The 72,089-nt window shown below is 36.3% G+C and overlaps 1 protein-coding gene and 1 non-coding gene across 2 annotated transcripts; both read left to right on the top strand.

Annotated features, from left to right (window-relative positions):
- Positions 1 to 20,554: 20,554 nt before the first annotated feature.
- On the top strand, positions 20,555 to 22,427 carry LOC127083094 (F-box/kelch-repeat protein At1g67480). Its single transcript, XM_051023329.1, has 2 exons — positions 20,555 to 21,403; positions 21,503 to 22,427. The coding sequence occupies exons 1-2, from the start codon at positions 20,868 to 20,870 to the stop codon at positions 22,128 to 22,130; spliced, it is 1,164 nt and encodes a 387-aa protein (XP_050879286.1). The 5' UTR covers positions 20,555 to 20,867; the 3' UTR covers positions 22,131 to 22,427.
- An 18,739-nt stretch (positions 22,428 to 41,166) lies between these two features.
- TRNAT-UGU (transfer RNA threonine (anticodon UGU)) lies at positions 41,167 to 41,238 on the top strand. The gene has a single exon. It is a non-coding gene; the product is annotated as a tRNA-Thr (tRNA).
- The last annotated feature ends 30,851 nt before the right edge of the window (positions 41,239 to 72,089 follow it).

Below are 72,089 nucleotides of genomic sequence, written 5' to 3'. Positions count from 1 at the left end.
AAGTTCAAAGCAAGATACAGTTGTTGATTCTACAATCGAGGCCGAGTATATTGCTGCCTCAAGTGCAGCAAAGGAAGTTGTTTGGATCAAAAAGTTCATTAGTGAAATTGGCATAGTTCCTAGCATTGTGGATCCCATTGGTCTCTATTGTGATAACAATGGTGCTATCGCACGAGCTAAGGAACCTAGATCTCACCAACGATCCAAACACGTACTTAGGCGTTATCACCTCATTCGAGAGATAATAGATAGAGGAGATGTGAAAATATGCAGAGTACCTACACTTGACAATATTGCTGACCCACTGACAAAGCCTCTTGCGCAGCAGAAGCATGATGGCCATACTAGATCTATGGGCATTAGGGGTATGCCTGATTGGCTCTAGTGCTATTGGGAAATTGTTGGTGTAAACCCTATAGGCCAATACTTTTGGTACTTGTATCGAATTATTTATTAATAATAAAAGGCTTTTTCTTTGTTATGTTTGTCTAATAAAGTCCCTAGAATAGATAGTCCATTTAATGTATCAAGTATGACTTAATCATGAGATCACATTAAACATAAGGACAGTATTCTTAAAGTATCCATAGTCGAGCTTTATTGTGAAGTGGGATAACATTAAAGCATTAAGACTATTATGTATATAGACTGATGATCACATCTCATGGATCATGGATAATGAGTTATCAAGTCTTAAACATATGTATGAATATTAAGAGTAATATTTATACTGGATTGACCCGCTATGAGAATACTATATAGAATGTTATGCAAAGTGTCATAAGTTATTCTCATGGTGATAATGGTGTATACCACCCTTCGACCTGAAACCACTATGGACCCTAGATGTAGAGTCGAGTGCCTTATTGCTGATCAAACATTGTCCGTAACTAGATGACCATAAAGATAGTTGATGGGTACTCCACGAAGCATGCTAAGGGACATGAGTGACCTAGATGGAATTTGCCCATCCTACGTAATTGGATAAATGTCTATGGGCCCAATATTGAACTGGACAAGGATGACACAGTCTATGCCTTGTGCTCAATATAGACATAAGGGCAAAAGGGTAATTGTACACATAAGTATTATCACAAAGGATTTGTCAGATCACGTGACATTTTCGTGTCTTGGGTAGCAGTGATGTGTTGCTAGATACCGCTCACTATTTATTATGTTAAATACGTGATTTAATATAATTGTCAATGTCACGAAAACCTACAAGGTCACACACAAAAGGATGGATTGATGAGAGATAGAGTAACTAAGGAATACCGTAATGTACGGTGCACTTAAGTGAATTGTAGAACATCGTAAGGTAAGGTGTACTTAAGTAGAATACGAAATATGGTAAGGTACCACGCACTTAAGTGATTTTGGCATATTATAAGATATGGACCACATACACTTGAGTGGGTTTCTTTTTAGCTTGCAGCCCACACAAGTGGTTCTATAAATAGAACCCTTGTGTAGAAGCATTTGTGCAGTTGCAATTTCATTTCTCTCTCTCTCTCTCTCACTCAAAGCCTTCATTCATAGCAGCTAGCACTGAGATTGAAGGAATCCGTTCGTGTGGACTGAGTAGAGGCGTTGTCATCGTTCAACATTCCTGATTGCTCCGTAGATCTGCATCAAAGGTTACAATCGCCATAAGAGGTAACGATTTTATCACTAATCATGCCCATTCGTAAGGATCACTAAAGGATAAATTTTAAATTCCGCTGCGTTTTGGATCGCTATTCTCCTACACTTACCGCCCCTAGAGGCGATACATTATGATGGACTTCTCTAAAAATTTCCTTACCACCCCTCAAGGAGATATATTGTGTTGGACTTCTCAACGAAGGTCCTCTTCGCCCCTCGAGGCGATATATTATGTTGGATTTCTCAATAAAAATCATTTTCGCCCTCGAGTCGATATATTGTATTGGACTTCTCGACAAAGGTAATTTCCACCCTCTAGGCGATATATTATGTTGGACTTCTTGACAAAGGCCCTTGCCACCTCTAGAGGCGATACATTGTGTTAGAATTCTCAACAAAGGTCTTTGCTGCCCCTCGAGGCGGTACATTGTGCTAGATTTCTCAACGAAGGTCCTTACCACCCCCTAGGCGATACATTGTGTTAGACTTCTCGACGAAAATATTTTCCGCTTCTCAAGATAATACAGATATAAGTGTTGTACTTCCACAAGAAGGTCCTTGCCTCCATTTAAGGCAATATAAACAAGCTAACTAAACACCTCGCCTGAGGGACTTAGTGTTTCATCAACCGAGTTATACAGTATTATGCCTATAGAAATTAGGCTAACTAAACTTCTTCCTGAGAGACTTAGTGTCTCCTCATAAGGGATCATATCTAATCAATTACGTCTAAAAAACGCGACCCATACCCCACCCCGGAGACATATCACTAGTCTTGCTTGAGATCTCGATAGAAGTCCCTCATGAGAAGAAAAAAAACCTTGCTTGAGGGACTTAGTGTCTCATCAGCCGAGTTATATATTATTACGCCTAAAGAAGTTAGGCTAACTAAAATTCCTCTTAAGGACTTAATGTCTCCTCGAGTGGGATCATAATCATGCCTAAGAGGCGCAACCCATATCCCGCCTCAGAGATAGGATCGTCAATCTTGCTTAAGGGCTCGGTAGAAGTCCCGCTTGAGAAGCTAAAGCACCTTGCCTGAGGGACTTGGTGTCTCATCAATTGAGTTATACATTATTACACCTTGAGAACTCAGGATGACAAAAACTCCTCCTGAGGGACTTAGTGTCACCTCGGGTGAGATCGTATTCAATAAATCATGCATAAGAGTCGCGAGCCATATCTCACCCCGGAGACATGATCACCAGTCTTTCTTGAGGGCTCGGTAGAAGCCTCGAATGAGAAGTAGAATGCCTCGACTGAGGGACTTGGTGTCCCATCATCCAAACCATTCATCACAACGCTTAAAGTACATGCGACCCCAAAAGTCCCAAGCTCCTGTTCGAGGAAACCATGATGAATTATGTTGCACTGTGACTAGAGATTCAGGTTTCCCAAAGAGGGCCAAAAACTCAAATAAAAACATAGGTTCTCAAGATACTCCCACGAGTTGTGATCTAAAACACTTCATATTCTACCAAAGGCCCCATGCTTGAGGGATTATATAGTGTTATAATGACACAGGGCCTCCCCAAGGGCGATACCTCTACATAAACCAATGACATGCGACAAGTGAGTGTCACCCAAAGGGAGGTATCAACTCGCCCCTTAGAGTTTCCTATCGCTCATTATGGGAAACGTGGGATAAGGTGTTTCTTAGATACATTGAAAGTCAAGGTCATTACTGACCCACGTCTCCCTTGGAAATAGGCGTTCAACGGGCCACCATTGATTGGGCGGACAACAACCCTTTCCTAGAAAACCCTAGGCACATAGTGCCTCTATAAATGTATATCCCCTCAAAAAAGGGGACAAACTCTAAGTCATACACACTCTACACAACTCAAAGAGCATCATGCTCGTTAGCGTCTTAACATACACAACTAATCTAACTGCCAACCTGCAATCAATTAGTGTCGGCCACCAACAGGGCCTCTCACCTCATGAAGTTGGTCCCTTAAATAGCTTTAATCACCACCATACAGGGCTTCTCTCCGTTGTGAGTAAGTCCTCACCACCGAAACGTGTTATAAACCTACTAAGGCCTTTGAGTTTACCTGCCCTTGAAGGGGGAACACACACACCTGTACTTTTTAACTAGTGCAAGCCTGAATATAATCTTTAGCACGCTCCCTCCCAAAGCTAGCATCATGCATTTCTGAACTCAACAAAGCAGGATAAGTCAAAGTTCTTGCAACATGAGAAGAATGGGGCATGGAAGCAACCACATGATGAAACCTCGACTTTATCTTCAGAGAAAAACACGTAAAAAAAGAATCCTTATATGAAGTTACCTCATCTTGGAAGCCCACGAAGAACCTTTCTGAATCAGAACCGTCGGGTATAGATATGACCTCATGACCCATGCGATCATAGACAAAGGGTATCTGGTAAAGTAGAAGATGACGAGAAAGCTAAGTGTAATAGGGAAAAATGGAAGCTTTGAGCAACGAATTTCAACTACCCTAGTAAATACTCTCTGGAAGGAATAGATGAAGGCACAACCACAAATAGTAATTGACTCTTAAGGATCGTGAAAAGTTTCTTCAACATTTAACAACATATATATATATATATATATATATATATATATATATATATATATATATATATATATATATATATATATATATATATATATATATATATATATATATATATATATATATGCATATGCGAAGGTAAGCAACATACCAGATCAACAAAAATGAGAGGATACAAAATCTACAGCTGAATTCTCCCACGAAAACGTAAACAAACTCAAGTATGCTAAAGTACACTATAAGCAGCGTCATGCCCTAACTAGTCACCTCAAATCACATGTAAGAGAATAACAACATAACATTTTAATGACGAGAAAACATTTAATGTGCATGTCCCCCACTACTTTTGCAATTGACACAAGGCGTTTCCACTTTTAACCTAAAGTGAATGACATCCTCAGTAGCTGACCATGATGTTTAAGACTTCCCCGACTAATAACTTCCCACTAAGCCTTAGGGGAAAGTGTTTTAGGCCGACCAAAGACCCAAAAATCCAAAGCCCAAACCAATGTTAATCCACTACGAATGACCCAAAGTGTAAAAGCTATCATATGAGGTATTCAAGGCACCTTTTTTTATCTCTATTTTTTACCACACTCATCTTAAATTCTGAAATGATTTGGACATTGGAGTATTAAGCTTGCTAGTTCACCCCTCAATTCAAGATTCCTTACTATCAACATGCACCTAATTATGGTTCCAGAACGAAACACGTTTCAAATATTTCAAATAGTCATGTACGTACTAAAATATCAAAGCATTGACCATATCACTAATATTCCAAATTATCAAAATTAACTAATAAAATACCAACAAATATAAATAGGATGAGTTCGAGGACGGGTACAAGTAGAGACGTTTAAGTTTTTAGAGGCCCAATGTAGGTTTACTATGGTTTAACTATGAAAAAAATTAGGGCCCTATTTTGTCATGGTTTAACCATGTGAAATATTTTATAAGGCCCTTTTTAGTCACAATTTAACCGTGACAAATTTTGGGTCTTGTGCGGTAGACCGTCATAAAAAATGACCATAGTATGTGATGGATACTAGTGTCCCCTTTACTAGATTTCCCCCATATTTTATAGTGATTAAGAAAAATCCAAACCTGGACCAAAACCTAGTCAACTCGAATTTTCCTCATTAAACTCAGGATGAGTTCGGGTAGATTTCTACGAAAACGAATTTTGTTGTCATGCTAGCTAATGTGGAACGAGGAATTACTTCTAATTTTAGATTGAACTAATTTTTAGAACATAGAATCACCCGGTCGATGAAAAAATAGAGTGATTGAGTGTGGAGAGGGAAAGAGTGAGAGAGAGAATTAGAGAGTATAGTTGAGGGTGATACGTGATTTTCATTAACATTGATGAATATACCCTTTGACAGTTATACACATTACAGTTGGATTGGGATACAAGTAACATAAGGTAAAAATATAATTTAACTACCTATAACCGATTACACAAAACCTGTAATCGGTTACAGCTACTACAAAATCTAAAAACACTACAGTGGTAATCAGTTATTGCGAATGTGTAATTGATTACACCGTCGAGTAAATCACTTAATTTCAGATTATTTGACTTTTAACACAACCGTAAACGGTTATAGCCTTGTGGTTATCGGTTACAATACTTGAATTATTATTTTTCACTTAACAATAATTATATTTATGTTTGAAAGAAAAGAAAAACACATCTAATAATTTTAGAAAATTATATTTAAAAACATTTTTTAATGAAAGCTTACAATTAAAAATGAGGAGTAATTAATACTACTCGAGTTTTAAATATAAATAAAAATATCAATACAAATTTATATTAGTTCAAATTTTGAATACTAACATTTTTTTCTAAACTTTTATTTACATTTCAACTAAAAAAAAAGTATATTATCATATACGGGAGAACTAGGGTTTTGTACCTTCCTTTAATTTTCTCTCAATCTCATTTATAATTTTTTTTCCACATCTTTTCCCTCCAAATAAATATTATTTTTTCTTTCGTCTTATTCCAATTTTTGTATAATGTCATTCTACCTTTTCTTCTCAAAAGATAGAGGATCCTTATCCGAGAACTAGAGGCTAAAATGGGAATGAAAAAAAAGGCAAAAGAAGATCGAAGATAGTGTCTGCTCACCACACAGCTACCTACTACCCTTTAAATTTAACTCCTTCCAACCAGTTTGAAAATGAAAAAAGCATTATTACAAGCAAAAAAGCTTTTTATTATAATCAGCTAATCAATAATTGATATAATACGACAGACGTGATATTTTTGTTAGGAGATACGTTACCATTAGGGACGGTCACATCTTATATTCTTTAATAGTAATAAAATATTCTATTTTTAAATATAATTTCTTTATTTTGCAAATTTTGAACATGCATCATAAAGAGGCGAGTTAACAATACTTTTTTTTAAAAAAATAAATTGAAATAGCAGATTTTATTCAACTTTTATAATATGTTTTTGCCTAAATCCGAATCAAAATAAATTGATATAAAAACATGTTGTTTAATTTAATCCGATTGTCATTTTTTAAAATATAATCTAAAAATAAGATTTTATAGAATATTTATACCACATAAATTACAATAAAAGGTATATGATCGATAAAAAATAAATCAGCACATAATAATTTAATGGGGTATAAGATTGACAATGATCGTGACTTCATAATATTCCACTTGCAATTTGCCAATGACATTTTGATTCTATGTGAAAAGAGATGGAAAAATATTAGATCTCTAAAGAAAATTTTGATTCTCTTTAAAATGATCTCGAATTTAAGGGTAACTTTCCACAAGAGTATATTGGTCGATGTTAATAATGCAAATTTATGGCCGACTGAGGCTTCAGTGGTGCTAAATTGTAAGATTGGTCAGATTCTATTTCTTTATCTCGCTCTCCCTATCGGGAAAATCCTTGGGTGCACCCGTTCTAGAATCCTATATTAGAAGAGAATAAAAAAAAGAGGTTATCAAAATGGAAAAACAAAAACATATCCATGGGTGGTCGTCTTGGACTAATCAAATTTGTCTTAACATCTTTGTTGGTATATTTCCCCTTTTTTTTGTGTGACTCATATATGTAATATTTCTTTTATTGAACCCTTATTTAAGTCTTTCTTAGGGGAAAAGTGATGATGTTAGTAAGATACATTGAATTAAGTGGGATAAAGTGTGCTCAGATAGGGAAGAATGTGGATTGGGAGTTCGGAGGATGAAAGAATTCAATTTAGCATTGATAGGAAAATAATAGTGGATAACGCACGTTGATCAAAATGGTTTGTGACACATGGTTCTAACAGTAAAATGTAGAGTAGTTATTTGTCGTATAAAAAATAGAGGTGATATAACGTTAATATGGTGGAGAGATTTATCTAGAGTTAGAGAGAGTGTGGGTGACTAGAGACCAATGGTTAGATGCCTATTTAGGTCAATCGGTGGATAATCAGGAAGAAATATCCTTTTGGAATTATCTTTAGCTGGAGGGCACAAATTTATGTTCAAGGTTCCGTTGACTTTATGAGTTGTCGACGAACGATAATATTTAAGTTCCAGCGATGCAAATATTAGGATGAGAGTCTTAAGATATATGGTGGAGTTGGCGAATAAGACTTTTCTCCATAAAGGAAGAGTTGGTGGCGGAGTACTTCTCTTTGTTATGTATCATTTTTCTTTGTACGATAATGTTATTAATTGTTGGGCATGAACTCCTAATCTATGAACGAATGATATCATATTCTAGTTCATGAAAACCATCAATCCATGAGATCATATGAAACAAAGTTATGCCACTGAAAATGTCTTGGTTTGCACGAAAGCTGATAAACATGAATATCTTACTAAAAACAACATTGAGAGACGATAAATATTGCCGCCTGGATCAACTAAGTGTGCATGTGGATGCATAAAAGAGGAGAATAAACAACATTTTTCTAGTTTGTTACTTATTATTATTTTTTGCAAATTTAAAGTAGTGTCTTACAATGGTTGAGAATTCTCTATGTTCTTCCGAATGAGATTTGTCCACATGTTATCCAATTTTAATGAGCTCAGTCTCATAAAGGAAGTTCGCCAGTGTTTCAAATCATCTAGTTGATGAATATATGTGTTATCTAACTTTTTATAGTTTTTTTTATAACAACAAAAATGATATTATATTTAAGTTAAAGTTTGTTTTGTTAGACTAATCATTCCGTTTACATTGAATATTTCAGCTGCAATAATAAGTAATAAGAATAGAAGACCATTTGTTCTTATATTTGTATATGTTTTTTTTAAGATTGAGGAGGGCTGGAGCCATGGACCCCATAAGAAAGATCAAACAATTACACTTCTCATGTATGAGGTATCAATTAAATCAGCTACATAAAACTCATAAACATCATTAAGAAAATCATTGAAAAAAATTAATATACTATGTGATATTCACTTCCATTCTAACAAGACCATTTGCACATTTGTTGACTTCTCAAAAGATATGTATCACTGATTCTCTAACTCGTTAGATTGTATTTTTGAACTCAATGTATCTCTATTTTATTTCTCTCTCTCTTTATCTCTCTCTCTCTCTCTCTCTCTCTCTCTCTCTCTCTCACACACACACACACACACGCACACGCACACACACAGACTATCCTCTAAGGCAAAGAGAGTATATAGAAAAAGAGGGGGGACATAGACCAAAACCCTCTAAGGCAAACAATAACGAAGATATGGAAGACCTAGTCTATTACGAACCAAATCGATAAAAAGATACACGGAAGCTTCATTCCATCGAACAAAACCTTGAATGGAAAGACCTAATGAATCTAGTTTATCTGCATAATGGTTACCTTCCCTATAAATATGAGAGAGGATAAAATACATATTAATAGTTCTATGAATACAGTTCAGTCACCGATTTTTTAATGGCCAAAAAACTAAATCAGGGTTGGTGATAACTCTGAAACAATTAAGGAGTCAGTTTCAATTCAAAGATGAAATTAGTTCTTCTCAAAAGCCAGCTCCAAAGCTCTCATCACTCCAATGAATTATGCAAATATGGCATAGTTCTCACCAAGATTTTATGCATAACATCCGATCAAGTTTGCAGCATGATCTCTAAATATTCCCCCACATGCAGCCTGGTCAGGAACCTCAATGGAAGTGTCGTCAGTGTTACACTTTATTCAATAGTGAATGAGAGGTTTCTAAATTACCTCAATAGTTCTAGAGGCTTTAGGAGGGGGCACTGTGGCTTTGAAAGCCTTCAGAATTCTAAAGTCACTCATATTGCAAGAGGATTTGGCTTTAAATAGGATCCCAGACAGGTTTACATTGGTGATAATAATGTTCAAGGCACTATTCCAAATCATGGTTTTATTATGGAATTTCCTCTGGTTCCTACAATACCAAATGGTATTAAATGTGTTTATGAAAGAAGACAATATAACCACCTTACAGTGCATCGACCAAGACTGATTACAGACTTCCAGAATCTCAAAAAAATTGAAATGAAAAAAAAGTTGAATGATATTGGAGAGTCAATTCCAAATGGATTGAGCATAGTTGTAGTGAAAAAAAAATGCTCAGAGGTTTCTAGACGAGTTCCATACAGTTCACATTTATAAGGAAGCATAAGCCAACCTCTCCTAGCCAAGATCTCATAAGTAGGGATTTTCGAGAGAAACATCTTCCACACAAACAAGGATTTAGTATGAGGGATGCAAGCATTCCAAATCAGCTTAGCCCATCCAACATTAGACACAAGAGGTGATTGGAATAAATATATGCAACTTTTAGACTTAAAGGATCAGCCTTAGAATGGATCCAACTAAGCCCATCAAAGGTAGGAGATATGGGAATATGTACCTAATTGATGATATTGAGCATGTTAGGAAACAAGATAGTCAGATCTGGAGGAACCTTCCACTAAAAATTGAGCAAGAAATCGACAAATTTTGAATGGATGTTGACTTGAGCATTTGAAGGGATATGAATTTGCTCAATCAAAGGGGAACCACACCAAGTATCAATCCAAAAACTGATCTTATGGCCATCTCCAAGATTCCAACTAGTGTTATCCATTAAAGTTTGATAACAATCTTTGATACTTGTCCAAATATATGAGGAAATATGATAGCTAATGTGCTTGTTCTTCCTCAAAACTCTGTGTCTAAGAAGCTAAGCCCATTGATTAGGAGATTGAACAGCTCCAAGTAGAGCTTCAAGTCTGCAGCCTTGTTAACTTTTGTCAAAGACCTAATGCACGGACCACCTTCAGCAATAGGTTTACAGACTTTATGCCATGCCACTGTAATTAATTTCTTCTTGCTTATATCACCACTCCACATAAAATTCCTCATACAAGTCTCAAGGTCTTTGATGAGGCCAACAAGCCAAGAGTAAATAAGCAGACTATAGGTAAGCATGTTATGGATACTAATTTTAATAACCTGCACTCTACCAACCATACTAAGGATAGAGGATTTCCACTTAGAGAACTTAGTTTTGACTTTGTCTATAATAGACTGAAAGTGCACAGCCTTAGGTCTGAAGGAGAAGAGCGATCCAAAACACAGCGGAATTAAAAATTTCTCCTTTAGTGATCCTTACGAATGAGCATGATCAGTGATAGAATCGTTACCTCTTATGGCGATTGTAATCTTTAATACAGATTTACAGAGCGATCACGAACGTTGAACGATGACAACGCCTCTACTCAGTCCACACGAACTGATTCCTTCAATCTCAGTGCTAGCTGCTATGAATGAAGGCTTTAGATGAGAGAGAGAGAGAGAGAGAGAGAGAGAGAGAGAGAAACAAAATTGCAACTGCACAAATTCTTCTACATAAGGGTTCTATTTATAGAACCACTTGTGTGGGCTGCAAGCTAAAAAGCCCACTCAAGTGTATGTGGCCCATATCTTATAATATGTCAAAATCACTTAAGCGCGTGGTACCTTACCATATTTCGTATTCTACTTAAGTACACCGTACCTTACGATGTTCTACAATTTACTTAAGTGCATCGTACATTACGGTATTCCTTAGTTACTTTATCTCTCATCAATCCGTCCTTTTGTGTGTGACCCTGTAGGTTTTCGCGACATTGGCAATTATATTAAATCACGTGTTTAACATAATAAACAGTGAGTGGTATCTAGCAACACATCACTGCTACCCAAGACACGAAAATGTCATGTGATCTGACAAATCCTTTTGTGATAATACGTATGTGTACAATTACCCTTTTTCCCTTATGTCTATATTGAACACAAGGCATAGACCGTGTCATCCTTGTCCAATTCAATATTAGGCCCATAGACATTTATCCTGTTACGCAGGATGGGCAAATTCCATCTAGGTCCCTCATGTCCCTTAGCATGCTTCGTGGAGTACTGTCGCACCTCAAAAAATGAGAACACGACTTAGCAAAGTGCAATCACACGCTCGCATGATAGACTGAACAGAGTCGCCATCGAACTTTATTTATTCCTAAAAAGGAAAAGGGAAATATTGATAAAACCCAAGAAAGAACGACAATGATTATGGTCGTCGCAACCAAATCAGGGTTCGGGAGTCGATTACACAAGGGGAAGGTATTAGCACCCCTCATGTTCGTTGTACTCAACGGGAACCATTAGGTTAATTATGCGCGTTAGTGTTAGCTTAGAAATGTTAGGCTTCTCGAGTTATTAGGTAGGAAAGAAAGAATAGAAGGGAGAAGAATGTTTTTGGATTTTGCAACGAAGGGGACTAAACCTAAGTTTTTTATTAATGGGCCTGACAAGATTTCGCAATCCTGCTCCTACGTATCTCAATAAAGAACTCAAGGCTTACGTAGTTCTAGGTAGAAAATGTTTGTTTGTTGGTCGATTTTAGCGAAAGCTATATTGTATTAATCGATGAAAAACATTATTTTACCCAAAACAAATGAGGAACGTACGAATACCACACATCGAAGGGATTTACAAATCAACATTCGGAAATACGTCATTTATCTCAACTCAATAATTGTGGACGAAACATTGCTTTACATCATCTTAAGACAAGGTGTCTTTTGTTTATTAATAGGTTTTTAAAGATCAATCGCACGACGACGAAAAAAGAGTTTGATTGGTTGAAAGTATTTTTAGGTTCGAAAGACGAGTATCTATGACTTGCAAGCTCTTACAACTTGGGTCTAATACTCGGGACTACGACTGGATATTTCATCCAGGGTAATCTTTTTCTTCAAATTTTATTGAGAAAAGAAGTTTGAATATTTACAAGTATTTTGAAGAGAAGACGAATACTTATGACTTACAAGCTCTTACAACTTGGGCCTAATATTCGGGATTACGACTGGATATTTCATCCAGATAATCTTTTTCTTCCGACTTACTTATGAAAATGGTTTGAATATGGGAGTGTTTTGAAGAGAAGACAAATACTTATGGCTTGCAAGCTCTTACAACTTGGGCCTAATATTCGGGATTATCACTGGATATTTCATCCAGGTAATCTTTTTCTTCCGACTTACTTATGAAAATGGTTTGAATAGAAAATGAATTGAGAATGGTTTGAAGTGATTTTAGGGTAATTGAAATGCATACAAGTATACGCGAGCACGCAAAAAGAAAGGAGCTCATTGTAAGAAGGCCCAAGAGTAAGCCACAAGACCAGCAACCAAACAAAATCAAAAGCAACTGAATTTAACTCTAAGCTAACTTAAAATAGACTGTGTCCAAGTGATTTTCGGAAATCAAATTATATTTAAACTCCAAAGTTGGAATGCAATGAAAGGCAGCAGGAACAACCAAAATATTATTATAGTGATGTTATGCCTTTTTTACATCAACTCAAAGTAATCGAAAAATAAAATAAAATAGCTAAACACGACATACACATGCTATCTATAATAAATTTAAATTACTATGAAATTAATAAAAAAATAAAAAATAATATAAACATATTATAAAATATATGTATATAAAACTCACTGTATGAAAATATATAGAATCTATAAATTCACAAAACAGAATATTTATAAAATATATTAAACTTAAAAAAACAGAAATATATGTATATATGAAATAAATATATGTATATATGAAACAAGCGAACAAATCATATCTATATCTCTCTCTTAGCAATTCATACTTATATTTTAAAAAAATATATTTCTTAAAACAATAAGGAGTAATATATATATATATATATATATATATATATATATATATATATATATATATATATATATATATATATATATATATATATATATATATATATATATATATATATATATATATATATATATGACACTCGAAACAAACAACAAACATATAAATAAATACAAAATCAATACAAAATAAATATATACATATGAGGATCTAAGCAATCAATATATCAAACTCAAAAAATAATATATACAAAAAACAACAACAGTAGACATATATATATAAAACTAAAAAACAAATATAAAATTATAGTATAACAAAGTAGTAACTGGAAATGAAAAAGAAAGAGAGTTTTATGGTATTTTCTCATAGAATGAAAGAGTTTAAGAGGTATATGAAACTAACACTAGAACCATCACAATCTGATGAATGTGTGAGAGGAGGTCTTTTTTGAAGCAAAACTATCACTTTTTTCTATTTGTTTTCTTTTGAATTGAAAAAAAAAAAAGACAGAAGAAAATCGCCGTTGGTGGTGGTTACATTGTGGATTTTTTTTCTTCCCGCTGTCTCCTCTTAAATTCAATAACTTATACTAGGGTTACTTGAGTTTTAAAAATGACCAAAAGACCCTTTTAAATATTTTAAGGGATAAAAAGAGTTAAAATTATACAAATCAATTAAAAATTAAATTAATCTAAATAATTGAAATTAAATCGAAACAAAAACATAAAATATTATAATTAATTATTACAAATACTTTAACAAAGAAATAAAAATAAAGGGACTAAAAATGAATAAAAATTTAGTACAAAAGTACCCGAAAAAATAAAATGAATACACTAAAATGACCAGTGCGAAATAAACTTATTGGAAAAATACAACGTTTCTTTTAATTTTGAAATAAATTTTGATTGGTTAAACATGCTCAACCTGATCAAAAAGTGGCCAAAAAATTAGCTGAAAAATAAATCGAGTATATCAGATTAAACTACGCGAAACGTTGATTAATAAAGCTGATGTCTGCAAGCTTGATTTTAAAAAAAAATCATCCACTGATTTGACGCACATCTGTCGATTAATTCAATCAGTTTTCCTGTAGATCCGAAAACATTATTTCGACTGATATTCTAGGCACTATGCAGTATGGAATGCATGGTATGCTATGTAGAGATGTGACAACTATGATGAATGTACAGAATCCGTGATTTAGGGTCAAAATCAGGATGTGACAAGTACCCATCAACTGTCTTTATGGTCATCCAGTTACGGACAATGTTTGATCAGCAATAAGGCACTCGACTCTACATCTAGGATCCATAGTGGTTTCAGGTCGAAGGGTGGTATACACCATTATCACCATGAGAATAACTTATGACACTTTGCATAACATTCTATATAGTATTCTCATAGCGGGTCAATCCAATATAAATATTACTCTTAATATTCATACCTATGTTTAAGACTTGATAACTCCTTATCCATGATCCATGAGATGTGATCATCAGTCTATATACATAATAGTCTTAATGCTTTAATGTTATCCCACTTCACAATAAAGCTCAACTATGGATACTTTAAGAATAGTGTCCTTATGTTTAATGTGATCTCATGATTAAGTCACACTTGATACATTAAACAGACTATCTATTCTAGGGACTTTATTAGACAAACATAATAAAGAAAAAGCCTTTTATTATTAATAAATAATTCGATACAAGTACCAAAAGTATTGGCCTCTAGGGCTTACACCAACAAGGTTTACCTTTGAATATTGGAACACCAAGGTAATTGAAAGGTATCTGCCCTTCCAAAAAACTCAGGGATTGGGAAAATCCAGAGATTTTAGGTTGAGGAATAGAGTCTGCAAACAATGTTAATTTGTTTAGATTAACATGTTGATCAGAGCACTGAGCATATCTAAAGAACATATTCTTAAGAGCTTCAACATTTGATCTTTTGGCTTTGCAAAATAGAATGATGGCATCTGCATATAGAGCATGAGAATGGACAAAATAACCTCTTGGCCCTTTGATTAGGTCTAGCTTGCCTACTTCCACCAGACTAGAAATAGCTCTGTTGAGCACATCTTCAGCTATGCAAAAGAGAAGAGGCGAAAGGGCCCTCATGCCTAACCCCCCTTTTACATTCAAAAAAACCCTACTTTAGCCCCATTGATAGAGATAGAAAGCTTGGAACATATAAGAATGTCATTGATCCATGAATAGAACTGATCAGAGAAATCAAACTTATGCATCACTTGAAGCAAAAAGCCTCAATCCAAAGTATCAAATGCTTTCTTAATGTCAATTTTTAGGACTTATTGTGAAGCAAATTAATGGCCTCAGAAGTCAAGCAAATACAATCAGCTATAGACCTACCCATGATAAATCCTCTTTGTTCAGGGGAAATAATGATGGGAATGATTGAAGCCAGCATGTCTACCAAGATCTTTGAGAGAATCTTGAGTTTGAAATTAGCCAAAGCTATAGGTTTGAACTGGTCAACATTAATAGAATTGTGACATTTAGGAATGAGGATAATAGAGTTAGCATTCCAATCAGGAAGGATCCATCCAGTTGAGAAAAATTGGATAGCTGCATTGACTACATCTTCTTTGACGATCTCCCAGTAATGATGAAAAAATGACCCCCAAAACCATCAGGCCCTGGTGATCCATCTTTATTCAGAGAGAAAACAACATTTTGAACTTCTACAAAACTTGGAAGAGAAGATAATAAGGCATTAGATTGTTTAGTGACAAGCTTGGGAATTACCTCCTCAACCAGACCATTCTCAAATGAGGCATTTCTAGTGTTGAAAAGATTCTCAAAACGAGTCAAGAATATGTTGGAGATAGACTCACAATCAGCGAGAATCTCCTCCTTATGCTGAATAGAGGAGATTAATTTAGTGCAGTTCCTGATTTTAGCAATCATATGAAAATAAGCAGTGTTCCTATCTCCTCAACTATGCCATTTGACCTTAGACTTCTCTTGCCAAAATAGATCCTCCAAATTTAAATCAATTTCCATATCCAATTGTAATTTTTTCTCTTTGACAAGAAGAACATCATATTGCCCTTCCCTTTGGGTTTGGGACTGAATGTCATCAAGACTTGAGGTAGCTTTCCTAAGCAGATCACGAACATTGCCAAATTTCTCTTTAATCCAAACCTTAAGCTTACTTTTAAGAAGCTTGAGTTTTTTCAAAATAATGACCATAGGACAACTAAAGAAATTTGTATTCGAACAATTTTTAACCACACTGATACAATCTGGATATTCAGACCATATTTTATGAAATTTGTAAGTGGGAACCACCTTTGCAGCTTGGTAGTCAAAAACCAAAAGAATGGGGAAATGATCTGATTTATGCCTGGTAAGAGTTGAAACATAGATATTGCTATAGAAATTAATCCAACTTTGGTCACAAATGACTCTATCAAGCCTTCTTTCATTAAGCCGGGAACCTTTTCTGCCATTCTGTCAAGTATATTCTGCACCTCGAGTAGGAAGGTGGATAAGAAGATTTGAGTCACTCTATTCTTGGAAGTCTTTAATAGGGGGTCTAAAAGGATTTTAGGAACCTCTATGTTCATGAGCACCCAAAATAGTATTGAAGTCTCCAATGTAACTCAAAGGAATATCCTTCAAAAAATTTAAGTCAGCAAGAGTAGACCAAAGCTCCCTCCTATTAATGTAACTGGTAGAAGCATAAGCAACAACCATAATAAAATTATTTGGGCCATATTTAATGATAAAAGACACATGTTAATCATCTTGAATAGCTATATGGGGGTCTAACTGAGTGGCACAAAGGCACCCGAGATTGGAAGGGAGACCAAGCCTTTGATTCACAGCAAAAAATTAAGGTTTAGTCTAGAGAAGAAATTTGGAGAAAGCTTATCCAATTTCATCCAAGGCTCAGCTAATAAACATAAATCATGTTTGTGTTTCATAATAAGTATTTCTACTACTAATTTTGTCGGTTTATTAGCAAACCCTCTAACATTTCAGTAGAGCCACTTAATTTGGAACTGCTGAACGAGACTGCCCCAACTCTGGTACTTGGACCTTCCTTAACATGTTTTTGCATAACCCTGGTTTTCTTGTTAGCTTGTTTAGAAACTACCAACTAAAAATCATTGTCAATATCCTCAGGATTATCAGGTTTCTCAACCATATTGGCCCAAGACTTCTTGAGGAATTCCATAACATGTTGTAGAATTATGTTGAGATTTGTCATGGCTCTTCCACTTGTTCATTATCCATTTGGGTAGCATCTATAAACTCTGATCCACCAGATCTAAGAGCCTCATCCTCCTTTTGTCAATTCCTCTCAAGACTATGATTACTTGGAGAATCTTGGAGTGCAATCAAATTCTCCTTATTGTTGTTATGACCATGCACAACCATAAGGCTTTTAGACCGAACCTCCTTACCAGGCTGAGGTTGAGGGATCTCTTTAACTGAACTTCATTTGAAGCAATAAGATTACCAACATTTGGGGAGACAATCCTAGATGTTGAGGTTCCTTCCAAGTCAAGAGGGATTGAACTTATTCATTTAGGGTTCCCAAGTTCTACTTCTTTATATTTTTCCACATAAGTTTTTTTTTTACTTTGAGAATTGGATTTATTTATGGTCGAATCAAGATTCTTACTGAGTTTCCTACAGCTTCCCACATTGTGCCCAATGAATTTGCAATGATCACAAAAATCATGAATGTTTTCGTAGGTTACCTCCACAAAGAATGCAAAACTTTTCCTTTCCACCAGAATTATGTTCCTAATAGTACCAGTTAGATCTAAATCTACTAGAATTCTCGCAAAATGACCAAACGACCTGTCAAACATATATTTCGTGTTGGTTTCATCCATACATATTGGACTACCAATAACACTAGCAATTGCATACAGAATCTCGGGCCTCCAATATTCCCGCGAAAGTCCAGAGATTCGAATTCATACTTGGGTTGAAGTTTGATGTTGCACAAAAGGATTAAAATCCTTTGTCTAAGCAAACAATTTTAATAACCCCGAGTTTAAGTTCCAAGAGCTAGTGGAACATAATCTTTGAAGATCTTCAATACTAGAGAATGAGAATTCGAAAAAGCCTTTCCCAAGAGAAGTGAGACCCCACTTACCCAAAGAAACCCAAATGGCCTACAATTTTTGCTTTAAGACTTCCACCTTCAACTGTACAAAATCCTTAGGCCAAATGATCCGCCCATGAAGGTTATGTTTACAAGACGCAAGTCCAACCAAATATTCTTCATTAGGTATTGTGATTGAGATCATATCCCCTTTTACAATCAACTGGGGAAGTTGGCTGATTGGAAAATCACATACATTGTTGACCGCCTCTACAAAGAATTTTTTCAAGATTGTTGAAGCTTTGGGTATTGCGGAATCAGAGATTGGTTTTTGAGTTTTAGGATTAAGGCAAAGCCATGGGATGACTTCCGAAAAAGCCATGAAAGGAGAAAGAGTTTGAAAATTACTTTAGGCGGTGGAGGTTGAAGATGAGAGAAAATATTTTATCAAAGAAAAAAAAAGAGTGGGTTAAATGAAATTAGAAATCAGTTTAACGAACTTAATTAGACGTGAAACATAATAAAATTAACTTTAAGAAATTTGATTATGCACTTTATTAGGTCATTGATTCGCCCGGTTATGTTTACAAGACGCAAGTCCAACCAAATATTCTTCATTAGGTATTGTGATTGAGATTATATCCCCTTTTACAATCAATTGGGGAAGTTGGCTGATTGGAAAATCACATACATTGTTGATCGCCTCTACAAAGAATTTTTTCAAGATTGTCGAAGCTTTGGGTATTGCGAAATCAAAGATTGGTTTTTGAGTTTTAGGATTAAGGCAAAGTCATGGAATGACTACCGAAAAAGCTATGAAAAGAGAAAGAGTTTGAAAATTACTTCAGGCGGTAGAGGTTGAAAATGAGAGAAAATCTTTCATCAAAGAAAAAAAAATGGGTTAAATGAAATTAGAAATCAGTTTAACAAACTTAATTAGATATGAAACATAATCAATTTAACTTTAAGTACTTTGATTATGCACTTTATTAGGTATTTTTAAAAATGTTATATAATAATGTTTGTAAAAAAAATAAAAAAATAATAATAACAAGCTTATGATACTAGAAATTAAACGCGTATAGTACTAATAAAATAATTTCCTTAATATTGGGAGCACAGCTAAACCTACTACTTACGGACAACGATGTTCTGCCTAGTGCCTCCTCACCATTTTTCCGTTCCAACTCGCATTATGTGAACGTTATCCTCTGCCAACAACTTTACTCCCATTCCTATAAATACCCTTCACTTCTTACCACACTCATTCTCCTATCTATCCCTATCCATTTTCCATTTACTACATCCACCTTCACCACACAAACCTCCATTTTTCTTATTCTAAATCCGCATCTTCATTTTCCGTAAGTTCCTCTTCTTTTTATCTATCGCTATATTCTCTGTTTCTCTATTATAGATCTATCGGTTTACACGCTCATAAAACTTTCATTGGTTCACAATTATTGCTAAATTCATGGATGATTTTCGGCTTCTAAGTGGATTACTATTTGTTTTTGTGGTGTGTATATTAAATGAAACTAGACTTTGATTTTTTTATTGTACTGTATTGATAAATGAAGTTGGAAAAATGGGATTCTTGTTTTCTGGTAATTTTGACCCAATGGTTCCGTGGATCTGTTGAATTTGAATGTATAAAAGTTTCAATTTAATTTCACATCTGAAAAAGGGTGTGTGTTCAAGGACATCTAGATTATAGTGTAATCAATTTTAAGTTAGATCTGGTGGCTAAATATGCTTAACTTTTGACCAAGGTTTTAGAAATTTAGATAACAGCTGTGTAAAGACTTTCAGGATTTCGGTCGGTATAGGTGTTGCAACTTTGATTGTGGTCGTCATGATGTGGATTAACACAAATCGGCACAGTCCGATACCATTTTTAAAACCTATCATTGACTCCTTGGTTTGATGTATTCAGTTGGAGTTGAATTGAAGAAAATGGAAGTTAAGGGTGGCTAAGTCTTGGCAAGTTCTATGGCCTGTTCTGGTATATGACCCTGTGTTTATTTATTATGTTTTCATGATTTTGTTGATGGGATGAAAATTGGTTAATTTCTATTTTTATCTTCAAATACAACACTCTTTGTCATTGTAGATATTCGGGATTTGTGCGAGGAAGGATCTAACGCTAGCAGCTTGAGAAATAATTGGCAGAAAGCAAGTAAGAAGAATCATTGTAAGAGAAAAACCACTGTTATGGAATTTGAATCAGACTGGACACAGCATCGAAAATCATCCGATTATACTGCTCAAGTGATTCGTTCTGCAACATCTTTTATGCCCTGGTCTGGTAGAATCCCAATTGGTGAAGGATTTCATGAATTTATTTAGTTATACAATTTTGGATTCTCAGTAAATCATTTTGAGCATTATTTGGTTAATTCCCTCTAAATTCTCGTGCTACATCTGACAAATGCCTGGCTTTATTGTTGGAAAAAAGAGATTTATAAAGTCAAATATGTGTTTCACCAATTTGGTCAATCAAGATAAGTCAACTCACACACGAAGCAAAAACAATCTTAGTTTAACTGGTGAGACTCTGGAGAAAGATTATAGCCCTATTCTACCTGGGCTGCCGGATGATGTTGCAAAACATTGTCTTGCACTTGTTCCTCGTTCCAACTTCCCGGCCATGGGTGGTGTCTGTAAGAAATGGAGGTTGTTTATTCGAAGCAAAGAATTTGTAACGGTGCGAAAATTGGCAGGATTGCTTGAGGAATGGCTCTATTTCCTGACAATGGACAGGGAAGGGAAGGAAAGCCATTGGGAGGTCATAGATAATCTCAATCATAAATGTCTATCCCTTCCACCGATGCCTGGTCCAGGAAAGGCTTCGTTTGGGGTTGTGGTTCTGAATGGAAAGCTTCTTATCATGGCTGGTTATTCAGCTGTTGAAGGAACCGCCGTTGCCTCATCAGAGGTTTACCAATATGACTCTTACCTTAACAGGTATAATTTTTCTCTCTAATATAAGCTACTTAGTAGATCGATTGTACTATTCCTAACTTTTGAAACATGACGGTCTCTTATGATCAATTGCATTTGCAGTTGGAGCAGATTAGCAAACATGAATGTGGCTCGTTATGACTTCGCTTGTGCCGAAGTGAACGGCTTGGTTTATATAGCTGGAGGCTATGGAGTGAATGGTGACAGTCTCTCTAGTGTTGAGATGTATGATCCAGATACTGACAAATGGATCCTGATAGAGAGTCTTCGTCGCCCAAGGTGGGGTTGCTTTGCTTGTGGATTAGAAGGTAAGCTCTATGTCATGGGTGGAAGGTCGAGCTTTACGATTGGAAACTCCAAGTCCGTCGATATATATAACCCCGAGAAGCACAGCTGGTGCGACATTAAGAATGGCTGTGTTATGGTCACAGCTCACGCAGTATTGGAAAAGAAGTTGTTCTGTATTGAGTGGAAGAACCAGCGGAAGCTGGCAATATTCAGTCCAGAAAACAACTCATGGACAATGGTACCCGTCCCATTGACAGGGAGCTCGAGTGTTGGCTTTCGATTCGGCATACTAGACGGAAAGCTATTGCTATTTCCAGTTGAGAAAGAACCTACTAATCAAACACTGTTATATGATCCAAATGCAGCTTTGGGATCAGAATGGCAAACTTCAGACATAAGGCCATCTGGTTTGTGCTTGTGCAGTGTAACAATCAAGGCATGAAACTTCTTTAGTTATGAAGTTTTCTGCATTTTCACTGAAGTTTAAAATGGTATTGAAGATGGATTTCCCTCATTATATGATCAGATTTTTATCTGGTGCTTTTGGTTTGAGTTGTGACTGTTGTATTTGTATTTTTAGTTTATGATTGTTGTATTTTTAGTTTATAGTTATGATGTTGTTTATCATGCATTCCATTATATCTCTCTGGCATATATAGGGGATCAATTTCCTGTTTTGTAATGTTGACTTTGAAGCAGCTCTATTTTAATTTATGGTGGATGGATTTTTGTTTGTTTATTGTTCTTTTGGTTTTTAATGCGATAAGTATCTAGAGAGCTATGAGAAATTATGATGCATGTTTGTTCTTCTGGATAATTGGTGTTGAAATTTTTTCTTGGTGGGGGACAGTATTGCAGGATCTAGACCAAGGAGGGTGTTTCTGGTGGAGTTTACAACTGGGGTATTATGGAGAGGGATCTAGTGTGAAAGGTCTACAATTAGATCATGACCTATGATGGTGGTAAAAGATGCTGTGTCCACCTTACCTTAGTCTTAAATTGAATATGAGAAAACCGAAAATTAGATATGCAATTATTGCGCATGATCAAAACTGTGTCTAAATATTACTTTGTAGCCTTTAAATAACTTTTTTCATTACAAATACCTTTTCTTTTCTTGTGCAACTTTTTAAATCTATAGAAAATTGATATTCATGTCATCATTCCAATGTTCTATAAAGCAGCATCTGATTTGGGCCTAAGTGCCAATAACACATATACAATGACTAATTTTGAAAGTCAAAAGAATGACTTGATGTTTAAGACGACCGACTATAAACATGTCCTCAAGTTTATTGATATGTCCTCAAGTTTATTGATGGAACCATAGTTTCAGATGTCAACAAACATACAATACCTAAAAAATGAAACAAGGATCACTTAATAGGTAAATTTTACTTCAAACCATTTGCATTTTCTGTCTTAAGTGTTGTAAAATTGCACTTCAAACCATTTTTTGATATTGTACTAAACATTAATCAGATGTTATTGGGATGGTTGATGATATTGGCTACACGCAAACCCAATCGGTAAGTAAAAAACAACAGTCAATTTAATCTTAAGGATTTACGGTCGTCAGCAGGATGACGGGAAGACCGTCATGGTTTCCATGTGGGATTTCTACTCTCGATCATCACATGGGTGACAAGTTGTGAAAGGGGGAGGTGATAGGATGGGTTCCGGTCGTTACCCAGGTGGCGGGCTGGTCGTCATGACCGTCAACGATTGTTTTTTAGCGGTCGGTTCGGATTTTGATGTTGTTTTCATGTATGTGGATATTTAGCTACTGTTTGAGATGTTTTGTTGAGATTAAATTGTTGTGACGAGATATTATGATGAATTAAATGATATTCGAGTTATTCATATAACTATACGTAGCGAATTATAATCATATATGTGAGTTGTTATGTGTTGTATAAATATGATTATGCATGCGAGTTGTGAATAAGTGATTATAATTATGTACTTGAAGGGAATTATAATTATTTGTGTCTAAGGTGGATGGTTCAGAAGTGGGGACTACCGTGAATGTTGTATTGCATGTTTTTTATGGTTAGAAGTGAAACCATAAGTATTATTGTTGTTGCATTACTTTATATGTCATGCATCATTTGGTGTCAGTGTGTTAAAAGAGGCAAGTCACAAGTTCAGAAGTGGGGACCGGTGGTCGTTTGGGGTTCAAAAGTGGGGACCCAATTCGAATGAGGAACCATTGTTGAGTGGACGAGATTAGTAACAAACTTATGATGTCCAAATTGATACCACATGAATAGAGTCGAGTTGTGAGTCACATTGCATACATAAAGGCTATGTGAATTTGATTGTTGTGTTGGTGTGTAAATTGAATGTGTGTTGTTGATTGTGTGATTTAAGCTACCCTTGCATTCTTTTACATCATTAATATATTTAAGTGTATTCTCATCCCTTTGCTATTTGTTTTGTGTTGTTTTATATAATGTTGTACATATACTCAGGAGGAGTAAGTGATGTTGTGAGTTGGAAGAGGACTATGAAGATCTCTTTATTTTCTTTACTATTTTATCTTGATTTAGTTGTAAAATTTGTTATGATATGTAATATCGGCAAACGAGTCATTTAATTTGATTTGAGTTAATGTTGTCTTGTTCATTTCATAAAGCACTTCATTTGAAGAGATAATTGAAGTTTATGTTAATTTTTTTGAATTCCGCTGCAAGTTTTGAAATGAATTGGAAAGTATGTGTGTTATGTTTTGAGTAACATCCTAAAATATTAATTTTATTCTTTAGTTAAGCGTTCGGGTTTTTAGGATGTTACGCAGTGGTATCAGAGCAGGTTGGTCCATTTGACCAGGTTGTGTAATTTTGTCTGTTCTCTGGTATGCAACATGTGTGTGAAACACTGTCGATGCTTATTTTCTTTCCTAACCGCTTGCCAGCAAGAGAGGAATTTAAGCAAGTGGGAGAAGAGCTTATGCTTCTCTAAAATGTTTCAGGTGTGGAGGGTTGGTTCAACGTGTCGCTGATTATAAGGGTGCATATTTTGGATGAGGTTGTGTTGTTTCCCGAATCCGAAGAGAGTACGAATTTGAGATTCATGTCCGTTGGTTAAGTTAAGATGTCTTTGAGGGAGGATGATTAGGTGCTCATGATGTTTGCTGCCTTTAGAGTAGTGGGCGACGTTGTGGCTAGTAATATGCATGTGGTGTGTGAGTTTCCTGATCTGTTTCCTGAGGACATTTGTGACTTACCTCCAAAGCGAGAAGTTGAGTTCGCCATAGATTTATTACTTGGTACTAGACTCGTGTCGATGGCACCATATAGGATGTCTGCATCAGAGTTGAGTGAACTGAAGAAATAATTAGAATAAATGTTATAGAAGAAGTTTGTCAGACCTAATGTTTCTCCGTGGGGAGCACCAGTGTTGTTGGTCAAGAAGAAAGATGGTAACATGAGGTTGTGTGTTGATTATCAAAATTTGAATAAGGTTACTATCATGAACAAGTATCATCTTCCAAGAATTGGTGACCTTATGGATCAATTGGTTGGTGTTTGCATGTTTAGTATGATTGATTTACGATCCGGTTATCATCAGATTCAAGTAAAGTCATAAGATATTCCGAAGACATCATTCATGACTCGGTATGGTCACTATGAGTATTCAGTGATGTCGTTCGGTGTGTCTAATGCACCAAGTGTGTTCATGGAGTATATGAACAACATCTTTCATCCTTATTTAGATAAGTTTGTTGTGGTATTTATCAACGACATCTTGGTGTATTCGAAGTAAGATGAAGATAATGCAGGACATATGATAATTGTGTTACAAACTTTGCAAGAGAAGAAGTCATTTATGAAGTTGCCCAAGTGTGAGATCTGGTTGCATGAAGTGAACTTCCTTGGTTACGTGATTTCTAGTGGTGGTATATCAGTTGATTTGTCCATGGTCGATGTCATGTTATAGTGGGAAGCTCTGAAGTCAAGTACATAAGAGTTTGAAGTATTTGTTCGATTAGAAGTATTTGAATATGAGACAAATGAGATGGCTTGAAATATCTGAAGGATTGTGATTTTGGTTTGAGTTACCATCCTGGTAAGGCTAATATTGTAGCAGATGCTTTGAGTATGAAGTATTTGCATGTGTAGACACTCGTGGTTTGAGAATTGGATTTGATTGAACTATTCAAAGATCTTAGTTTGGCGTGCGAGATGACTCATAACATTGTGAAGTTAGGTATGTTGAAGCTGACTAATGGCATTGTTAAAGAGATCAGAGAGGGTCGAAAAGTAGAATTGGGATTGATTGACCGATTGATGTTGATCAATCAGGGGAAAGAGGTAGATTTAAGAATTGATGAGAATGGAGTTATGAGGTTCAAAGACAGAGTTTGTGTACCAAATGTTCCAGATCTTTAAAAGATAATTCTTGAGGAAGGTCATATGAGTGGTTTGAGTATTCATCTCAGTGCTACTAAGATATACCAGGATCTTAAGAAGATGTTTTGGTGGCAAGGTATGAAGAAGCATGTTGCTGAGTTTGTTTATTCTTGTTTGACTTGTCAGAATTCGAAGGTTAAGCATCAGAAGCCGTATGGATTAATGCAACTATTTAGTATTCTGGAGTGGAAATGGGATAACATTTAATGGATTTTGTGACGAGTTTGCTTAAGACTTCTAAAGGAAGTGATTTGATTTGGGTTGTAGTGGATAAGCTGAATAAATCGGATCATTTCATTCCGATAAAGACCAGTTATCCTTTGTAGAAGTTAGCTGAGGTGTATATCAAGAAGACCGTCAATTTGCATGGTATTCCTTCGAGTATTGTTTTAGATGGAGATCTGAGGTTCACTTTGAGATTCTGGGAGATTTTATAAGAAGCTTTGGGATCTAAGTTGTGGTTAAGTTATGCTTATCATCCGCACACGGACGGTCAGACCATCCAATCGTTGGAAGATTTGTTGAGAGCTTGCATTTTGTAGCAAAACAGTAATTGGGATAGTTACTTGCCATTGGTTGAGTTTACTTACAACAACAATTTCCATTATAGTATTGGAATGACACCGTTTATGGTAGAAGGTGTATGACACCTTTGTGTTGGTATGATTTTTTGTGAAAGTGTTGTATTTGGACCAAAAATCATTCAGCAGTCCACTGAGAAGATCAAGATGACTCAGGAGAAGATGAAAGAATCGTAGAACATGAAGAAGAGTTATCATGATAAAGGAGGAAGGAACTCGAATTCCTAGAGGGGGATCATGTGTTCTTGAGAATCACTCTAGTGACTGGTGTTAGTCGTGCTTTGAAATATTGAAAGCTCGTGTTGCGTTTCATTAGTCCTTATCAAATTTTGAAGAGAGTAGGAGAAGTGGCCTACAAAGTCAATTTACCATTATCTCTTTCAAATCTTCACAATGTGTTTCATGTGTCTCAACTTCGGAAATATGTTCTAGATTCGTCTCATGTGGTTCGAATGGATGATGTGCAAGTGAGAAATAACTTGATTGTTGAGGCATCACCTTTACAAATCGATAACTTTGTGTTCTGTATATTGTGAGAAATTATGCATGATAGATGGATATGAACCTGAATATTTTGAATGTCATTGTTGTATATTTGGTGTTATGAACATAACCTTAAATTTGTGATTAATTGATGAAATTGGATGGTAATTGATGCATATGTGATGGTTTTATTATTTGATAATATGTACTTATTTGTGTTTAAGGTAGGTAGTTCAGAAGTGGGGACTACTGTGAATGTTTTATTGCATGTTGCTTATGCTTAGAAGTTGAACCATAAGTATTGTTGTTGTTGTTGTTGCATTACTTTGTATGTCATGCATCACTTGGTGTCAGTGTTTGAAAGAGACGAGTCACGGGTTCAAAAGTGGGGATCAATGATCATTCGGGGTTCAGAAGTGGGGACCCGGGGTTCATAAGTAAGGACCCGGTTCGAATGAGAAACCATTATTGAGTGGACGAGATCAATAACAAACCTCTATGTCCAAATTGGTACCACATGCCTAAAGTCGAGTTGTGAGTCACATTGTATACATAAAGGCTATGTGAATTGAATTGTTGTGTTGGTGTGTAAATTGAATGTGTGTTGTTAATTGTGTGATTTAAGCTACTCTTGCATTCTTTTACACCGTTAATATATTTGAGTGTATTCTCACCCATTTGTTGTTTGTTTTGTGTTATTTTATACAATGTTGTACAAATACTCAAGAGGAGTAAGTGCTGGTGTGAGTTGAAAGAGGACTATGAAATTCTCTTTATTTTCTTTACTGTTTTATCTTCATTTAGTTGTAACATTTGCTCTGATATGTAACATCGGCGAACAAGTCATTTAATTTTCTTTGAGTTAATGTTGTCTTGTTGATTTCATATTGATTTCATTAAGCACTTCATTTGAAGAGATAATTGAAGTTTATGTTAATTATTTTGAATTCCACTATGGGTTTTGAAACTAATTGGAAAGTATATGTGTTATGTTTTAAGTAGCATCCTAAAATGTTGATTTTATTCTTTAATTAAGTGTTCGGGGGTTTTAGTATGTTACACGCTCTGAGAGTTTACAACACCCCCTTATAAAAGTACTCATGCTTAAGGGATTATGTAGTGTAATATTTGTAAAAATCCTAATCCAAGGAGTCTTCGCCCAAGAGTCGTGTTTCTCGAGCGATGATTGTTGCTTGAAAATGTGTTACATGCAAGTATATATGTTTATTATAAGTAACAAGTGATAAAAAAAAGTAAGGATGTCGTACCCACAGGGAGTGGAAGTAACTTAGGTTTATTTTATAAGTAACTATCTTTAGAAATTAAGCATGAGCAAGAGTAAAAATAATAGTGGATTGTCACAAGTTCAGTGTTTCTTAAATTAGTAACTTAATATTGCAGAGATAATGTTGTGAATACATCAAGAGAATGTATGTTGAACTGTGATCCATTAATATGCATGAAGTGATTATGTGTATATGATGTGAGGTGTCATGCCAGAAAAAGTCAGTGAGTGATCTAGGAGTGTATTTCCATAACATCAAAAGCATGCATACAAGGGAAAAGTAACAAATTTTAAGTCTCACTTATAACCCTAGGATACGTCTGCTTGTCTCCTGAAATTCCTTTACAGTTGTAGTATCTTATCTCTAAGCAAACTAAATGAGTGAATATCTCTATCTACTCGTGCAACTACTTTTATTATGAAATCCACTTATTGTTGGATCTCTCACAACAACAAGCTTTTATCTTTGTCTAAGTTGATCATTCAAAGAATTAGATTTAAACATGTTACTGTCATACCCTAAATTTTACCCTAATTTTTTCATTCGCATCAACATAAGCATAACCAATCCATTTTGTCATTCATTCTATCAGTCAAAAGCATTCATCAGGGTTTAGATGAAAAGTTAGGAGTTCTGGCGTTCCATCTGGTCTTGATGATTCAATCTTTTTGTTAATTAAAAATTCAAAAGACTTGATTTTTCAATCTTAGTGCATCATTCATTCAGTTGCATCTTGTTTCATAGGTCCAAAGGGTAAAAATCAAGAGTATTATCCTCATCTGAATCTTTTTAATGTTTTGATTGTGATTGAGAATCAGAAGTAGGTGGTCCAAGAGCGATTTCATTTGCATCTGATTGTTTATTCACAATTTCTTGATCAGTAAGCAAGCCATTCACAAGGTATATGCATTATCTACTCATCATAGCATGAATTTCATTCCGCATAATGTGTAAAATATCACTCAAAATAATTTTTTGCATCTACAGACACACCGGTTGAATCGTTTCTCAACTATACGTCAAATTAGCGGACGGAAAATTTAAAAATTGAGTTTGCAGGCGTCAGTTTTATTATCTATGTTTCACGTAGTTTAACCCGACGTGCCCGTTTTATTTTTCTGGCTATTTTTCGATCGCATTCTAATCAGCTAGAGCCTTTTAACCGATCATTTTTTATTTCAAAATTTTATCGAAACCTATATATTTTTGAGAAGTTTATTTCACGCTGGTCATTTTGGTGCACTCAGTTTAATTTTTTCGAGCTTTTTTGTGTCTGATTTTTATTCATTTAAAGTCTTTTTATTTTTATTTCTTTGTCAAAACATCCGTAACAATTAATTAGAATTTTCTACCTTGTCGTTTCGATTTATATTTAAAAATTTAAATTAGTGTATATTTATTTGATTTGATCTATTTCTAGCTATTTTTTACACTAATAATACATGTTAAGAGCAATTTTAGTTTTTTTTTAAAATTATAGAGTTGTATGTATATTTAATTAATGCTGAAAATTAAATTAGTGATTTTTTGCTTTCCTTAATTTCAAACACACACAGACTAAAATGAAGCTTCCATGTGCATGTGGATGAAAACGAGACACATCGCCCTCCTTTCGTTGGCTTCTTATATGCTGAAGGAAAAAAGAGAAAAAAATTCAGAGGGACCCTCTCTCAGGTTGCAGAACAAATATATACTTCATCGGCTCTCAATATCTTCTTTCTCTCACAACCTCTCCTTTTCATCTAACCAACATCAAACACATAAACAACCTCATTCCAACCATAACATCGTCTTCATCAAGTCTTTGCACCACCAACATTGTTATACGCACGCGCACACACACATGCACACACACACACACACACCATATTTTCACTCCATCTACACCACCTTGCTCCTTCTAAAACGCAACCCAAACATCATCTTCTTCGCCCATCTCAACGCCTGAAACACCTCACGTAATCTTTTCTTCAACACTCACGGCTTTCCTTCTAAACCATAAAAATCCCTTCTCTAAACTCTACTACTCCTCCAAAACCCATCGCCATCTTGAACAACAACCTCACACTTAACCACCAGTTTCCGTTCATCAACCACCACTTCACGATTTAACCACAAACGAAACACCTACAAACACCATGAAAAACGAAATCACCATAAACCTCGACAAACTCGCGGCTACACACAAACAACTCCCTTCTCCACGATCTTACATCGGCCTCACCCTCCAATTTTCCAACTCAAACACTTCAAACTACCACCACCCAAAATCGCGACGCATCGGAACCTCAACCGCCTAACACAACCATAACAACAAGTGTCACCTTCACCACCGACCAAAACTAAACTCTCACATTCTCCAACCACCTCTGTTTTAAACTCACTTTCACCTATTCTGATTCAAAACCGATACAAAATTAAAGCTTTGCTTTGCTTTGCTGTTTTTGTTTTTTCTTTTGATGCAGTGTTTTCATCTGAAATAATTTACAAATAGGAGGAGAATGATATCTAAAAACGAGAGATTATTTTGAGATAGTAGATATTTTTTCCTTCCCTGTTGTTTTTTGTATAGCGACCATGAGAAAGAAGAGGAAATTTGAGTTTTTCCTTTTGGTACTGAAAAGAAAATCTCCACGAGGAAGGGGGGACTTGGGTTTTTGACTTTTATTTTGGTTCTACCTCCTCCACCACATGTCAGAACTTGGATGGAGGGATTTAAAATTTGAATTTTTTTTCCTCTCACCCTGTTACATCTCACTGCCCCTATTTCCTTTTTTTTCCTTTTTTTTTTGTTTTTTTATATTTTTTTTTTGTTTTTTTTTTGTTTTATATATGTTATTATTATTAGTATTATTATTAATATTACTAATATTATTATTGTTATTATTATTATATATACATTATCATTATTGATTATTACTAGTATTATTATTATGGACATTTTTACCATTATTATTGTCCACTTATTTCTACCATTATTATTATTATTATTATTATTATTATTATTATTATTATTATTATATTACTAATTATTACTATTATTATTATTGATTACTATTATCATTATCATTATAATTTTTTATTCATCATTTTTGTTATTCTTATTAATTATTATTTGTTTATTATTATTTTTTGTTATATATTATTATTATTTACTATTATTTATAATTGTTAATATTTATTGTCTATTATTATTGTTTATTAATTAATTATTATTATTATCATTAATATTTATTAATTAAATTTATTTTTATTATTATTATTATTTATTTATTTTTGTTAATTATTATTGTTAAGTATGATTATTGGTTATTATTGTTATTATTGTTAATATTTTTTATTTCTAATTATTATTTATTAATTAAATTGTTTATTTTTAAATTGCTAAAAGAAAATATTTGATTTATTTGTCCCATCGATTTTTCACTGATGCGTTGCCGTTTCTGAGTTAAAAATTTAATTTAACTTCAAAAACTACTTAAACGCATAGAGTCTTGTTGAGCGACCTCAGATAGAGTGATTCCTACATAGATCATTTTACGATTGCTTAACATAGTGCTAAATTCTGTAGTTCAAACTTCTGATTTTATTTCGAGTCCTTTGGCTTTCTCTTGGACCTTCTTACAACGCGGTTATTTATTCTACAATTGTCTTTCGAGTTTGTTTTTGTTAAATTGTTATATTGTATCCCCATTTGTCAAATTGTACCCCATCCATGTAATGTATAAATAAGTTTACCGCTTTCCTTTATTGCTATTGTATAGTTAATTGTTAACTCAAGTTTAAAACCAACACTTTCAAAAAAGAACAAAAAAACAAATATTCGATCCAACGTCGAGCAATTTTCACAAATCAGAACCATTTACACTATCCACTTCTCCATCATTTTCAAAACCCTAAAATCATTCCATCCCGTTTCAGTTCAAACGTAAATAATAAAAACCCCAATCAAACACCGAGTGTCTTTTCCCTAATCAAATCCAAAATACCTAATCATACTTAAACACCATTTTAAAAAGGGTGAAAAGGAATATGGTCTAGAGCCTTCGATTCCCCTCCTCGATTGTTTAGATACGAGTTGTCTTACTCGGTCATTCAAGCAATTGTCATATGTTTAAAACTTCTAATTCGATTCACCTCAAATCGCTTTCAAAATCAACCTTAAGTCAAACTCATTTTCTTAACAAACTTGGACAAAAAAGGAGGTGGTCTAGATCCTTCCATTCCCTTCCCTGAGTATTTGGATACGAGTAGCCTTACTTGGCAATTCGAGTATTTATCGTTCGTCCAAAATACATTAATCTTATTTTAATCCTTTTGCAATTAAGAATGAAAAAAGAGATGGTCTACAGCCTTCTATTCCTCTTCTCGAGTACTTGGATATGAGTAGCCTTACTCGGCCATTCGAGTAATCATCATCCAACAAAACACTCAACAAGTCAAACTTGTTTTCCGCCCTTCCGTGACCCCGGGTTTTTTTAGAAATGTGTATGCTTTATCCATATTCGACGTGAAACAAACAAAGACTTCCGCCTCCAAAAGCAAGTAACAAGTAAAAGTTTAATCATTGGATATGTCTAAAGGATCACTTCCTTAAAAGCAATCAATCCAGTAGTTCTTTCAGAGTAAAACTACGTAACCTTGAGTTCTCCATAACACCTGGAGATACGTAGGAGCGGGATTGAGAAATCTTGTCACGCACCCCTTTAATAAAGAAATGTTTTTCTTTCTTTCTTTTTCTCGCTCAATAAGTAGAATATAACAATAAACATAAGCTAACACTCTATCGCAAATCTAACTAAGAGGTTCCCTTTGAGTACAACAGACGTGAGGGGTGCTAATACCTTCCTCTTTCCTAACTGACTCCCGAACATAAATTTGGTTGCAACGACCATTTTCTTTTGGTTTTAAGGGTTTTATCGATATTTTCCCTTTCCTTTATTGATATAAATAAAGTTTGGTGGTGACTCTGTTCAAACATTTTTTTCATGAGCAAGTGAACGCTCCATGAAGGATCGCATTTTTCGAGATGCGACAAACCACATGATAAAATAAGACACTAAACAACACATCATTTCAACATAAAAATAACTTCATATTAACTTCTCATTGCTCATCAAACAAAAGGTTTAGCTTATGATGAGTTGAGTACAACTTACAAAGTTAGTTCTGAAAGGAAACATTCTTAGGCAAAAGATGAAAAAGAAATAGCAACCTAAGAGTAACGTGAAACTTCCTTGTGGTGCATAACCAACAAGTGATGTTTTCAGTCACGTCAGGCTTCAGGAGTTAGCACTAGAAAATGTGAGAAGAGGAAGCACTTTTTTCTTTCCACTTTTTCTTACAATAATATTCTCTGTAATTTTCTCTAAGGTGTTGAACTCCTTCAGCAAACTTCAATATTGCCTATTTATAAGCCTTCATCTAGGGTTTTCTTCCCTTCTCTTGTCTTGGATAATGGGCCTTTGTAGGATCAAATCAAGCCTAAATATCAAGTCAGAATATTCCATTCCTTCCTTCAGCTTCGTCTATAAGAAATCAGGTACAAGGACAATAGTGGGGGACAAAGTGTAGCGTGACAGTTTCCTGCGGCAGACGACGTTGTTCTTTCTGCATGGCACGCTCCATTATGGATGGACTATTGTACCTTATTTGTATTTTAGCGCCATGAATCTTATCCACTCAACTCAAGGGAGCCCTACCAACACACAAACAAATATTCCTTATTAATACAACTCCTTATCCATTTATGCCCCAATGATTCAGCTGGTTGCTTCATTTCATTCCTTAACTGAATTCATTTTTATTCCAGGTTGAACTCGTAGGTTCTGTCCTCAACTATCTTGCCTCAGCTCCTCAGAACAATACTTAAAACACAAGAAACAAACACATCAAAACTACAAGAGAGAGCATCTATTACGCTCTAAGCTAAATATTGCAGAAACATCTATAATGCATTAAAACACAAATATAATGATAAATCTACTAGGTTTAAACAAGATATTAGGCTATATAATAACTCATAAAATATGAGTTATCAATGACTTAGAGACCCGCTCAGAGGTAACCCTGACGTGTGAGTCAAGAGAAAATGAGTCTCCACTAACTCTTGAAATTTAGGTGGTCAATACGTTCCCCTGAGAGGAAGGGAGTAGTTGACACCATTAAGGGAGACTCAAACCCTACATCTTATAGACCTCTATAAATACATCTCCCCTAAAGGGGAGAAATGACATACCCTAAGTGATACACAATATTTACACCCTAAAGAGCATAATGCTCATTACAATCTTAATATATGACTTCTTGTAACTATAAACTTGCTATTAAGCATCACTGGTCATCATTAGAGCCTCTCACCTCACGTGAGCAGGTCTCCTAAATTACCTCAAAACACCACCTTACAGGACTTATCACGGTAGTGGGCAAACCTTAACCACCATATCATGTTATAATCCTACTAAGGCCTCTGAGTCTCCTTGCCCTTGTGGGGTGGGGGTGGGGGGGGAGGGCATGCACACATATACTTTTTGGCCAATACAATTTCCATCCTCATCAAGCTTGATGCGAAAGACCCATCGGATTCCAATAGCTTGATTAGTTGAATATTTGTGAACAAGCACTCAAACATTGTTTGTTCATTTAAATGTTCTTGCATAACAAGAGACGAATGTTCATTGATAAGAGCTTCATCAACTTTCGTTGGCTTAACTTGGGAAACAAAATCCATAAAGTTACATACCATGCTAAGGTAGTGTTGAGTTGTATCTCCCGTAGAAATACTCCCAATGACATTCTGAATTGGATGGTCTTTGGCAATCCTTAATTATTTGAGAAGACCCTGACATTCTCCATTTACTTTTTCATCTTAAAGACCTTTAGCTTGACTTTGTTCATTCTCTTGATCTTTATTTTGTTCTTAATCTTCAAGAGATGATTTCTCTAGGATACCTGCACACTTAACAACTTCTACTTATACAGACTTGGGTTTATAATCATCAAAGGTAACATGAAAGGATTCTTCTATTGTCACGGTTCTTTTGTTAAAAACACTAAAAGCTTTACTATAAGTGGGATATTTTAGGAATACACCCTTATCAACTTTTGCATCAAATTTCTGAAGTTTTTTCCTTCTCGTTTTTAAGTACAAAAAAACATGTAAGTGAAAACATTTGATTTTATTCCCTTCAATAAATGGTAGTGCTTCTTCTTTAGAATGGATCTTATCAAGACATGATTCATCACATAGCAAGAAATGCTTACGAAATCAACCCAAAAATATTTAGGAATATTTGAAGGAGAATGGCGATCCAAAACGCAGCGGAATTTAAAATTTTCTCCTTTAGTGATCCTTACGAATGGGCATGATCAATGATAGAATCGTTACCTCTTGTGACGATTGAAACCTTTGATGCAGATCTACGGAGCGATCACGAACGTTGAACGATGACAACGCCTCTACTCAGTCCACACGAACGGATTCCTTCAATCTCAGTGCTAGCTGCTACGAATGAAGGCTTTGAGTGAGTGAGAGAGAGAGAGAGAGAGAGAGAGAGAGAGAGAGAGAGAGAGAGAAAGAAATTGCAAAAACTGCACAAATGCTTCTGCACAAGGGTTCTATTTATAGAACCACTTGTGCGGGCTATAAGCTAAAAAGCCCACTTAAGTGTATGTGGCCCATATCTTATAATACGCCAAAATCACTTAAGCGTGTGATACCTTACCATATTTCGTATTCTACTTAAGTACACCGTACCTTACGATGTTCTACAATTCACTTAAGTGCACCGTACCTTATGATGTTCCTTAGTTACTCTATCTCTCATCAATCTGTCCTTTGTGTGTGACCCTGTAGGTTTTCGCGGCATTGACAATTATATTAAATCACATATTTAACATAATAAACAGTGAGCGGTTTCTAGCAACACATCACTGCTACCTAAGACACGAAAATGTCATGTGATCTGACAAATCCTTTTGTGATAATACTTATGTGTATAATTACCCTTTTGCCCTTATATCTATATTGAACATAAGACATAGACCGTGTCATCTTTGTCCAGTTCAATATTGGGCCCATAGATATTTATAATGTTACGCAGGATGGGCAAATTCCATCTAGGTCACTCATGTTCCTTAGCATGCTTCGTGGAGTACCCATCAACTGTCTTTATGGTCATCCAGTTACAGACAATGTTTGATCAGCAACAAGGCACTTGACTCTACATCTAGGGTCCATAGTGGTTTCAGGTCGAAGGGTGGTATACACCATTATCACCATGAGAATAACTTATGACACTTTGCATAACATTCTATATAGTATTCTCATAGCAGGCCAATCCAGTATAAATATTACTCTTAATATTCATACCTATGTTTAAGACTTGATAACTCCTTATCCATGATCCATGAGATGCGATCATCAGTCTATACACATAATAGTCTTAATGCTTCAATGTTATCCCACTTCATAATAAAGCTCGACTACGGATACTTTAAGAATAGTGTCCTTATGTTTAATGTGATCTCATGATTAAGTCACACTTGATACATTAAATGGACTAGCTATTATAGGGACTTTATTAAACAAACATAATAAAGAAAAAGTCTTTTATAATTAATAAATAATTCGATACAAGTACCAAAAGTATTGGCCTCTAGGGCTTACACCAACAATATTTATCTCATTGAGCAATGACTTCGCTAGCTCTTCGAGAGATCTATTTTTTCCTTTCCACTACCCCATTTTGTTGTGGAGTTCGTGGAGTGGAAAACTTGTGTCAGATACCATTCTCATTACAATTTTTTTCAAGTTCCTCATTTTGTAATTCTCCACCATGATCACTTCAGATTGATGTAATGCTTAATACTTTATCGTTCTGGATAATCTTGGCTAGTTTTTGAAATGTAGAAAACGTAATTCTTTTCTAAGGGGCAATTACAACTACAAGGGCATATAAATTTCCACAAAAACTTTTGACTTTGGATAGGTAAAAAATATTTGTGTGCAAAAGTTGTAAGGGCCAATCTATATAAATAATATTTTTTTGCTTTAAAAGAAGACCTTACTTGCTTACCTTTTTGGCACAAATCATATAACTGATTCTTTTTAAACTATATGTGTGACAGATCAATTACTAAGTCCATGCAAAACAACTTATTTAAGTGGTCCATGTGGATGTGAGTTATTCTCCTATGATATAGCCATGATTTATCCTCATTACTAAGAAGAAGAAAATCATTTGAATGAATTTTATTTAGATTCATGGTGTTGGTGTTTCCGCTTCTTGAACTATTAAAGATGGTTTGATTTTATTTTGATTTAATAACCCTGCATCTAAAAGAATCAAATATTACATTGTTACATTTGTCGCATAATAGACTAATACTTAGCAAATTATACTTTAAACCATCAACTAGTAAAACCTCCCCGATTGTTGGATTGGGGAACTTACCAAATGTACGAATACCAATGATTTTTCCCTTGTTAGTGTAATCATAGGAGACAAAACCTCCCTTTTTAGGAGTGAAGGAAAAAAATAAAGATTCATCTCTAGTCATATGCTTTGAACAGACGTTATCAAGGTACAACTTAGAGTTTGATATTGTAAAACATACTTGCATCAAAAACTTTAGGTACCCAAATCATTTTGGGTCCTATAATTTTTGTTTGATAAATGCTATTGCAAGATTTCTTTTGAAAATCAAAATTCCAAGAAGTAGACATGTTTCTCATTTTTCAATCTTGATGTTCTTTATAAAAGTGAGAAAGAGGATAACCATGTTTCCTTTCATGGTTCTTCTTAACGGAAAAAATATATAATATGACCATTTTTACTACAATAATTATATTTAGGGTATATTTGGTAGTTGTTTTTTGGAGAGTTTTAGAGAGGAATGCTTTGGAGGATGACATCTATATTTTTAAATGTGTTTGATATTTTTAAAAAGTAAAAAAAAACAATATAATACATTAGCATATAAAATCATATTTTTTTTAACTTTTCTAAAATATCAAGCACATATCAAAATATAGACACAATCCTCCAAAGCCTTCCCCTCCAAAATTCTCCCAAAATCAACTCTCAATCAGATCCTTAAGTATTTTACATTTAGGGGTTTGATGAGCATGTAATATTTTATTAAAATTCTTAACATTATTCTTAGGTTCATAACTTAGACCAACTTTATTATATGATGTTGTTTGATTTTCTAGAAGAAGATTCAAGTTATATCTTTCCATAGTGAACTTATTAAGTGTGTTTGGTAAATCCTTGTCTTCATTTTTTAAAATGTCACATTGATCGCACTTGATAGATTCATCTAATATTTTGTGGGAAAGGGAAGAGATTTGAGTTAAATTATTGCCTTTCTTTAATATATTCTATTTCTTTCAAGGAGTTTTTATTTTCAAATTCAAGGGAAGAAATAATTTGTTTAGAAGTGGAGACAAGTTATTTTCACCTATTTGTTTCTTTATTTAATTTTTTGCAAATACGAAATAAGTCATGATAAGATAAATGAGAAGTTACCCCATTTTCTTCATGATCTTCTATGAGACATATGTTAATTTCTTCATCATCTGAGAAATCCATGTTATTGTTGTCCAAGATAAAAGCTCTCTTGTTAGTGAAACCCTAAGGGGAAATCCTTAGGGACCGAAGTTGGCTATATGATTTAAGGTTGAATAATTATAGTTTCTACTGTGTTCTTTCGTTTCCTTCCTCTCTTTATATTTTAGTTATTTACTCTTTCACGCTTAAACTCTGCTTCATTTCTTTTCTTAAAATTAATCAAATAAAATAAACTTTTCTATTTAAAGTCTTAAAAATTATTTTATCTCAATTCATCCTCTTGTGTTTGAAGTCACTTGATCAATATATCTAAACCGCATGATTTTGCTCATTCTTTCAATTTTCTTTCTTTTCTCCCAATTCTCGTCTGCAAGTCATTTACTTCCTCCGTCATAATCACTTTCATAGTAAAATACCACTTAATTTGTCTAGTTAGAACAAATTTTGCACAAATTAGCCTTTTCCACCATTCTTATAAATCTTTATAATAAAAACATAAACAAATTAAAATAAAAAATATTTAAAACAAATACAAATTATGATAAAAACATACAATGATAGATTACATGTTTATATAATCAATTAATGTCATCAAGATTATTGCAAATCTAAACACCATATAACATAGAGTTAGTTATGTTATTATTAAAAATCAATACAACACAATCAACAATTTTATTATGAACACAAACACTTGATATGGTATATCTTTACCAAAAAAAAATTTTTTTTTGAATATTTTGTACACCATTCATACAAAGGTTGTTTTCCTTAACTAGTTCATAGTACTTTTTTCATTCCTTTCTTAAATATCCACTGGAATCACATCTTTATCTCAGTAAATCTCTACATTTGATGCAATGAGTACTTCATTTGTCTCATCCTTATTAACTCCAAATACGCTATTGATCATATTATGAGTATGACCATTGACCTTCAATATTAACAATATCTTAAACCATATATTGAATAGTACTAGAGTAGGTAATACTAGTTTCTACTAAAGATTATTCATGATAAAGCCACCTCGTGTAGTAATAAAGGAAATGATGAGTCGAGCATGACACTAATACTTTACAGTTTTTTAAAATTATATCGAGTTTACAAAAGCATATTATTTTACTGTTTTCCGATTCATCTTTAAAGAGAGTTAATAAACTCCGGTATACTTTACTCACATAATATCAATGATTGTGGTTTCATAATCAATGGCTTATCAATTTATTCAAAATATAAAATTTAAATTTAAATATTTTAATGTATTAAATAAAACCTACATAAACTACTAATTATGTCAAAGTATAGGACAATGTATTTATTTGTATCCTAGGTAACGAAATAATATTTTTGCTTGTTAAACCTATTAATATTATACTTATTTCACTATATATATATATATATATATATATATATATATATATATATATATATATATATATATATATATATATATATATATATATATATATATATATATATATAAACACTCATGATCTTTAAAACACACACCTAACAAATCTATGACTATAAAAAAAAATATAGTATCTATATTATGTTTGTTATTATTTGAAGGAACTTAAGATAAAAAGTATTACAGTGATGTCACTATTATAAAATATATCATTGATAATATCATATTCTTACGATCATTGTGTTAACGTGACATAATAACGATATCATATTTTTACATGTTTGATTATTTTTATTAAAATATTTTTCATCAAGTTTCATAATAATAACGGTAAAGATAGATCAAGTATTACAATCTTCCAATCCCATCATCAATATTTTTTTCATTTTTTTATAAAAAAAACGTGTCTCTTGACCATGAAAGTGACTAATAGTTACCATAATTTCAAATAGTTTGTATGTCTTTTAAAACAATAATGATATGAAATTGTTATTGAGAATATTACTATTGAAAAAGTTTTGATAAAGATAAATTTGATGTATTCATTTGTATTATTTTTGGGGCAAAATATGAGTTTCAATTTGTAGCGAATAAGCTTAATATGAGTCAGTAGTATGCAACAACCCAACTTGATATCAATATTTACATTCTTAATTATTATGATGAAATTGAGATATTTAAAAAATTAGAACGAAGAAATATTGAAATATTTAAATTTAATTTCGCTTGCCCTTATAGCTCAGTGGTAGAGCGTCAGTCTTGTAAACTGAAGGTCTGCAGTTCGATCCTGCATGAGGGCAAAAGTTTTTTATTTTATTCTTTATAAAAGTTCTAGCGTTTCAAATGAGAAAATTAATATAGTTTAGTTTAAGCCTTTGCTTGTTTTCATTTTTCTCTTTAATGACATATACATGTGCGTTTTTTTTAGAAACATGCAGTTGAGAATGTTCTATTCTAATGAGAAAGTTGTGTCACTATTTTTGTTTTTTTATAGTTTTGGTGAGTCTACTATTCTAGAGTGGTGGAAAGCATTGCATATACCAACCCAACAAATATTGGTTAAGTAAAACAGTTATTTTAGGTTCATTATATTCGTAAGGTTTTAACCATTTCTTTTATATAATTTCTCAAGTTATTATAAATGTCACGTACATGTATTCGTCAACAAATGTACTTTACAAAAAAAAATAGAGACATTTTAGCATTTTTAAAATACTTTTGCATAGAATAATAAATGAATATTTATTATTAATACATTTTTATTTTTATAATATTATAAAAATATAAAATATATTTGAAGAATTTATTTAAGTCCTCCAAAATCTTCATCCAATATAAATTTTGAATCTCCTTAATTTAAGAAAATTTTGTGTTATAAATAAAAATAAATCCTCCAAAATTCTTTCAATCAAAATCTTCCAAAGATTTTTTCGAGAGTTTGGAGGAAAATAGAAGAGAGAATTTTGAAAAAAAAAAGGAATGATTGCATAATAGAATAGAGAGATTTAAGTGGAAAAAGTTTTTAAATATTTATTTTTGTTCAAAAATCAAAATTCTTTAATTTGGGAAAATAAAAAAAATTATATTTGAGGAGAGGGGTTTGGAGGATTTAGACAAATTGTTCAAATATAATCTATATTGTTATAGTATTCTAAAAATTAAAAATGTATTAATGATAAACATTATTCTACCATTCTATACAAAATATTATTTTAAAAAATGTTAACCATTTTTCTATATTTTTTTAAAATTCTTTTGTTGGAGTCCTATCTTCCCCTTCCCTCCAAACTCCTAAGTAGAACTTTAATATATAAATTTTAAATGAGGGTTTGAAAAGTCCTCGCATACCAACTAGTCTAAAATTACAATCCTTCATTTTCCCTTGCATTTGAGAATTGTATATCTAATTTTTCAGTTGAAAATCATTTTTAAAACACTTAAGAACCAAAACTAAAATTACAATCCTTCATTTTCTCTTGCATTTGAGAATTACAACATTTAAAATCATTTTTAAAATCACTCAAGCACATAAAGAAACCCCAATTTTCCTTCTTCTTCCTTAACTTCTTCAACGAACTTCTTTATCACGATGGCGCTTCAACCTCAATCTCACCCACATTTCGCTGCTGAAGTTGACTTACCATTGTATGTCAACGATCGTACTTATGTTTCTGAAGCCCCCGTGGAGGATGGAGAAAGGAGATTATGGTATCATTATGCCCTCATTCCTTACACTCTCGTTGGTTCAATGTTTGTATTCATGGGTCCATTGCCCAAGTGTATAAAGAAACCTCACACGATGAACGACTTCTTTCCCACTTATTATGATTATGAACCATTGGTGTTCGTTGACAAACCTTTCAACTTTAATTTATTCAAGAAACAAGTTTTCCGCTCTTCTTTTCCAACTGAGGACATTGAATATATCAAATGGCTAAACAGGGTTGAAGAGAAGAAGAAACACTTTTTGAGGGATTTAAGCATTTTTACCTAATCCAACTTCCAAGAGTGGGTCTCTCCTACAACTTTCACATGCTCATCTTTGCCATGTGCTTCTAGGACATGTTGACTAATGCGTTCCATTTACCTTGTGGGGGTATAAGTCCCACCCTTTTCGACATTGCTGCCATAATTCGCCTTCGACCAACTAGAGAGGCTTTCGATCCCTAAAGGAAAACCAAAAATAATCCTGCTTTAACTTTACTAGGACTGCTTACAACTCCTTCATAGAGGACCATCGAGGTTCGTTAGATCGAGTGAATGATCAAGAACATATTGTCTTTTGACTTATTGGCTCTCCAGGTATGTCTTATGTGCTTGTTTTGTTCAAGTGGCGAAGGAGTATGTTTCCCTAGCTACCCAACTCCATGAAGGGAGGAAAATCTGCCTGAGAAGGTTAATCCTCTTGGGCTTCTATGAATCATTAGGGTTTTCTTGTGAAGACCTGAAGGAGAGGGAGAACCCATACAACATTCAAATAGGTGGCCCTATATGGATTTTACAATTGTGGATCAATGCCATTTTTGAATCTTTTCTCAAAACCAAAGTTCCTCGTAACCCAGAAGCAGGGGTCGAAGGTCTTAGGATGGATAAGCTTACTCACAACGATGGGAAGGTGGTCTCCTGGGAGATTTGTGAAGATTATTTCCAATTGTTCTATAGGTGAAAAACCTCCACTTTGACAATGGCACCCTTTGACAGTCGATAATATGGTCCCGACTGGTTTAGGAAACCCTTTCCTAATTCATCCCGATGAGAGGAAGATGATATACATGAAAATTTGATTTCCTTCTTTAATCCCACTATTTTGTGGTCAAGGCTTACTTCTGCTACGATAGGCTTAAGGGCGACACCCTACCAACCAAACCTGGTGGTCAGGTAGTTTTGACTGAGCAAATTATTTTCCAAGTACTTCATTCCTAAAGGAAAACCCTTCTTCTGCTCCACCAATAATGCTACTGAAAGGTGACTTAAAGGTAGCCATACATTTTTCAAAATAAATAATTTTTCCTTCATGCTTTCGACTATATAATATCCTATCACTACACTCAATAATTTGAGGAATTGTGGGTTATCCATTATCAGAATATGCCATACCACACCCTCATGGCACAATGTTTGGTTGACGTTTTTTCCTTCTTAGAAAGGGGTAACTTTTGTCGACTGCATCTAAAATGATTTTTTTATACCTTGGATCTTTTTAGACTAACACATATTTTCCTGCTCCTTTGCATGTATTCCCATTAATATAAGGGCTTCGACTACTGGTTCTCATGGCACAAGTACCATAAGAACTTCAAGGGTAAATAGACTAACCCTCTTTCTTTAGTTCTTTCTTTTTCTTTTCATCGACATTATGATCCAAGCCAGCTTTCTCAGGGTAATAAAACAACAATGGCCTCTACTGCCACAAGGCCATCAAAGACCAAAGATCTAGGTGGTGGCATCGATGATTCCTCCAATGAAGAGATTTTAGTTTGTATCTTTTACTCTACCATCTATTTTAACTAGGTTCACCTTTTACTAATATTGTCAAACCTTGTTAGTATCCATAGAAAAAGAATGATTTCGACATTAGCGATGGCCAACAAACTCCTCTCATTCCTCTACAACAATGAACAAATGCATGCATCTGTCGTACGCCAAATTTTGCCCTCCCTTTTTCACCTTTTCATTAAAACCTTAACTAGATAATAATTTACATACCTTCTTATTTCATACATATGCATCAATCACTCATTCATATATATCGGTTGATCCTTGTGGTTTCAAAGTTCTTGTCTTGTAAAGTGAGGGTTTTGGAGTGGATAACCCTATAGGCTCAGCTTGGATATTCATCTGGTTGTAGGGTATGCAAAACCCTAATGTTTTGACCTGTGAAGCTTGGGTTCCATCATGATACTCCTCAGAGGGGTTTAAATCCCAATTTGCTAGTGATTCGGTGGTAAGGCTTCATGTTTATTCTATGGGTCCTATCTTGGCCTCTAAACCCTAGTTGGGGGTTCATATGTTGAAGACTTGGCTGAGGAGCATCCTATTCCACCCAATGCTTTTGATTGAGGGATATCCTTTTGGAAACCCTAATTTCAGATGCTTGAAGGTCCATGCATATAAGTATTTAACTGAGACATCCTGGTTTGACTGAAACCCTAATCCATTTTGGGAAGGTCCATTCCCATCATCTTGTCCATCATACACACATCTTCCTGGCTCTTTCAAGGTCGTGTCTCTTATGCATATGGTGTGGATTGCTAGTCCTTGGTCCATGGATTCATGCTTGCACCAACCCTTTGATCTTTTGGGCCTTAGCTAGCTGGTGATCCATCAAGGTTTTCAAACCATGTATAGGTCTTCATTTTGGGTCCACCTATGTTTAACCAAGATTCATACCACCTTCACAAGTCCCTACAAGAAGACCATAATTTGAGATTTACAGTTGACTGTGGTCAACTGTTGACTTTTTGGTCAACTAGTTGACCAAAGTCAACCACTTTCTATAAACCATTTCAAGTCATTTACCTACAATTCATGTCCATTTCAAAGGTCTTTATTCATTTCACGTTTGTCCATTTTTCATCCAAGTCCCAAGATTCATTTCCATGTCCAAGGTAAGATCATTCCATCTTATACAATTTCATCACAATCCTTCACAAAACCAACATGTTATGTGTATCATGGTTATTCATTTCACCCAAAATCCAATCCTAGGCCAAACTACACTTCATTGTATTCATTCCATTCTAAACCATTCATTTTCTTTTCATAAATCAATGCACATTCCATGGCCTCATACAAGCTCAAGAATTCAATTCCTAATCAAACTTTTCAAGATTTCCATGGCAATTTTCAACCATAAGTCAACCACATTCATCGTCATCTTTTCACTTCATACATACCATACATATTGAATTAAAGTTGGTTCATTTTGTTCATGCTTGATTAAGAATGAAATTTGAACTTTCTAATTCCATTCACATTCATTCATACATCAACTTCATTATGCCATGCTTAAAGAAGTACATTCAAATCTTTGAAATCACTCTTCCATTTCCACCTTCATTTATCATACATAGAGTTTTGGTCCTTTTCTACTTTCATAAATGAAGTTTTACATACACATATACATAGATAGCATGAAATGCATATGGAGAAAATTGATTGAATTGTTATTAAAGTTCATGTTGCATACATAGTTGCTAATGGATATTACACTTCAAATGACACGAGATATACAAGTTCTAAATGATAACAAATATCAATCTGCAGGGTTCACCATCCTTTACACCAATTTGCCATCACTATGGAACCATTCTGCAGGCCATCTGAAGGTAGCAACATTCTTCAACCATGTAACATCCAAGCCAAGAACATAAACCATGCAGCAATGGAAACACACAGAATTCATAACACCCATGTACTGTCAAACCCAGTCAGGATAAAAGCCATGAAATCTATAAAAGAAAAAACTAGCATGCCTACTGTCAAAATCAACTTCAACATGTCAAACAACATTGCATTACCATCAGAATTAATCATCATTTATAAATAGCTAACAGTAGCGGTATATTAATAATAACCATGAGAAATTTGCTAACACAAATTAATAATTCCTAACTTTGCTAACTGACTATTCTAACCAATAGACATTGCCCTAGAACCTACATAACAAACAAACCAAATATGATAAATGCAACCTACTGATGAGCTATTACACACATGACAGAGAATCCCCACAAAACATAAGCCCTACATTTTTCCATTCATTTAGCAAGGAAACGCAACAAAGTATTCACTGTAACACCCTAAACCCCGCACATAATTTATCACGTAAATTAAATATAAAATAAAACCACGTAGAGTGACACACATTCATAACACACATGACCTGCTTCGTAACACGCGTTTCAATAGTAAATTTCAATACACACATTTGTAATAAGGATGTTTACACGACATCCCACTTATCTGAATCATACATGGGATGTTTACACGACATCCTTCTCATATGATCGATATTATATATTCACATAATAAGATATTCATAACTTGTCACTGCATGCTCAGTTCCATTTTAAACTATCATCGCAACAGAATTATCATCACAATTATGGAAGATAAAGCAAGTAATAACATCTAGTCTCAACTTGAATTGTAATAACAAAATAAGAGAGTTGTAATCAATCAACTCGACATCTTAAGAATTCTAAACAACAAAATTAGTCTTATGACTTCAACATAATCAGACATAAGGAATAAAATAAGCGTTTAACTCAACCCGATGTTACATGATCAGAGTAACGTACCACTAGTAAAAACGATAAAATAAAGAAGTAATCCAAGAGCTTCCTTCCACTTACTTGAACAATACTACTCTTGATATCTGCATGAGGCCCATGTAAAGGCAACATTCAAACAGAAGGGGTAAGAATTGATTTCAACAATAACGATATAGAATGAAGAATAGAGTACAACATCTACACAATCATGCACAACAATATATCACATTCTTACATCCAAATCATAATCAACATTATACACGACAACATCTCAATTATCATAAACATCATACAAAACCATATCTCAATTATCCTTAACATCATATGCAACAACATCTCATCTAACAACACATCAACAACACCCAATACAAATACAACACTTATGCAATATACTCAACACCGACTCGACATGCATGTGGTACCAAATATGAACACTCAGGTTCATCTCACTCCATGATTCCCACCATAGTATTGATTCCCTCTTGGAACCAGAGCACACCAAAATCACTACCATCACCATAGGTAACGCTTCACTAATCCCCCATAATAGGAATTAACTACTTGTACCCGATCCATCACAATGGGATCGAGGCTCACCAAAACTCGTTACCATCAACATAGGTAACGCTTTACTAATCCACCATAATAGGAATTAACTAATCGCACCCGACCCATCACCATAGAATCGAGGCTCACCAAAATTGAACCAAAGCTCGTACGCCAAGATGCATAACTCTGAAATAACATGCATTAACACAACAAGGTTCACCTAAAGGTTCCCCACATACATCTCATCACTTATGCATCACACCATTTGTCATGAAACAACCAATTCATGTTACCACATGAATAATATCAGCAACCAACATCAACTCGTCAACATCTTAACATCATCAACATAACAACATAATTATCACACAATGATATTACAACAATGCAACGATTCATCAATCGAACGTATAAACTAATACATTTATTAACACAATAGGCATGTGAATATTATTAAAACATCTCAACAATCACTACCATTTTATAGGTCTGAGCTTTAGCTTTCTAACGCTTCAAACGGCATCAAAATTGGACTTACGAAATAAAAGTTATGACCAAAATCGTCGGGATATGTCAACAATTCATTAATCGAACGTATGAACAAAACATCACCAACACATTAGACATGGTAATAATACTTAAAAAATTCACACATCACCATCACTTTATATCACTGAGAGTCGGCTTTCTAATGATTCAAACTCCAACCCAAAATGATTTATGAGTTGAAAGTTATGATCAAAACCGTGCACGAAGGTATTACTAAAAAGTTGTTGTTATCTAAAATTTCCAACACAATTTTCATCTTCTTCAACCCCAAAAACGTTCATAAAATAATCATCAAAATTATTTTATCCCTGAAACAAAGTTATAGCCTTTTGTTTCATATATCCAACTTTTCAAGCGACACTCGATTTGGACTTACGGATCAAAAGTTATGACCAAAAGGATTTCGACCGAAAAACATAAAAAAAAAATGCTCGCGATTGTGACAGACCGAATGCAAGATTTTCTGCGTTTTTCATCGTTGGAGGCATTCCGGATCTCCGATTTAGATTCCTTAAAAATCCAAACGCTCAGAAAATTATAGCTCATACAATACTCTAATTATATAAAGTTAATTTACAGTTTTTAACACAATTAAATCATCAAATCATTGTTTTAAGATTATGCGGTGCCTAAAACCTTCAAAATTGTAATAATGGCGAATATAAGTTCAATCATCAAAATAGAAAACTACACACATATAAGGCACATGAAATTCATCATATAATCATCATAGCATCCAAATTCAAAATTATGAATCAAAACACCTAACCCTAAGGAGGTTAAAGGTTCCTCCATTTTACCCTTCTATCATACTCATTACTATGGGAACAAGTTCCCACCCTTTCCTTAGATTTTCCAACAAGATGCACACTTCAAACTCTAACAATGGAGTTTTCCTTTAGTCCTAACCCTTGCCTCTTCTCACCACAAAATTTTATTTTACGTCAAACCCTCCAAACTCTCTTACTAACCTTTTTATCATTAACATAATCCCCCCTCAATTAGAAACTTCCACCATTTCCCTCATTTATCATCTTATTTACCACCATACCCCTCTTGACTCTAATTTTCTTTTAATAAAATAATACTAATAATATTCTTCTTTTTCTTCCTCCTATTTCTACTCTTTTATTTTATTCCAACCAATTAAATAAAATAGTTATAGGCTAATTATTAAAAATTCTCATTATCCCCGTTAAATAAGTAAAATAATTAAATTTCATTATTTAATTAAGATGCTCATATTCTAGTTATTTTATTATTTATTTAATTAATTTGAATAAAATACTATTTATTTCAATCACTAATTAAAATTCTAATTAATTATCAACAACTATACCAAACTCTTACTCCCTCCATACTTCTATTTTAAGGATACCTACCCCCACAATCATACACAATTAATTTAAAACACCCATTAATCATATAAAAATCTAAATAACTCAAATTAATTAATTAATGAAGTTCGAGGTGTTACAGCTCTCCCCCACTTAAGAAATTTTCGTCCTCGAAAATTACCTGATGAAAATAGAGTCGGATATGACTCTCTCATCTGTTCTTCACGTTCCCAAGGCATGCTCCCACCAGTTGGTCCTCCCCAAACTACCTTTACCAAGGCAATCTCTTTACCCCGCAACTGCTTCACTTGTCTATCCTCTACCTGCATGGGTGATGCCTCCACAATCAGGTTATCTCTCACATGCACATCATCCACTTTGATCACATGAGACGGATCCGGGATGTATCTCCTAAATTGAGACACATGAAACACATCATGAAGATTAGCAAGCAACGGCGACAAAGTAATCATATAGGCCATCTCTCATATCCTCTATAAAATCTGGTACGGACCAACAAAACGTGGTGTGAGCTTTCGAGACTTCAAAGCTCGACCAACACCAGTTACCGGTGTAACCCTCAAAAACACTTGATCTCCCTCCTGGAACTCAAGCGCTTTCCTCCTTTTGTCATGGTAACTTTTCTGACGACTTTGCGATGCTTTCATCTTTTCTTGGATCATCTCAATCTTTCAGTCATCTGGTGAACAATATCAGGTCCGAGCACAACACTCTCGCCTGACTCATACCAATACAAATAAGTTCTACACCTCCTACCGTACAACGCCTCATATGGTCCATTCTGATACTAGAATAGAAACTATTGTTGTAGGTAAACTCAATCAACGACAAGTAGTTATCCCAAGTACCTCCTTGTTCTAGTACACAAGCCCTCAACAAGTCCTCCAAAGATTGTATAATCCTCTTTATTTGACCGTATGTCTTTGTAAGATAAGAAGAACTCAACTTCATCTTAGTACCCAAAGTAGCCTGTAGACTCTCCCAGAACCTCAGTGTAAATCTCATATCTCTATCTAACACAATACTTGAAGGATTACCATTCAGCTTCATAATATCATCAATATACAATTTATTAAACTTCTACAAAGGATGATTGATCCTCATCGGTACAAAATGAGCCGATTTGGTCAATCTATCCACAATCACCCAAATTGAATCGCATCCCTTTGAAGTCTTCGGTAAATCTATTACAAAATCCCTGAAAATACTATCCTATTTCCACTATGGAATATTCAATGGTTGCATCAGACCCAACGACTTCTGATGTTCGATCTTTGACTTCTGACAGGTCAAACAAGCATACACAAATTTGGCATCCTCTTTCTTCATTCTTGGCCATCAAAACATCTTCTTCAAATCTTGATACATATTAGCATCAGGATGAATACTCAATCCACTTCTGTGACCTTCCTCAAGAATACTCCTATTAAATTCGGGTACATTAGAAATACAAATTCTATCTCTGAACATCATCACACCATTTTCATCAACTCATAAATCACATATGTTACCTTGGTTGATTAATGTGAGGCGATCTATCAAACTCAATCAGATCTCTGACCTTCTCCGGTCTCTTCAAGGATACCACTCGCCAACTTCAACATACCCCACTTCACACTGTTAGGAGTTTCTCCATCCATTAACTCATATCTTTGAATTTCTCAATCAGTTCTAACTCTCGAGCCATAAGCATCGACCCGTGTAAAAACTTCTTACTCATTGCATCGGCTACAATATTAGCTTTACCCAAATGGTAACTCAAATTAAAATCATAACCCTTCAAAATTTCAAGTCATCTCCCCTGCCTCATATTCAACTCTTCTCATCAAATAAATATTTCAAACACTTGCGATCACTGAACACTTCGAATTTGGATCCAAATAGGTGCCTTCAAATCTTCCACATGAATACCATTGTTGTCAACTCAAGATCATGCGTAGGGTAATTCCTTTCATGAAATCTGAATTATCTCTAAGCATAAGCCACAACCTAACCATTTTACATTAACACACCTCCCAGACCCATCTTCGAAGCATCACAATATACAACAAAGGACTCACTTGGATTCATCAAAATCAAAATTGGAGAAGACATCAACTTCTTCTTGAGTTCTTGGAAACTCTTTTCACAATGCACATCCCAACCTAGGCATGGCCCTTTCGAGTCAACTGAATTAACGATAATGCTGAATTTGAAAAAACTTTAATGAACTTCCTGTAGTAACCAGTTGTAAGACCCCAATTTTGGCCCTAAGATCCCTCATGGCCCATATCATCTCATATCATAGCCTCAAGGATCATTGCATGCCTTTGCTTCCCTCCTAGTGGGTAGGTTGCCTTGTGTGTGTGGTTCTTGATCACCAAGCATGTTTTGCATTTGTATATTATTGCTTTTCATATGTTTATCATCCAAAAAGTACAAAAATATTGTCAGTCTAACCTTGTTGCTTGCAGTTGAAGCAATTATCAGCAATTAGGTCAAAGACAGTCAACAGTCAGTCAAAGCAATGGATGATGGCCATTCTTGCAGAATTTGGGCACCATGACCAATAATCAAGAGTTCACACAACTTGGGACATCATTGGAAATCAAGGTCTCAAGGAATTAGGGTTTGGAATTCATCAGAAGTGGTTCAATCATGCAAAACCCTAGAAAAGTCAACAGAAAGTCAAACTTGGTCAACTGGCCATTTAATCAGTGATTTGATGGATGGAATTGATTTGAAGGAGTTCATTCATGTCTATACAAGCCTCATATGTCATGTCCAACCTCATCATGGAAGAATTTGAAGTCAAACAGAAAATTTCCAGAAATGGAAACTGGGCCTGTAATTTTAACTGCCAAAAATGGAAAACTTCTTGATCCTCAACTTACATCATGATAAAAGCTTCAAATGAATTTTTGCCCAACATGAAAGTTGAAGATCTTGTTCTCCCATTTCCAAAAAGTCCTAGAACTCTCAATTCCCATGTGTAGTTGGCAAGTTATGATCGAATCGATTTCAGAAATTCTTGAACTTCAAAAGGCCATATCTCTCAAACCGTTTGGCCAATTTTGGTGGGGTTTTTTCCTACAAGACACATTTGATCCCCTCTTTCCAAAAATATAAATTTCATGAGCCAAAACTTCACCAATCAAAATGGCATATTTTGACATTTCTCATTTAAATGCAAGTTTGACCAAGAGTTGACTTTTTGATATAAACATTTTTTCAACATTTGGCCAATTGGGAAAGCTCAGAAATGTCATTTTAAGTGTGTTTGCAAAGTCAAAATGTGCAGTACATGAGGCCTTTGCTTGGTTGCTTGAATTGTAAGAAAGGTACAATTTCACCATACTTGTCCATGCTTCCACAACCATGCCTTGTACCTCAAAAGAACAGCAGCATTATGCAGCATTTTTTCTGTCATGGTGAGCCTCATTATGCAGCCATACTCCAACAGTACATAAAGCCATCCTTTGTTTGCTTGGATGGAGGAAAGAGTACATGTTTTCACCATACCTCCATGCCCTAACTTGTACTGTCCAATAGCAGTTTGGACAGCATCACTTTTCTGTCAAGAGAAAGGGTCATGGCAGCCACAAGCAAAAGGGGGGAATGCAGCAGAAAATCATGGAACCAACCTTGCCCTCACCTTGCTATTTTTCTGTCCAAACATAACAAACTAAGGCTGGCTTGACAAGAGATCCTGCATCATGTTTCTACCACTTGGAGACACTAGCATCCATCAAAATACATTGGCATTTTTGAAATTTCATTCTGCTCACATCCTACAAAAAAGGACCCTGCTATTGGCATTTGTTTTTGGCTGTCAAAAACACAAAGGTATCAAGCATTGCAACACTGATTTCTCTCACTCATCCTAAAAAGAACCTGCATTTGACCTTTGGCTTTGGCATCTTAAATTCCCTGTCAAACACAAAACATCTCTGCCTGGCCACAAAGCAACATTACATAGCAGTTGGTTGCATGATATTTACTGTCAAATGAAGCTTCTAGCCAGCATCCATCATAACAGAAATCATTCTCACTAAAAATCACATTGTTGCACCTCCCAATTTCCTGTCCAAAAGTCTCTATGAACCTGGCCTAGCTGGTGACAATAACCAAACACATTTTCTGTCAAAGAACATAGAACGGCACAGTAGAAACACCATTTTCCTGCCATGAGGAAAACTGCTAGCAGCATACCACTCTCTCTCAAAAATTCACTTGGCTTGGCATTTCAAAACTTTCTGTAAAAACACTACTGACTGCACACATGATTCATTTTCTCTAAGTTACAGCAGCCACACCAGAAACTCTCTCATTTCCTCTCATTTCATTTTTCACGATTGGAATTTTTTCTGCTCAAACACCAAAAACCCTTGAACAAACCTTCACTGTTTCTTCATCTAGCAATCTTTGGAAACAGTTTTCACCATCAAATCTCATCTGCACGGCCAGCTTTTGTTCTGTTTTTCAAAGCACCTCTCCCATGGCAGCTTGGAGTTAGAGGAGAATCAAGCAAGTTTGAGCTGAACAAGCTTCATCATCCTTCACTACCAAGCACAATCTCCATCTGTTTGCACTTGAATCACTCAATACAACACTGTTTTCGATTTTCTTCCAAAACAAGTAAGTAATCGACCTACTCCTTTTACCATGCCATGATATGCTTTAGATAGCTTGTGTTGTGATGATTTCGATGAGCTTCAAATGGTTAAAAATGGTCCAGTATTCATTAAGATATGCTGATCTAAAGTTTAATATTCATGTGTGTTTTTGCTCGAATCTTGGTTGTTTGTGTGTTTTGATGAAAATGGCTAATGGATTTGTGATGTACAATGTTTACTGAGTGTATTGACATGCTTGCTTTGTATTTCTGGGCGTTTCGAAAATTCGAGTTGCATGATGATGATGAATGTATGCTGCTGTGATGAACCCTAGATGAGTTTCCAGAATACTTACATGAATGATGATTGGATTTGTTGTTTGTCTGTTGGTGCATGAACACTATTGTTTCACTGCTTTGATGGTTGTATGGAATTACTTGAGTTTCGATTGGTGTTTGAACATGAAGATGATGAAACATTGCTGTTGAGATAAACCCTAATGTTCTTCCATAAACCCAGCTTTCATGTTGCATGATGTATTTCAATGTATGCTGTTGTGATTGTTTGGACGAACTTGGTTTGATTTTTGTTACTGAACAAAATGCCCTGAATGCTGAACTTGGCTGTTAAACCCTAGGGTTTTTGAAAACCCAGAACTTTGAAATCCATTGGCCGGTTACTGTTTCATTGGCTGAGAGCCAATCAAAACATTTCATTTCCCTTTGCCAAAACGCGCAGCTTTGATTAGTGAGGCGGATATTACAACTCTGCCATTGTTGACCTTGTTTGACCATGCTTTTGTTCATGTTTAATCCAAATTGTTCATCAACTTCAACAATTCATTCTTAATTCGTTTCAACTCCAAAAATTCTGATTTTTTTTGCATCATGACCATGAGAGTGTCTAGTATTTTATTGTGATTTTTAATTAATTTTCCATTGGCTGGATTTTAATTGATAATTATTTTCTTGACATGTATGCATATTTGATACCTTGTGCCATTCCTATTGTGAAATACTCATGTTGAATCCAATGAGCTTGAAATTTTTTGTGGTGAAACTAGACACATTGACCTTTGTTTCCATGTAGAGTTTATACATTTCTCATTTGTGGTTTGCTAGTTGTGAATTTTTGAACTAGGGTGTGACAATTTGTGTCACACCAATGATATGCAAATGTATGATTTTTGTTCACATGCTTCCTTACCTCCAAACAACTTGAAATTTTGCATGAATGATCTATCACATGTCTAGTTTGTGTATGAATTTTCTTGGAATTAATCATGCTGTTTTCCATTTGATTGTGAATTTTCTTCCATGCTTAGTCATTTGTTGACTTTATGTGGTACATGTTGCCAAATCATTTGTGAAATTCTCACATCATATTGTATGACCATGAAATTTCATATGTGATAACTAGACACCTTGAGCTTTGCATTGGTGTCAATCTCATTCATTTCTCTTCTGTTTTCAATTTGATATGATTTTTTGAAGTTGACCCATGCTTGTTGACTTTCATTATGCTTACTTGAATTTGATTTGAATTCATGATTTTCATTGACTGCCTTCCTCTCATCCAAATGCCATGAAATTTTACATGTTTACCATGTTAGATGTTAGGATTGAATGTGATTTATTTGATAATTTTTGGAAATGTTTGGGTTGACTTTTGATGCAAGTCATTCTGTTGACTTTTGTGTGCTTCTCTTGCCATGCTTTGCATTCTTTTGTGTATGAAATGACAATGATGCATGATTTGATTATGAATCCAATTGAGATAGCTTCTTAAATGTTTGAACATGAATTGGGTTGACCTTTCTTTGCTGTTTGACTTTTTTCTTTCATCTTTGACCCTAGGCTAGTCCTAGTGGTCTTTTGAGCTTACATTTGAGCTATTGTTTCAGGTTAAGCACCAATGCCTCAAAGACCATTCATATTTGATTGAGTTGGATCATATATCACGTGCTAACCCTTGTTTTGTAGGTTGACTCATGTAACTTGAGTCTTTGTGCCTTGCACAATTGGTCCCTCTGTGGTTGACTATTGGTTCATTTCCTTTTGATTTTATCTGTTGAACTGTTTACTAATTGGTTTGCCTTTTTTAGGTACTTTAGTTGCTTAAGTTCTTTGAACTTGCTTGCTTTGCTATTTAGCATTTGCTTTGAGGTATAAACCTTTCTTCTTCATGTAGTCTGGAGTCCCGGTCTGTTATTTGACCGGGCAAACTGTCTGAAGTCCTCCTTAAGAGGCAATGCCTGTGTGTGTTTAAAATTGTCCCAAGCAGGAAAAGTCCTCATTTGAGGCAATTGGTGGAAGGTAGGGATAAGCAATCTATCCCCCACTATTCAGTGTATCCTCTCTTTGCTCCCATTACATGGTTGAAGCATTGAGATAAAAACCCAAGATCTAATCGAGTCAATAAAGGGGAAAGAGTCCCATCTTTCTGAACTCCCCCACTTTCTATTTGATGCTCTCTCTGATCTGAGATAGAAGCAATGAGGCACACCCCTCATCTCCTATTCATCTGCTTCACCTTAGCCTCTCAATGGCAAGGTTAAGAGCGACCTTCACCTATTACAGTGGACTTTCAAAGTCAAACCCTCTTGTGTGAGCCCCCCCATTGTTTGGCTATAGAGTGTGCTGTTTGCTATTCATTGATTGATTGATTGCTTCATATGCACTTGTTTGCCTGTATGCTATGCATTTATCATCATCAATTGCCATCAATGCATAATCATCTCATTTGTCTTTGTGACATTATCATTGCTGTTTACCCATTGAGGACAATTGTAAGACCATCCATTGGCCATTGCTCCTATGATATGGAAGTGAGTATAAGACCATCACCTTGGCCACTCATCTTATCTTTGCCTGATGCATTTATTTGATTGTATGTGAGGAAGCAACTGTAAGTCCCTGCAAGTTGGCATTTGCTCTCCTATGATCACATGTTGTTTTGTTTGTTTGTATGTGAGGATACAACTGTAAGTCCCTGCAAGTTGGCATTTGTATTCCTAGGACCATAATGTGTATGTTAGAGTAAGCCCATACAGATTGGCATCTAACATCCATGTTTTGCATTTGTTTGATTGTATGTGAGGATGCAATTGTAAGTCCCTGCAAGTTGGCATTTGCTTTCCTATGATCATATGTTGGATATTGGTATAAGTCCAGACAGATTGGCATCCGGTATCCAAGTTTCATTTTGTTTTAGGAGATTAGTATAAGTCCATTGAGTGGCCTCTGATATCCAGTTTTGTTTTAGGATCGCGGTATAAATCCATTGAGTGGTATCCGGTGTCCGCTTTTTGCTTTTTGTTTGTGAGATTGGAGTAAGACCATTGAGTGGCATCCGGTATCACCTGTTTGTTTACATTATTATTACCTATTGCTTATTCCAAAGGACACACTTGAATCATCTCCCATATGATCTCAAGAAGTGAACCTTCTAAGAAGTTTTACAATCCATATTCATCCATTCATCCTCATTAGGTCCTAAACCTTTTCACACCTTTACTTCCAAACTTGACATAAGTGTTGTGCAAACATCTTCATGTTTTCCAAACTAAAAACCTGGACCCAAGTCCTTGACTTTTTCAAACTCCATTTTCATAATACTTCTTTCAAATCAATCTTAATCATACTTTGACTTCACTTTCATAATCACAATCAATTAACTTCACTCATTCACTTGTTTTGGCTTTGTCCATTGTTAATCTTTTCATGCATTAGCCATAGGTTTCAATTATCATTGCGGTTGATGTAAATCTTGCCTATCCTTAGTGAGTCGACAGTAAGACTTCCGTACTAAAAACAGGGTTAACCCCTCCAGTACGTCGAAGCTATCCTCGCATGGTGGATGTTGTTTTTGGTCGAGTGTTCTCCCATTGATAATGAAAAGCCTCAGTGCTTGTGTTTAAAATCAAATCCACCAACTTTTGGAAATCTTTTAGCCGAACTACGGCGTTTTGATCCTTACCTTTGATGGAAGGTACGTAGGCAGCGGGTTCATCCGTTCAAACCCAATAATAAAATTGTATATTCTTTTCTCACCATCCCAATCATGTTTGCACAATGCTTATGTCATAACAAATAACAATTTAGTACAACAAGTGTGAAAAGGGCTCCCTAGGAGTACCTAGGACGTAGTGGGTGCCTAACACCTTCCCATTGCGTAATTTACCCCTTACCCAGACTCTCTGATCTTTTTATTAGTTTTCTACGTGTAAAACTTCTTAGGCTTTTGTTCGCTTTTTAGCCAGTCCTTTGGATAAATAAAAGTGCGGTGGCGACTCGAAAATCATTGTATGCTTTGCTTATGGTTTAATCAATAAATCATATAGCGACGAATACACCGCTACAGAAAAGTGGCGACTCTGCTGGGGAAATATCAATCCTTGGTGGTATTGCCTACTTTTCACCCTTTGTTGTGATATATTGTTATTCTTTATTTGACATATTTTTGTACAATTTGGGATGACTGTATTGATTGTAATGTTTGAATTGCTTGATATACAATTGTTGTTTGCTTTGGTGATCTGTGAGATGAGTTCTATACCCGAACTCGAGTGCACTCTAGGATAGGAGAATGGCATAGTCTTGTCGATTGGTGTGGAGTATTCCTTAGCCAGTTGACTTGCGAGCCCATTCACTTGGTGGAGGTCATGTTGGATTAATAATGTCACACAAGTCATTTGTGGTTAGGCATTATTCTTTCAATCATGTGCCGCAGAAGCCAAGGACCGTAGTTTACCAAACCCATCTTGGCCTATTTTTAGGACCGTAGTGCGGAGGTCGTTCAGATGTCAGTTCTGATACGATTGTCACGCGATACTACACTCATGAGAGTTTCTCTTGAGAATATTCTTGGAATACGAGTATTCGTTCCTCCGATAATATTCGAAAGATGGAACGATGATTATGGGAACCTCTGATAGAACATGTCTGGCAGGTTTAAACCCTAGTACACTCCCTTTGGGTGGTTCTTAACCGAGACTCCATGCTCGTGACTCTCAACAAACCCGTGATTCGTGGTTGAGTCGTTCAAACATTGTTAATATCAATGGAACCCGGATCAGGTGTAAAACCTAAAATCCACCAAAGCGGCTGGTTGATATTAAGAATGTCTGAACCGGTTCATGTACCGTTAATATCAATGGAACTTGGGTGTCGATAAGGTGAAAACCTAAATCCACCAAAATGGATGATTGATATTAGGGATACATAGAGCTTTCCCACGACCTTTGTTTGGTGTGCTTTGCTTGATCCTTGAGTGTGTTTGTTGCATTCATGCATTCACGCATTCATCCGCATTCGTGTCATCACAAAAAGAAAATTTCAAGGAACTTAAAGGGCTATTTGCAAAATTTTCAGACATGGAAAGACCGAAGAGGCATACAAAGAAGTACGGCTTTAGACAGCCCGATGTAAAAGAGTTAAGGAATCTGACATCGTATGTACTAGATCCCTTGGGTTTCAAAGCTCGCTATGGGAAGCTTCTACCACTGTTCACCACTCAGGTTGACGAAGGGTTGATGAGTACTCTGGCTCAGTTCTACGATCCGTTGCATCACTGCTTCTTATTTCCGGACTTCCAGCTATTGCCAACCTTGGAGGAGTATTCTCATCTTATTGGGATTCCGATTCTGGATCAAGTGCCGTTCAGTGGCCTAGAGAGTATTCCATCTGCTCGAGAGATTTCCAGCCTGTTGCACATAGATGAAGATCTGATTAGAGCTAATCTGACTACCAAAGGCGGAATTCAGGGTTTTCCTTCCGAGTTCCTTATTGCCCAAGCTACCTTTTATGGGAAGGCCATGAGTGAGGATGCCTTTGAGGCTCTATTCGCGTTACTCATCTATGGATTGGTGCTATTTCCCAACTTCGACAAGTTCGTGGACATGAACGCCATTAGGATCTTCTCGGTTCTTAATCCAGTTCCGACTTTGTTGGGTGATACATATGTCTCCTTGCACCTGAGGAATATGAAGAATGGAGGAGTCATTGTCTGCTGTTTACCCCTGCTGTACAAGTGGTTTATTTCGCACTTGCCGCAGACGGTTGCTTTCAAGGAGAACAAGGGATGTCTACGGTGGTCTCAGAGACTCATGTCTCTCACCAATGATGATATCACTTGGTATGATCGCGTGTACGATACCATCCAGATCATCGACTATTGTGGTGAATTCCCTAATGTGCCCCTTCTTGGTACATGTGGTGGGATCAGCTACAATCCTATACTTGCACGTCGCCAGCTTGGGTTCCCCCTAAAGGATAAACCTAATAGCATTCTGTTAGAAGGTGTGTTCTTTCAGGAGGGTAAAGATCCCCAAGGCCTGAAAGCCAGATTTGTCCGTGCATGGCGCAGTGTTCACAAGAAGAGTAGGAATGAGTTGGGCCCAAAGAACTGCATTGCTTTGGAGCCATACACCTCTTGGGTCAGACAGAGGGCTGCTACCTACTTGATGTCGTATGATTATCCAAGACCTACACCGTTGGATGTGGCTGGGCCTTCAACCCTCCCTACCCAACGTGTAGAGGAGTTGAGAGAAGAAGACCTTTCGCGTGCTTGGATCCGTGAGAGGGAGGAATTGCTGCAGCAGCTCAAGGAGAAGGACGCTATGATTGAATTCCTCGAGCACCGAGTGATCGATGATCCGAACGACGCTTGGACTTCTCTGCTTCCTCAGTCTTCCAAATTCTGGAAGAGGAAGTATGATCGACTTGCAAAGGAGAAAGCTGACATGGAAGCGGCCTATGAGAGAGAGATCAAGAAGATGTGCACTTCTCGTCTTCCAGCATCCCGAGCTTTTAGGGATCCATAGGATGTCATTTACCTTTTCTCTTTGTAATTTAAAATGCTGTACTTTTTGTCTTGATGTATTGAATGAAATATTTTCCATGAGGAATCAAAAATGCTTAAATTAATCAAAATATTGCAAATAATACCCTAAGGGTTCCTTGAAAACAAAGCATTTGCACAAGCATTTCATGCATCATTCTTGCATAAACAGGTACCCTTTGTTTCTGGTCTTCTTGTCCTAACCTCTGTTCTTCATTTATTTTGAAGACAAGCTGACTCACCGGTATTATACACGAGTCAACTCTGCAAGAATCATGGAGCAGTTGGAACAAGAGAACAGAGAATTGAAGGAAGAGGTCGCCAGACTTGGCGCTTTGATGGAGCAACTCCTTGCCGCTCAGAATCAACCTGCTCCGACGCCTGCAACTCCTGCTCAGAGGACAGTCATTTCAGAGGTAGCTACTTCTACAGTGCCAGTCAGCACCCACGCGCCCAATGCCATGCCGCCCGGGTTTCCTTGGGGCATGCCCCCAGGTTTTATGCCAGATATTCCTGCGCCAACCTTCGCTCAAATGCCGGCGTCTAGCTCGGTCCCTATCGCCGCTCCTCCTGTCGTGCATACCATGCCAAGGGTAGACGACATCATCTATCACTCCGAGCCATCTGAGGGCGCAGACGTTCATGAAAAGATGGATGCCATGAACGATCAATTCCTTGAGCTGAGAAAGGAATTGAGGACTCTTCGAGGCAAAGACCTATTCGGCAAGTCTGCAGCCGAACTCTGCCTAGTTCCCGGTGTCAAGATACCGATCAAATTCAAGGTCCCGGACTTTGAAAAATACAAAGGGAACACCTGTCCGCTTGCTCACCTGGTCATGTACGCCAGGAAGATGTCAACACAGACTGATAATGATCAACTCCTGATTCATTATTTCCAAGATAGTCTATCTGGTGCCGCGCTCAGATGGTACATGAGCTTGGACAGCGCCAACATCAGATCTTTCAATGACCTTGGCGAAGCCTTCGTCAAGCAATATAAGTACAACGTCGATATGGCGCCTGACCGAGATCAACTCAGGTCCATGTCCCAGAAGGACAAGGAATCGTTCAAGGAGTACGCCCAGAGATGGCGAGAGCTGGCAGCTCAAATCACTCCACCGCTGGAAGAGAAGGAAATGACCAAGATCTTTCTGAAGACTCTTGGCTCATTTTATTATGAGCGGATGGTAGCAAGCGCTCCCTCTGATTTCACCGAGATGGTGAACATGGGGATGCGTCTCGAAGAAGGTGTCCGTGAAGGACGGTTGGCTAAGGATGATAGCTCTTCCTCTAAACGATATGGGGCATTTAAGAGGAAAGAAGGTGAAGCACATGCCGTTCAATCTCAGCCCAAACACAGAAGACCCTCTGCTCAGAGGAATCCTGCACGACATGTCAGTCATCAGCACCAGGTGGCTCACGTAGCACCTGTTTTCAAGGACAATACTCCTCAACATCCGCAATATCAACAACCTCAATATCAACAATCTCGTCCACAGCAACAGGCTTATCAGCCTCGTGGGAGTACGAGTAATCAGGCAAACATGGGTTACGAAAGGAAGAAGATCAGTTTTGATCCGATTCCTATGTCGTATGCGGAGTTATATCCCTCTCTAATAGAGCGGAAGTTGGTTTCTCCGAGAGATCCTCCGGCTATACCGGTCAACCCTCAGTGGTGGTATAAGCCTGACCTACACTGTGTCTATCATTCTGGTGCTCCGGGCCATGATATTGAGAATTGCTTCCAGCTGAAGACTAAGGTGCAAGACCTTATGAGAAGTGGAATCCTGAGTTTTGAGGACTCAAGCCCGAACGTCACCAAGAACCCATTGCCTGCGCATGGGAAATCTGTCAACATGATTCAAGAATGCCTTGGGAGGTACAAGGTCAAGTATGTCAGCCACATCAGGCAGTCGTTGGTTGATTTACATAAGATGCTGTGTCAGTACAGTTATTTGGAGCACAACCACGACAAGTGCCGCGTTTGTTCGGTTAATCGTCTGGGTTGCGATCAAGTACGCAGAGAACTTCAGAAGTTGTTGAATGAAAGTACCATTGAGATTCTGCAGAATCGCAATGTTGATGAAGTCGAACCTGAAGTGAACGTCATTTCACCAGTGTTCAAGCTGCCTGAACCAGTTGTTATTTGCTATAATAGCAACAAGCCAAAGGTTTCCCCTTCCTTGGTCATTAAACCAGCTGGCCCTGTGCCCTATTCATCTGACAAAGCTGTACCCTTCAGATACAATCCTGTTGCTGTCCAGGATGGGGTCGAAATGCCTTTACCTTCCACTTCCGTCACCAACATTGCTGACGTCAGTAGGTTGACCCGAAGTGGTCGTGTATTTTCTGCGCCTCCAAAGGCTACTGCTTCCGATACTGTTGAGCGTCCGGTTGGGACCGCTGTGAGCATTCAGAATCCGGCACCTGATGTTGCCAAACCCTCCTCATCCGTACGAAAGACTCCTGTTTCTTCAGTTGGCCCAAGTGGCATTGTTGATGAAGAATCTGATGAGATGCTGAGGCTCATCAGAAAGAGTGAGTACAATATTGTAGACCAGCTTCTACACACGCCCTCCAAGATTTCTATTCTTTCTCTACTGCTGAATTCAGAACCCCATAGGGAATCTCTGCAGAAGGTCTTGGACCTGGCATATGTTGATCACGACGTCACCCTGGAACAATTTGATAGTATTGTTGCAAACATTACCGCTTGCAACACCTTGAGCTTTTGTGACGCTGATCTCCCTGAGGAGGGAAGAAACCACAACATGGCTTTACACATATCCATGAATTGCAAATCAGATGCAATGTCCAATGTGCTGGTGGACACTGGATCTTCTCTTAATGTATTGCCAAAATCCACACTCTCTCGTCTGTCATATCAAGGTCCTCCTATGAGGCAGAGTGGGGTTGTTGTGAAGGCGTTTGATGGGTCGCGCAAGACCGTGATTGGGGAAGTTGATCTCCCTATCAAGATAGGACCAAGTGATTTCCAAGTCACTTTCCAAGTAATGGATATCCACCCATCTTACAGCTGTCTCTTAGGCAGACCATGGATTCACGAGGCTGGCGCCGTGACATCCACCCTACACCAGAAGCTGAAATTTGTGAAGAACAAGAAATTGGTTGTAGTAGGGGGAGAAAAGGCTCTCCTGGTTAGCCATCTGTCTTCTTTCTCGTACATTGACGCAGAGGATGAAGTTGGAACTCAGTTCCAAGCTTTATCTATTGATGAACCAATCGAGAAGAAGTCTCCTTCATTCACTTCCTACCGTGATGCTAAGCTGGCCATTGAATGTGGTGCAGTTGCTGGATTGGGGAAAGTGCTTGAACTTGAAGATAACAAATCCCGGGCTGGCATTGGCTATGGTTCTGGGGCATGCAATGAGCAAGGTCTGTTCAAGAGTGGAGGGTTCATTCACGCCAATCAACCTGAAGAAGAGGAAGCTGCTGCTATCTTGGAAGAGGATGCAGAAGACGTGAACAATTTCGTCATTCCTGGTGGTGTCTGCCACAATTGGGTCGCTGTGGATGTTCCTACGGTCATTCATAAGTCAGCGTGATTTGTTCACTTTGTTTAAAACCCTTCTCCCATGCCAAAAGGAGAAGTGATGACATTGTTGGCAGCATTTAATACAATGATGTTTTCATTCAATTAATGCATGGTTTAACATTTGTTTTTCCTTTGTTTTCACTTTTTGCTTTTGCATGAAATCAGTGATCACAAAAAACCCTGAAAAACAATAAAACAACATTTTTCATCTGCATAAATGATTTGCTTGTTTAAATTCAAAAGCTTTTCATTATCCAGAATCATTATGCAGAGATTTCTAAACCCATTGAACATAATGATCCAACGCCATCTCCCAATCTTGAATTCCTTGTATTTGAGGCAGAGGAAGATGATGTTGAAGGGGATTCCTGACAAGATTACCCGCCTTCTTGAGCACCAAAGAAGCTCATTCAGCGGTATCATGAAAATCAGCAAAACAGTTAAACTGGGGCATTACAAATGCAATCAAAAATCAATCAAAAAAAAAAAATCAATCAAAAAAAAAAGAAAAAGCAAAAAAAAGAGAGGGTAAAAAATAAGGAAAAATCAAAAACCAGGAAAATTTTTTCAAAATTTTTCCAAGGGAAAAAAGAAAAATTATACCCTCAAGTCCCTAGTTGACTGATGCTGAATGGATTCAGAGTCGTTACGACCAATTGAATTTGATTGAAGAGAAGCGATTAACTGCCATGTGTCATGGTCAGTTATATCAGCAGAGAATGAAGAAAGCATTCGATAAGAAGGTCAAGCCTCGTGTGTTCCGAGAAGGTGACCTTGTGCTCAAGAAAGTTTTGTCTTTCGCGCCCGATTCCAGGGGCAAGTGGACTCCAAACTACGAGGGTCCATATGTTGTTAAGAGAGCCTTTTCAGGCGGTGCTTTAATGCTTACAACAATGGATGGGGAGGATTTCACTCGTCCTGTGAATTCAGATGCAGTCAAGAGATACTTTGCCTAAAAAAAAAAAAGAGTATATGCAAATGAAAAAACAGAATAGCTCGCTAAGTTGAAAACCCGAAAGGGCGGCTTAGGCAAAAATAAGCGTCTCGGTGGAGAACCCGCAAGGGTAATCCAGGCAAAAATTAGAGACATGAAAAAAGAGAGAATATTTGCATCCCGTTAGATTGAGTACCTCACCCTGGGGCAATCTAGGCAAAAATTAGGGATTTGGCAAGTAACTGCATCCTGACAAGACTTTCTGGTTCATCAGTCGTCATTTCGTCAGAAGATTCTCGATTCGCCGTCAACCGAAGCTTCGGATACATCGAGATTCAAATTGGTAGAGAAAGGATCATTATGTTCAATGTAGCCCTCTTCCAATATATATCACTGATTTCAAATTTGTACAGATCTATGGAGTCTTGCCATTTGCAGACTACCATTCTATCAAATCAATTTGAGCTTTTTATCCAATTATTTGCACTCCTATTTGTTTCAATTCAACAAATGTTTTGCATGTTTTAAATTGATAAAATATCATTGTTTTAAACAAATCAAAACTTTTCAAAAAAATTGTTTTAAACAAAGTGAACATTCACAAGATTGAAAGGATACTCAAGAATATCTCAGTGCTCTCCCGAGGGTGGCATGATTTCCAACAGGTAGGACATTGGTTCATATTCCTGGTTTGGTGGTATCTTCTTTCTTCAGATCTTTGTTGGGGTTGTTCCTCAAACAGAGTTGTTGTTGGGGTTGTTCCCCCAGTATAGTCGCAAGCAGAGTGTTGTTGAAGACTTCGTTTTCTCCAGCAGCAGTTTTCCCAGCATGGGTGTTTCCTTGTGAGTTTCGGCGGTTGATGGTTTGTCATCTTGGCGCCCCGTCACTTTCACCAATGGGTCGTATGCCCCAGACTTTATTTGTCTCCTCGGCAGTCATGAGTAGAGCTGTTATTGATATCCCCATCGGATTCGCGAGCAGAGTTGTTATCACTCTTCCCAGTGCAGTTGCCAGCGGAGTTGTCTGTTTCCTCAGCACGATCGTTTTCTTTTGAAGACTCGGTAAGTCAGCGGTTTGATACCCGGTACTTTACCTTTTCCCCGGCGAAGTCGTCCGCGGAATTGTTGCTATCTCTCCATCAGAGTTTGTTCTCTTCAGCAGAGTAGGATTTATTTTCCTATTCAGCGGTTGATTGGGTCGACATCCCAGTGTTTTCAACCATCTTTTTTCTCAGCATAGTCTGCAGAGTATTTGTTATGGCAATTTCGCCTGTTGAGTACTCTTTCAATCCCCGGTATGGTCGGATGATGGCTCTACCATCCAGAGAACGGATTAATTTCCTGACTGTTTGTGATCCCCAGTAGAGTGGCTTATATTGCAGAATCTACTTGTTGTGATCAATTTGCTATGCATATTCTTTCCCAAGTAGAGTGGTTCGTTGCAGAATCTACTTGTTTGATCTGTCCTCCCTCAGTGGGTTGTTCCCCAAGAGAGTAGCCGACAGTTTTCCCCAGTAGAGTTGCTTATGCAGTTAGATTCTATTTGGATGATATCACTCTCCCTCAGTGGGTTGTTCCCCAGCGGAGTTATGTGGAGTTGCTTCTACAACAGTTCGTGCTTGTGCAATGCATCCTTTTGTTTCTCAGTTGACACTGAGATCCCCTGCAGATACTTTGGGACTTCTCTTGTTCCCCTACAGATTCGTCTTGGTGACTGCTTTGCCCATTGTGACTTTCTGTACCCTGATTGGGTTGTTTCCTGATATCTCTGATCCTCTGCTTCTTCAGCAGTACCCGCAGATCTTTGCTTTACAGCATGAAGATCTCCGCAGATTGGCTCTCCAGCTGGTTGTTCCCCTGGAAGTATAATATCGGACGTTTTGATTCCTGAACCTGTTTGTATTAGAATTGTCTGTTTTGTCAGCATTCATCAAACATAAATCACGCATATTCATGCATACTCAAAAACATTCAGATATTCATGTTGCATTTCTTGCCATGTATCTTTTGCTTGTCGTGTTCTCCTGCACGGGTAATATAGATCTCTTTATAGATCTCCCCAAGCAGATGTCGGGTGTTTAAAATCTCTCCATATAGAGTCAGCCCCATAAGCAGAAAATGTCTGTTGCCTTTCCTTCTGCAGTTCCCCACTGAGATATATCCTCGTGGATGACGGTTTCTTCTGTTTCCTCCCAACACATATATTGGGATAGATGTTCCTATTTGAGTTACATCCTCATTAGGACGTGTCTTGATTCAGTCTGTCTTTTCGGATTATTCCCGAATTGGCTATTTGTCAAATGTCTTGTGCTTCCCAGTGGGTTGTTCCCCAGCGGAGTAATTTTGGGCCGCTACCCTCATACCTATGGTTATAAGTCCTACTTTTCCTGGCTTTCTTGACAGAATTTGTGGTTATACACCTTTTATTCTCCAGCCAGAGTTTTGGTTTTCTACCTAACAGTCGGTAGTTGTAAATCCTATTTTCCTGCTCTCCAGCAGTTTGTGGTTTGTTATAAACCCTATTTTGGTTTCCCATGCGGATTTGTGATTCGTTCTATCCCCACGTGGAGTTGTTGGTCTTCTATCCCGTATTCGGTAGATGTAAACCCTAATTTTGTGGTCACCTCCACCCTTTTTGGCCCTCTGCCTACAAACCAGCAGTCGTAAGTCCTATCTTTGCGGTTTTTCTACTTACAAACCGGTAGTCATAAACCCTGTTTTCTCCACTTGCAGAGTTAACTTTGTTGTTCATCTCAACCGATGACAATTTCCCTTGTGGTTATCTTCATCTAGTTCTTGATGTTGATTTTTCCTTTGCTTGGATAAGTTGCTCAGATCAGCACTTATATCCCTCGCAAGTCTTTTGTGGATAATTGCCGTATGCTAGCAATTTTATCCCCAGTGGGTCCTTTCACCTTGTGTCAGTGATTGTGTTCCCTGGATCATTGATTTTCATCAATGCATCCTCAGCAGATCGCCTTTCATTTACCCTTTTGTCGGTAATGTCTGTTGCTCCTTTTGATTGGTCATCATTATATACCTATTCTGGTATCCTGATGCCTTTCTTTTCGGATTTCTATCCTATAAACAACCTACAACCCGGTTAAGGATAATCTTCCATGCGAGGTTATTATTCACGTTTTGACGGCTATGAATAATATGTCTCATGCGCTCTTTGGTCGGAATCCTTTGTTGATCTTCCCCAGTCGAGTAAGATTCGTTTTCCCGTTGTGGAATCGAATGTCCATCCTATAAACAAGTCTGCTGTTCTAGCTTTCTTCAGGATGATGAGTGTTTTGGAACACAAACCAATTCACGATTTCGGACTTTATCCTACAAACAACCTACAACCCGGTTCAGGATAACTTTCCATGCGAGTACATTATCTACGTTTTGACGGCTATAGATAATATATCTCATGCACTCTCTTGTCGAACACTTTGCTTGTTTCCCCAACTGAGTAAGATTTGCATTCTTTACAGAATCAAATATCCATCCTATAAACAAGTTTGCTTTCGCTCTCTTCAGGATGATGAGTGTTTTGGAACACACACCAATTCACGTCTTTGGTCGGTCACCTGTTACATACCTACAACCCGGTATCCTTGGTGTTCCTTCCTGATTTTTGTTACCCTCATACCGGTAACACCTCATTGTTCTTGTGCTTCCCTAGTGGAACTTCTTTTTGATTCTCCCCAAGAGTCAGCTTGTGTCTCTCCAATGGATTTATTTTCCTTTGGAATTCTTTTCCCCAGTGTGAGTCCTTCACTCCCCAGTGAGGCCTCCAGTCTGTTTTCTGTTATCCTCTAATCAGAGTTATGTCTTGTACACGCTGTGTCAGTTTTGTTTATCCCCAACCAGAGTCTTGTTAGAGTCTCTGTTCCTGGTGAGTGTATTACTCCGATGGATCGTCTTTTCTTCTGTGTTAACCATATTCCCCACAGAATTTGTGTCTTTTGCATACATACATTTGCATCATGAGGTCTCTTAGGGACCAAAATTTGTCTCATTACTGTTATTTAAGCCCATTCTACCGCGTCGAGATGAAGATTTCTAAACTTCACTTCTCCGGCTAGCATGACCTTAAATAGGGGCATCTGTAAGACCCCAATTTTGGCCCTAAGATCCCTCATGGCCCATATCATCTCATATCATAGCCTCAAGGATCATTGCATGCCTTTGCTTCCCTCCTAGTGGGTAGGTTGCCTTGTGTGTGTGGTTCTTGATCACCAAGCATGTTTTGCATTTGTATATTATTGCTTTTCATATGTTTATCATCCAAAAAGTACAAAAATATTGTCAGTCTAACCTTGTTGCTTGCAGTTGAAGCAATTATCAGCAATTAGGTCAAAGACAGTCAACAGTCAGTCAAAGCAATGGATGATGGCCATTCTTGCAGAATTTGGGCACCATGACCAATAATCAAGAGTTCACACAACTTGGGACATCATTGGAAATCAAGGTCTCAAGGAATTAGGGTTTGGAATTCATCAGAAGTGGTTCAATCATGCAAAACCCTAGAAAAGTCAACAGAAAGTCAAACTTGGTCAACTGGCCATTTAATCAGTGATTTGATGGATGGAATTGATTTGAAGGAGTTCATTCATGTCTATACAAGCCTCATATGTCATGTCCAACCTCATCATGGAAGAATTTGAAGTCAAACAGAAAATTTCCAGAAATGGAAACTGGGCCTGTAATTTTAACTGCCAAAAATGGAAAACTTCTTGATCCTCAACTTACATCATGATAAAAGCTTCAAATGAATTTTTGCCCAACATGAAAGTTGAAGATCTTGTTCTCCCATTTCCAAAAAGTCCTAGAACTCTCAATTCCCATGTGTAGTTGGCAAGTTATGATCGAATCGATTTCAGAAATTCTTGAACTTCAAAAGGCCATATCTCTCAAACCGTTTGGCCAATTTTGGTGGGGTTTTTTCCTACAAGACACATTTGATCCCCTCTTTCCAAAAATATAAATTTCATGAGCCAAAACTTCACCAATCAAAATGGCATATTTTGACATTTCTCATTTAAATGCAAGTTTGACCAAGAGTTGACTTTTTGATATAAACATTTTTTCAACATTTGGCCAATTGGGAAAGCTCAGAAATGTCATTTTAAGTGTGTTTGCAAAGTCAAAATGTGCAGTACATGAGGCCTTTGCTTGGTTGCTTGAATTGTAAGAAAGGTACAATTTCACCATACTTGTCCATGCTTCCACAACCATGCCTTGTACCTCAAAAGAACAGCAGCATTATGCAGCATTTTTTCTGTCATGGTGAGCCTCATTATGCAGCCATACTCCAACAGTACATAAAGCCATCCTTTGTTTGCTTGGATGGAGGAAAGAGTACATGTTTTCACCATACCTCCATGCCCTAACTTGTACTGTCCAATAGCAGTTTGGACAGCATCACTTTTCTGTCAAGAGAAAGGGTCATGGCAGCCACAAGCAAAAGGGGGGAATGCAGCAGAAAATCATGGAACCAACCTTGCCCTCACCTTGCTATTTTTCTGTCCAAACATAACAAACTAAGGCTGGCTTGACAAGAGATCCTGCATCATGTTTCTACCACTTGGAGACACTAGCATCCATCAAAATACATTGGCATTTTTGAAATTTCATTCTGCTCACATCCTACAAAAAAGGACCCTGCTATTGGCATTTGTTTTTGGCTGTCAAAAACACAAAGGTATCAAGCATTGCAACACTGATTTCTCTCACTCATCCTAAAAAGAACCTGCATTTGACCTTTGGCTTTGGCATCTTAAATTCCCTGTCAAACACAAAACATCTCTGCCTGGCCACAAAGCAACATTACATAGCAGTTGGTTGCATGATATTTACTGTCAAATGAAGCTTCTAGCCAGCATCCATCATAACAGAAATCATTCTCACTAAAAATCACATTGTTGCACCTCCCAATTTCCTGTCCAAAAGTCTCTATGAACCTGGCCTAGCTGGTGACAATAACCAAACACATTTTCTGTCAAAGAACATAGAACAGCACAGTAGAAACACCATTTTCCTGCCATGAGGAAAACTGCTAGCAGCATACCACTCTCTCTCAAAAATTCACTTGGCTTGGCATTTCAAAACTTTCTGTAAAAACACTACTGACTGCACACATGATTCATTTTCTCTAAGTTACAGCAGCCACACCAGAAACTCTCTCATTTCCTCTCATTTCATTTTTCACGATTGGAATTTTTTCTGCTCAAACACCAAAAACCCTTGAACAAACCTTCACTGTTTCTTCATCTAGCAATCTTTGGAAACAGTTTTCACCATCAAATCTCATCTGCACGGCCAGCTTTTGTTCTGTTTTTCAAAGCACCTCTCCCATGGCAGCTTGGAGTTAGAGGAGAATCAAGCAAGTTTGAGCTGAACAAGCTTCATCATCCTTCACTACCAAGCACAATCTCCATCTGTTTGCACTTGAATCACTCAATACAACACTGTTTTCGATTTTCTTCCAAAACAAGTAAGTAA

The sequence above is a fragment of the Lathyrus oleraceus genome, chromosome 5, assembly GCF_024323335.1.
Source record: "Lathyrus oleraceus cultivar Zhongwan6 chromosome 5, CAAS_Psat_ZW6_1.0, whole genome shotgun sequence".
Classification (NCBI taxonomy): Eukaryota; Viridiplantae; Streptophyta; class Magnoliopsida; order Fabales; family Fabaceae; genus Lathyrus; species Lathyrus oleraceus.
Note: the sequence above shows the minus strand (reverse complement) of the source record. Positions and strands in the feature narration are given on the sequence as shown.

What these genes read in the sequence shown, in the direction of transcription:
- LOC127083094 (XM_051023329.1), top strand. Translation starts at nt 20,868, where the DNA reads ATGCCTGGCTTTATTGTTGGAAAAAAGAGATTTATAAAGTCAAATATG. An exon ending in TATGACTCTTACCTTAACAG is followed by an intron (nt 21,404 to 21,502) that starts GTATAATTTTTC and finishes TTGCATTTGCAG; the next exon opens with TTGGAGCAGATTAGCAAACA.